Source organism: Callorhinus ursinus, unplaced genomic scaffold (genome assembly GCF_003265705.2).
Source record: "Callorhinus ursinus isolate GAN/ISIS: 27379988/994484 unplaced genomic scaffold, GSC_fseal_2.0 scaffold20, whole genome shotgun sequence".
NCBI classification, from domain to species: Eukaryota; Metazoa; Chordata; class Mammalia; order Carnivora; family Otariidae; genus Callorhinus; species Callorhinus ursinus.
Genome location: NW_027397082.1, coordinates 12,895,170 through 12,967,258, shown reverse-complemented (window position 1 = coordinate 12,967,258; position 72,089 = coordinate 12,895,170). Strand labels below are relative to the sequence as shown.

Here is a 72,089-nt window from a genome sequence, read left to right as displayed (position 1 = left end):
CTGCCATCATATTTAACTGTCTCATAGGAACATGACCTAGCAGAAAATCTACATTATACTTTTAATTCCTTATTATTCCTCCAGCACCACCTCCATTAATCCTTGACATAACACTCAATACATCTATTAATTAACCTTTAAAGAATTAAAGTATCCCAAGGATATTTTTTAATTAAAAAAATATAGATCAAACCAATCTTCTCAGTGGTGATTTGTAGCTCAGTATTGCAATTGTACAGTTCCTTCTCACTTTGATCTAAAGACCCATCACTTTTTACAGCTCAGTTCATAGGTTCTCATCCACTCTCTGGATGGACTCCCCCCTCCTCTGGACTCCTAGAGTCTTTTGTTTATTCTTGTCCTAATGATTTATAATTTGACTTGCTTTTGAGATATTTACTCTAAAAGACTGCAAATTCTATGAAAACATACAGGACTTTATTCATCTTTGAGGCCTCTACCACATCTAGAAAGAACACAATTATCCTAAAATATAATTATGTTGCAATGAAGTAACTCAGTATGATCTTACTAAATGAGAATACGTTCCAAAACCCAGCACTTTGATAGACAGCATTATTTAGGTGATCAAACACCTTCAAAAGAGTCTGAATCATACAAAAATAGATTAATATAACATTTAATATCAGGCAGCCTGAGATTTCAACTCTGCCAGTTATTATCTAAAAGACTGGGCAATAGGGTGCCTGGGTGGCTCAGTCATTAAGTGTCTGCCTTCAGCTCAGGTCATGATCCCAGGGTCCTGGGATCGAGTCCCACATCGGGCTTCCTGCTTGGCGGGAAGTCTGCTTCTCCCTCTCCCACTCCCCCTGTTTGTGTTCCCTCTCTCGCTGTCTCTCTCTCTCTGTCAAATAAATAAATAAAATCTTTAAAAAAATAAAAAATAAATAAAAGACTGGGCAATAGTTAAAGCTCTAGAAGTCTTGAGTTTTTAATCTGTAAAATGGATTATATTAAGGCAACATAGTTCTTAGGATTACTGTGAAGAAATACAGTACCTACCATAGAATAAATTACCAAAGCATGGTCATCATTTATATTCACTTACATAAATCAGGGTATCCTTCCTGCCTCAGTCAAGATAGCCTAAGTAGTTGTTTTCAAAGCATGGACTTTGGATGAACAGCGTTGGCATCATCTGGCAGCCTGCTAGAGATCCTCACATTCCTCACCAACCTACTAAATGAGAAACTCTGGAGGTGGGCCCAGCAATTAGTTTAAAAAGTCCTTCAAGTGATTCTGATGAACACTAACATTTGAGAAGCTACTCTCAACTCCTAGTGGTTTAAAAGGTTTATTTCTCTTGTATAGTACATGCCCATTTGCTGGGAGCTCTGCTCCAAGTCAACCTCAGTGGAAGGCCAAGCCTGAAGAGTTTTCTCCAGCACACGTTACTTTTATTTACATTTCATTGTACGAGATAAGTCTAACGGCCGTACCTGACTTCAAGTACAATCTCAAAATACGCCCAGAAGAAGAGGAAAAAGAATATGTATGGATAGCCCAATGACAACCGTGGTGCTTTCAGCTTTTTGGTTTCTTCCCTTGGTGGAAATGGAGCTCCTGGTTAAGTCAAATGCTAATATTTTGACCTTGCCTCAAAGGAGGGAGGAGGTTATCAACCTCCACTCATGTAGAAAGCTGACCGAAATACTCTGCTGCTTTAAAAGGTGAACTTTACCCAATTGTCATCAAGAAATAAATTATTGGGTTGAATTTTTCTCAAGTTTAAGTCTTTCTTTCATAGTTATTTAATCCTCAAAGCTTGATTCAACTTGCTAATATTGGATCCAATATAAGATGATGCCTGATAGAGACTGAAATATTTATATTTTATTGATATTCCAAGATACTCTGTAGAGACCCTTACAACCTCCAGGCATTCCACCTCTGCCAGGTAAAGGTATCAGAGCATCACTCCTGCCCCCACAAATGGTCAGCACCACCTAATTCTCAGTAGGCAGGACCTAAGAAATAGAAATGGAAAGACTTACTCATTAGTTTTCCGTACTAACTGCCAAACCCTGGAGTCAATGCATATGCTTGTGCAGGTTGTGTATTGAGAATAGTAACACACTAGAGGGTATCAGCACATCGCCAACATCAGATTTTTGTATATTTATTACGAAAAACATTGACACAACCAGCAGTAAAATATCTAATTTTTTAAACTAATTTATCACCATAGTCTAAGAGAAGTAAATTGTATTGAGAAAAAAAGATGATTTTCTTTTTTCTTTTCTTTTCTTTTCTTTCACAAAGGCAGCTGAAGTGTTAGAGTTGACCTGTGTACTATATGATCCAAGATTTTGCTTTAGGCAACGCCATATGCCTACTCTGTTTCACAACCTAGCTATAGTCTTAAAAAGCTACTTATAGAAATTGAGCTTTAGCAAATTAGAACTCTTTTACAAATAGAAGAGGCCCAAAATATGAAGTATAATTGTTTAAAAGCTGAGTCCTTTAGTAATACTAGCAATTACCATCCAGACATACCTTGGATATATTTTCTCAAATCAACCTGTTTGATTAAATATATATATATATATATTTGTACATGGGGTAATTCTGCTGTTTTAGCCCATCTAGGTCTAAGCAAATTTTACAAAATAATAGAGAATAAGAGAATGACCCATAATTACTTAGAATGAAGTCTCTAAATGGGAAGTTCTGGTTCAGTTAGGTAAAAGTTTTGGGAAAAGATTTTGTTTTTGATTTCCTTAACAGCCTTCCCATAGTCCTGACTCTTGTTATATCTCTTTCTACACTACACCATGACCACATTTGGGTAAATAATTTGCACTTAACAGTCAACATGTTAACTCTTAAGCCTACCACCTTTTTAAAAGACTATGTAGGAGCACCAGATTCATGATGAGAATTGCATTGTCTGGTATGAAAGTACGTGTGTGTACTGATATGTATTAATAAAGATGGAGTGCTGGTGGGCTCATTGCAAGGCTGAGAAAGCAATGTTTTTTGCTCCTGCTCAGTGTTGAGAATGCACAGCAGCAGTCCCTGCCTTCTTCCTTACTTCCGGTCACTTCTGCTGGACTTCTTCCTAGGTTACTAAGAGCTCAGCCAAAAACAAAGCTTGGATGTCAAACATTCTGCAAATACACCAGTCACCTCTTGAGTAAATCCCTGTGAATGACCTTCTCTGGGGATAAATTGCACAAGGTGTTTGAAGGAAAATTCTGCTTTAAGCATCCTTAGGCATATACAAATTTGAAAGAATGAAGGGAACCTTAATTTGGGAACTTAGCTGCAGAAATTACACGCACGGCGTCAAAAACTGAAGCCAGAGTCCTTCTAAACTGTTAGTCTTTCTTTACATGTTTATTTAATTTACCACAATTTTACTTTTAGTGTATTCAGGACTTTTCCACTGCACTAACCAGCCATTTAAATCAACCTTCCTACTGCCAGCAAAAGTTGGCACAGGAAGAAAGAACACAGAGCAAAAATAGAGCTTACCTCTTCCTATAGACTGGATACATCGCTTATAAAGCCATAATGCACACGGTTCAGGCCTGGAACACTTCCATGTAACCACTGAAGACACATGATCTGCAAAAGTAATTACAAAATGACTTGGATCTCTTCATACACTTTTTATGGTGGTATGAACATTCAACGTGAGATCTACTCTCAATGGATTTTTAAGTGTAAAATATAGTAATGTTGACTATAGGTACACTGTCATGTAGCAGATCTCTGGTAATTCCTCATTTCCAGAAAATGCACATCACAGCCACAATGAGATACATTCTCGTGCCTGTCAGGTTGGCTGTGATCAAAAAGACCAAAGACAAGTGCTGGTGAGGATGTGGAAAAACCGGAACCCTTGCACCATGCTGGTAAGAACGCAAATTGGTGTGGCCACTAGATAAAACCCTGTGGAGGTTCCTCAAACATTGAAAATGGAACTACCATGTGAAAAAGCAATCTTACTCCTGGGTATTTATCCCGAAGAATTGAAATCAAGGTCTTGAAGAGATATTAGCACCTGGATGTTCATTGCCACATTATTCAGAGTATGCAAGATATAGAAAAAACCTAAACATCCATCAACAGATGAATGTATAATGAAAATGTGATATATACTACATTTTGTGTACATATATGTATAAAATAGAATGTAGTCATATACTTTTAAAACACTTTTACTCTATCCTCCTTAAAACACCTTTAAAAAGCCCCAGCCCTATAAAACTATGTAAAAATCATAACTCTAGGTACCAGTGAGAAATAACACTGGAAAAAGAGACTATCATCATCATCAACATCATCATCATCATCATCATCATCATTATTTTCACTTTACCTCTTTACCCCTTGCACTTTTCACAGATACTTCAGTGGAACATGAAGAAAGAAGCAAGATTAAGAGAGGTACAACATTTTCTTTAAAGCTCATGAGGAAATGGGAGAGAAGAATTTTGGAAATCTGTCATTTCTATCCAGCATATTAAATTAAATAAAATGTAATGCTTGTCTCATATGTTGTTTTTTTTTTTTAATAGCCATGGTTTCAACTTTCCTTTAGCTCTAGCAACAAATTACCTGCAAGCATAACACCACATGTATAGAGATTCTTTTTAACTTCTACTTCCTTTTAAGTACTAGTGTCTAGGACTTAGCAGGCACTACCTAAATTTAGTGCTGACCTACCAAGAAAGTTCTATGAGTTTGAGCTTAGAAAATATAGAAGAAGAGGATGGTATGGGTTTTCTTTTTGTCAAAGTGCTGATGGTTGTTTAAAGAACACTATTGGATCATTTATTTTAATAGCTTTTCCTTTCCTGTTTCAGTTTGTAATACCTATGGGACTCGGGAAATAAGTGCTATTCTAGATAAGTTTCATTTGGTAAACATTGATTCCTTTGCTCTTGTTCTGATCGGAGCTGAAACAAACTGTTCCCCTTCCCTATTTTTATTCCCCAGCACCCCAGCTGGGTGTCCTGAGCTGACCTGTGGCTACTGGTCACAACGTGCTCTCAGCATAATCCCTGCCTCTCACTTTCCTACTTCAGGGTAGGAATTTTTTCAGGGTAAAAATGAGGGCTCATCTTACTTCATTTTGCATGGAAAACAAACAAATCTACTTTAGGAAAGAGGAAAACAAACCTTTTGAGGAAACAGTATTTGTTAAACTGTATTGATCAATTTTCTGATAGATCTTCCTTCATATCATAGACTGGCCATCTCCATGGCCTTTAACAAGTGACGTCATTTCACTAGGACAGTTCCTGCATCTGTAAAATGGAACCTAATAATAGTCCTGTCTTCATAACACTCTTGTGAGGATTCAGTAAACAGTGATTAACGAACAGAAATCTAGACAAAATCGTATTACATCAAAACCTATGCATTCAGCCCAGACCATGGTACTAGAAAAAAAGAAACAGCAAGAAATAGCACTGGAATAACATTGGAAGAAAGACAGAGAGACACAGAGACACAGAGACAGAGTGAGAGAGAGAGAGAGAGAGAGAAAGAGAGAGAGACTAGTGATATATTGTCTTAGAAATGCATAAAGAATAATCTACATAATAATTTTTAAAAAAGGAAAAAAGAATAACCTACATTCCACATTCACTATGTGTGTTGAGGATGAGTTAAAGTACATAGGAGTTCATCATATTATTCTCTTCTTTTCTGGATTAGTTTGAAATATTGCACAATTAAAATATTAAAGAAAACCAAATTCTTGGTATGTAGGCCCCTACAACTGTGGGAGAAGCAGGAAATTTGCATGAGCTTAATTTTTCTTCTCTGCATATATTTTTTTAAATTTTTATCTAGAAATAGCCTATCCTCATTCGTGCCTTTATTTTTTCCAGGACATGCTGCTGGGTATGTGTTTTTTAAGCTGCTCTGAGAATATGCTTGGCAGTAATATTTCCCCTTAGAGAAGGGGGAGGCAGAGGGCAAGAGAAGGCTCCCAAATGCCCCAGGGAAGGAGGGTCTCCCTAGATTTTAACATAAAAACTGCCATAGGCTTACAGGAGATTGCAAACTACCTCTCCTGTTCTTTGGGGATCCTTGACCTAAAGGAAGCCAGGGAAACTGACTCACTGAGAAATAATGTGTGGCTTAGGAGGCCATCTGGAGCTACTGTAGTAGAAAAGGCTGTGTGGAGAAGATTTAATACGACAGCAGCTTCCCCTTCCTTCCTGGAGTTAGCTTCTGACCTTCTGTTCATCTTCTTTAGCCTAAGGTACAGGGCACCATAAGCCTGAGAACCCCCAAGGGCTTGTCTTAACCTGAGGCATTATCAGTATTAGGGCATAGTGTCTGAATAACTGGAAGTTTCCATGTCAATCAACCTCAGATTCAGACTTTTATGACTATGAAAAAGCCAGGAAGTGTCTAGCTGTGTGGTTAATGGTTTGTTTGATGTCTGTCTTTACTAAGAACAATTATGAAAAGAAATTTTATGACCCTCTTTTTCAAGGCTTTGGACAAAGGCTTCAAGGAGAAGGCATATGAAAATGAGGCTGAACATGTCTTGATCCCAGCAAGGAATAATGTATTAATTATCTACTGGTAAATCACAGAATACCCCAAAACTGAGCAACCTCAACAACAGTAACTTTCTCAAAGTTTCTTTGGGACCATAATCAGGGTGTGGCTTATCCGGGACCCTCTGGTTCAAGGTCTCTCATAAGGTTGTGATCCAGCTGTGGACTGGGCTACAATCATCTCAGGATTGACCTGGAGAAGGTCCCCTTCCAAGCTCATCACATGGCAGTTGTCAGGATTGAGTTCCTCACTGGCAGCCCATCACATACATCTATGAAAGAATCCCAGGGATTGATTTTATTAATATTTTCTTGCTTTTTACTTTTGATGGGATACAACCCACAAATTTATTGTAAAATTAAACTAATATCCATCTGTCTGGAGAACTCACGCCTTCAAAGTGCCTCAGTGCCGCCCTGGCATCTGTCACCTCTACTTACCCATCACATCCCAACTTCAATGGGCCTTCTTCTGGGAACCTATTCTTTGCTTCCCCAAACAAAACCATGTGTAACATATAATGATATAATTAAGATTCTGTGATTATTTGTATTATAATGTTTCATGGGCAGTGCGGTTTATGGAAAATAAAGCCAAAAAACATCAAACATCAAACACAAGATAAGGAGATGTGAGTTCAATGCCCTTGCTGCTTAACAGGAAACTGAGGTGAAGTCACCTTCTCTCTGAATCTCAGATGCTTCATCTCCCAAATGTGGGACCAGATTGCCCAGTTCCCTCATGGTTCAGAGGGCATGACTTCCTTTCCCCCGAGATTTAAAGGGTTCCTGCTTCCCTTACCACCATCTCATCATGATGTACACCTTTGAATACTTTTCAATATTCAGAAGTCATATTCTAGCCAGAGCACATGTAGTAGAATCATCTTTATTACAGCACATGCTGATCACTGATTATCCACACATACCACCTAGTCCGCAGGAACATTGCTTTTCAGAGCTGGGGGATGATCCATCTATCTTCTCCCTGGGTCTCCTGTATGAACATCACCACTTCTTGTGCTGAATTTCTCCTTTTCTCCAGAAACAGACTTCACCTGACTATGCTGGAATCCAGTAATAATGGGTTTAGGACAGCTCCTCCATTCACAAAATAAATGCTCAGCAAGTAAGTGTTTGTAGACAAATTTTAAATTAAACAAATAAAAATAAATGGATGAGTGTCAGAGGGACAGACTTCCAATTAACATCTCGCACCCTGGCTCTCTCTGTGAGAGCACATGGCGACATTTCATGATTTGAAAGGGGTCAGTACCCAGGGCTAGAGGATGGTACCATTCACCCAAATGCATTGATTACAGATTTTAGTTTTAGTAAACGAAAGATGGGTAGATGGATGTGTTACACTGGTTGAAACAATAACAACTTGGAGTGCCTGGGTGGCTCAGTCAGTTAAGCGTCCAGCTCTTGATTTCAGCTCAGGTCATGATCTCAGGGTCCTGGGATCAAGCACTGCATCAGGCTCCACACTCAGAGGGAAGTCTGCTTGGGATTCTCTATCTACCCTCCCCCACCGACCCTCCTCCTGGCCCTCTCTCTAAAATAAATAAATAAATCTTTAAAAAAACAATAATAATAACTCTATGTACTTGCTTTGTTTTCCAAATTGGCAAGAATAAATGGCTCAAAACTATAAAGCTAACGAACTTTTTCGTATTCCCCTTTCCTCCCAGCTTTCTCTCTGTTTCTTTCACCTTTTATAAGGGAGGAACCAATTCCTCGATCTGTTTCCTTTTCCCTCATTTCCCCAAATTACCAAAGACTGCTAGGAACCCCAGGAAAGGATATCTGCGTTTTACCATAGAACCCTCCCTTACCTGAATAAGCCTTTTTCCTGTCTTTTTCTGTGGAGACTTGAGATAATCCCATGCCATTACCCCCGGAAGGAAAAATCAAATCCAAGCCTTGGAGTTGCCCCAGCCCTCTCCATCATTTATTTTCCTGATTCACAGAGGAAGATAGAACCTTGAATTGCACATTGCACACCGAAAACCTGCCCTTTACAAGAAAGAAACACAGAAGTCAATACAACTAACATTATGAAATTTACCAAATGAAACAAGATTGAGGTTTTGCACAAGGACCGAAAAGGTCAGTGTGAGGTAAGGCCCTGTTCTTTAAGACCATCTGTCCTACTACAGGAAAGAGTCTGCGTTTTGAGAGTTTTCCTCACAGTCACTCAGTGCGTTCCAGAGCTAGAAGGGCCACTGCTCTCTCATGGTGGAACCTGGAGCAATGGAAAGAGCCCTGGCTAATCAAGCCATCCATTCAGCCTATGAAACGCGTGCAAACAGAGAAAGAATGCACGCCTGTCTTAATGGATTGCTCTGAGGATGAAGTGACACGATGTGAATGCACTTCATAAATTATACATGGGAAGGTAAATGGGAGGAGTGTTTTAACTGTTTTGATTTATATCGTTATTAGCACTGAGAGCTGACGATGTGCCAGGTACTTTTAGCTAGTGTATACACTTCACTTACCTAACCTTCCCCCAAACCTTAGGGGACATGTATTGTAATGCTTATGCCACAAATAGAGAAACTGAGGTCCAGAAGGTCTAGGTGACTTTACTCTACTCTAGGTTGTTACATGGCAATGGGGGAACTCACACTCAACTCTCTGACTGCAAAGTTTAAATTCCACCAATAATTCATCTATCTCTTCCCTTTGCCCTTATTTATCTTACATGTAACACATATGGAATAAGGGAAGACCTTTGGCACAAAATCTTGACTTTCAGCAAAGTTTTAACGAATACCCCTACCAAACCTTGGAGAGTGACTGCTGACAAATTTGTGATTGGGTCTCAGCCAGCAATAAACCCTGTCCTCAGTGCTGAGCTGAGGACTTGGGAATAGGACTCATGAAGGGAGCAGTGTTTGAGCCAAAAGGTAACATTTTATGTAGTTCCTTTGTGGGTTGTAACTGCATTCCCTTTAATGCCCTTTCATTTCTCACTCTCAAGCTGTGGGGGTGAGAGAGGAATTAATTATAGTGAGCCAACACTCCTGCCCACGACAGAAAGATGCTCATAAACTGTCGGCTAGGGATAGATGTTCCTATAAAAAAATGAAATGAGAGTCCATTCCTCCCCTGGAAAAGACTGAGAATAGGCATTGCTCTACTTGTGTTGAGAGATGCTTAGACTATTCAAAGGGTACTTCCTTTTCTTACCATGAGCCATGTCCCTTGAAATGACAAGATCTTCTCTCCCCTGTTCATGTGCATGTACAGACTCACATGCACACATTCCGGATACAAACATCACATGTATGTGGACTCAGACACATGCAGTCACACAAACACACTCAGGCATACATGTGCACATACACACACACACACACACACACACACACACACACACACACACCAAACTGAAGAGAGAAGGAATCAAGCCTCATAGCTGGCTCTGAGTCTGGCAGATTGCTCCTCAGACTCTAGGTCCATCATGCATTATCTGTAAAACTTAAATTCTTTTCCTTCCCTCTCTGAGATTCAGTTTTACACATCTATAAATTAGATATAATACTACCTCTTTAAGGGATGGTAGTACAAACTGCATTAAGGAATACAATGCATGAGAAAATGACTTCGTACGGGAACTTGATGTGCAGTAAACACCAAGGAAATCCTTTACAAAGCACTTATATTCCAAATGTAGAAAACTCTGAAATATGGGAGTTTGATAAATTTGATAAAGCTGGATAATAAGAGGTAAAGAAATATTCATTACATCATTCCCTATTGTTTCTTGTATGCATATAATATTTCATAATAATATTCAAATTAATGTTTAAAAATCTATATAAGTGCATAGAACCTTAACACAGGATGTCTCCCAGAAGCAAAACTGGAAAATGACACCATTATTTAAAAATTTATACTCTTGCATATTGTTTCAATTGTTTCAAAATATGTGTAATATTTTTGCAAAATGTTGAACTCTATACAGTTTTGTTTGCTTGTTTGTTTAGTATAAAGAAACTAGACCTCATATACATATAATTAGCCTGTGAACCACCAGTCAAAATGCTCTTTCCCATTCCTATGTGGCTGTCTCATACTGAAGCAACCTTTAGAGGGTTTCTTACATTTTTGAGCTCCTCTTACTTGATTTTAACAAAACATCTCATAATTGGTTGGGTTAGGAGGAAAGGAGTACAGGAAGTAGGCTCAATATGCACCTCCTTAAACCCAGAGGGACCCTCTCTCACAGCCCAGAAATGAATGAGTCCTGCTTTAGACAACTCTCCATGCTTTGGCACTTGTTCCTCTGAGATCTCTTCTTTACCATTGCTGATACCACAGTAATTACATAACCACAGAAAGAATCCTTTAACCCAAGCCAATGAGAAGATGAAACCAGAGGGGTGGGCCCAGGGACAGATACCTGAAACATATGCCAAGAGTCTTTGTCATGCTGCCTGGAGGCAACAAAGAGACCAAAGAGTAATTAAATATTTTCATATTATATTAAAATAATTACCAGGTCTTGGGGCGTCTGGGTGGCATAGTTGTTAAGTGTCTGCCTTTAGCTCAGGTCATGGTCCCAGGGTCCTGAGATCGAGCCCCAGCGGGCTTCCTGCTCAGCGGGAAGCCTGCTTCTCCCTCTCCCACTCCCCCTGCTTGTGTTCCCTCTTTCACTGTGTCTCTCTCTGTCAAATAAATAAATAAATAAAATCTTTAAAAAAAATAAATTAAATTAAAATAAAATAATTACCAGGTCCCATCAAACAAATAACAAAAACAACACATTCAAATTCCTAAAAGGGAATTGGAGAGGATTGTAGGACACTGGTATACTCAGTGCTTGCAGCAAATGAATTTTTTTCCATTTTTAAAAGGGCAATCTGAACAGGTAACAAGAGCCATAAAAATGGTATGCATTTTGACCCAGTAATCCCAATGTTGGGAATTTATCCTAATGAAAAACAACCTTAAAGCAAGCAAACAAACACACAAAAATATAGCAAAGAATGGGTAACTCAGATTCTAATAGGAGTTTGTAAGTTAAATTTCAGGGTGACAGCTCAGTAGACCTCCCGGTAACCACAACAAATGAACTCTCTGAAGTACATGTTGATGCTTGGAGAAGCTGATGTGAAATTATCAGAGTAGGACAAGCCTTTAGAAATAGCCAAGTTCATCATACTTTTGGATGCTCAGTATCAGTTTTGGAGCTTGCTATTATAGATTCTGAGGCCCAAAATCTCAACTGCCCATTCAGCCATGCCTGAGCTCAGGCTTCATTCCCGTGCTTGGCTCTCCAAGGCCGGCTCTTTGCCACCTCATTATCCAGTTGGGTGTCTGAGATAACAGCAGATGTATTGTTGCTGCCCCCACTGAAGACTAACTATAGGGACTCTTACAGTCTCATGTGGTCCTGACCAGGAAGAATTCAAATGAATAATCCAGACCATGAGTTTACTGCCAGCAGGATCAAGCTCTGCTAAGTCCAGCCTCTTTTCCTTTGACAGCCTTTCTGTTTGCTAAAACGATCACCAGAGAAAGGAGGTGTCAAAGGAAAAAACTGCACCAGAAGCAGTTCAGTAGGCAAGGAAGTCTTTTTTTTTTTTTTTTTAAGATTTTATTTATTTATTTGAGAGAGAAGGAGAGAGAAAGCTTGAGCAGGAGGCGGGACAGAAGGAGAAGCAGACTCCCCACTGAGCGGGGAGCCCGATGTGGGGCTGAATTCCAGGACCCTGGGACCATGACCATAAGCTGAAGGCAGACCCCAGGCACCCCCCCTTTTTTTTTTTTTTTTTATAAAGCAGCTGGTGAGCTAGTGGAAAACTACTAAAGGGCATTCGGAAAGAGTTTGGTTAATGTGATTAGACCATGTCTGTTTGCTAATTGGTGCTTATATCAGTTAGCTTCAAAGACTGGGAGATAAGATGCCTATCCTCCTTCATGATTATATTTCAAAGGGACAGCTTCTGTCCTTGAGAAAGACATTCCTGGGTCATAAAGCTGGCAAGTGTTAGAGAAGATTTACATCTTAAAGGGCAGAGAAAGCATTTATAATTCCGAGTTTTCTAAACCAAATGCTCTAAGAAAATGGAGGTCAGGGGCCTATGGTCAAAAAGAAACTTGCCTGAAGTTGAACCAAGCTGAGGGAATGTTCAGGCAATGATGGTCAGAGAGAACATCCATGAGGGGACAGCTGGCTGCAGTCATGTTTGTTTGGGAATCAGGAAAAGATCCTATCTTCCTGGGCTTGTATCGATAATGATACCATATTGCCATCAGTTTCATTATAGCTGAATAGACCCAATGTATTTTTGCATGGTCAACTCCTTATCGATTACATCTGCCACAGGTCATGTGAAAGCAGGACTGTGGGAAGCCAACTCTACAACAGAAATTTGTGTGCACAAAATTTACTAGGCAGTGTTTTCAGAGTGGAACTCTCCAGGAGTGAAGAAAGCAGGTTCAGACAGAAGGAGAAGTTGAAATGTGATGACTGCTCAGTGAAAGTCTGTCAACATCATGGGGAGTTTTGGAGTGAAGAAGGTTCTGCATAATTGTCCCTTATTAGAATGAGGTACCCAGGTCTTTATTTGCTTACTTGGTGAGTCATTGCATGTGAACTGCCCCCATAGTTCCCTGGAAGGGAACATGGTCTTGGATGAAGCAGCTCTCTTCAGCTGAGGGCAATCACTGGAGTGGGGAAGTCATCTGCAAGGTTACCATCCAAATTAAAATATCCCATTCAGATTCTCCTTATCACAATTATAAAGGATGTTTTTTATTTTTTATATGCATCACCTGAAACTATAATGTTTATTTGTACAAATGTTTGTTGTGTCTCTCCTTCCATCTAGAATGTAAGCTCTGTGAAGATAGGGACCTTTGTGTGTTATTTGTCTGTATTCCAATCACTTAGCATAGTTTATGGGTTACAATAAATAGTGGTATTTGCTAAATAAATCAGTAAATGAATATGTTGAATGCTCTCTGTATATGAACAGTTTGAAAGCTCTATGAGAAATTTTTGACCCTACTTCCTAGGAGGCCCATCTCTGAAAATCTCTGGTTCCAAAGAAGTTCATCTCTTGAAGCAAATTTCCTTTGTATCTTCCTTTGGGGCATTCCTATCATTAGGGCATAGAATTTTTTGCATTTTTTTCACTGTGACATTTACAATGGTTGGCATTTAGTTGATGCTCTGTATTCATTTAATGAATAAATGAATGAATGAAATAATAATCAATCATAACTCTGTCCTTTGGAGCCACATGAAATTGACACTCCTCCATTCAGTCTCTGAAACTCCTCTTCCTACTTAATCTCTCCAAGGCAATAACTCTGACATCTTTTCATCATTTCTCAGATGACCAGTTTCCAAACTCCTTCAACATCCTGACCTGTCTTCTACAGATGAAAATCAAGATAGTTAAGAGGCTTACTCAAGTTTTACTGACTTAGAGTTCCCTCCACAACTAAGACAGAAGATCCTGGAGGGCAGAGGGTATGCCCTGTTCTTCTAATTCCCACTCTACTTAGTGTAACACTTCACAACACTGCATGAAAAAGGTGCTTCATAAACATTTGCAAATGAAGTTGTTAGCTACTTTCAAGATTGCAAATTGATAAAGTTTAACTAAGCTGATTAAGTTGCCATAACTAAACCTCTTTGCCTTCCCTTCATTCTCTAGAATTTATTTCCCTTTCTATCTCTTTTTTTTCTGTGTAACTTACCCCAAGGAAATATTCCCCCCTTCCAGAATCTAATTAAAGTTTTCCAATAATCATAATAATTGACAGAAGACACGCCATGCCTTAGATTCTAATAGCAAGCACTTTCTGAAAGCCAAGGTGACTCTTTGCATACAAATCTTTCAATTTATATAGTAAGTAATAAAATCTGTAAGAAAAAAATAAAGAATTAAAGGACAAAGTTAGAAAAAAAAAAACCCTAAAACCCACAAATAACAAAGGTAGAGAAAATGGGGGCAAGAATATGAATTCGTTGCAAATAAGGTGTAAATAAAACAGAAGAAGATAGACTGGAGAAAATTAGAATCTCCAGCCTTACTAATACTCTCCATATTTAATGCAAATGCCTCATTCCAACAATTCTGAAAATAATTTGCACAATTCATTAGTTCATAGAAATCTACCATTTATCAGCTGTGCATGTCCCATAATTCCAACTAAAAAAACTTTATTTCCCTAGTCCCTCTTGTTTGTCTAGGCATTAGTTAACACTGACTTTGTATTAGAAATTATGTTTAGTACCAGGCGTCCAATGGTAGAGAAGACAGTCAAAGCTCTGAATGCTTCGAAGTGCATTCAAGCATGGAAGACAAACATTCAACACAAAATTATTATGCAATTGATTAAGTAGAGTGGTGATGCATTTTTTTCTGGTTAATCTCAGGCATATATTGTCTTGGAGTAGTATCAATCTTTCATTTATTAGGTGCTAACTGTATGCCTAGCGCTTTGGATGATGGCTCACTATAAAACATTCTCAGCAAGTAATCATTAGTTTTCCCATTTCATAGTTTTCTAAAATGGATTGACTTTTTTTTATATAGAAGACCCTTATTTACACTATTTCAGTCACTCTCATAACCATCCTATTGAGATGAAGAAGCTCAGAGAAGTTAAGAGACTCTTCCAAGTTCACAGAGCCAGAATATAGCAATGGCAGAATTTAAACTACTACCAAATCCCATGTTCTAAACCTGGAGCTGAGCTGAAGATTTTTGGGCAAAATGAAGCCTTAGAGAGGTGAAGTGATGGACCCAGGATCACACGTCTGATAAGTAAAAGACGTAACCCAGCATGTCTGACTGCAAAGTGCATGTTCTTATCATTAAACATAAAGGATTGATTTCCTCAGTGTTTCCACTGAGGATGGAGAATATCTTTTTTTTTAATAATTTTTTATTGTTATGTTAATCACCATACATTACATCATTAGTTTTTGATGTAGTGTTCCATGATTCATTGTTTGTTCATAACACCCAGTGCTCCACGCAGAACATGACCTCTTTAATACCCATCACCAGGCTAACCCATCCCCCCACCGCCTCCCCTCTGAAACCTTAGTTTGTTTTTCAGAGTCCATCCTCTCTCATGGTTTGTCTCCCCCACCGACTAACTCCCCTCATTCTTCCCCTCCTGCTATCTACTTCTTCTTTTTTTTTTCTTAACATATATTGCATTATTTGTTTCAGAAGTACAGATCCGTGATTCATCAGGCTTCTACAATTCACAGTGCTCACCATAGCACATACCCACCCCAATGTCTATCACCCAGCCACCCAATCCCTCCCACCACCCACCACTCCAGCAACACTGTTTCTATCCTGAGATTAAGAATTCCTCATATCAGTGAGGTCATATGATACATGTCTTTCTCTGATTGACTTATTTCACTCAGCATAACACCCTCCAGTTCCATCCACGTTGTTGCAAATGGCAAGATCTCATTCCTTTGGATGGCTGAATAATATTCCATTGTGTATATACACCACACATTCTTTATCCATTCATCTATCGATGGACATCTTGACTCTTTCCACAGTTTGGCTATTGTGGACATTGTTGCAATAAACATCGGGGTGCACGTACCCCTTCGGAGCCCTACATTTGTATCTTTGGGGTAAATATCCAGTAGTGCAATTGCTGGATCGTATGGTAGCTCTATTTTCAACTGTTTGAGGAACCTCCATACTGTTTTCCAGAGTGACTGCACCAGCTTGCATTCCCACCAAAGTGTAGGAGGGTTCCCCTTTCTCCACATCCGGGCCAACATCTGTCGTTTCCTGACTTGTTAATTTTAGCCATTCTGACGGGTGTGAGGTGGTATCTCATTGAGGTTTTTATTTGGATTTCCCTGATGCTGAGCGATGTTGAGCACTTTGTCATGTGTCTGTTGGCCATTTGGATGTCTTCTTTGGAAAAATGTCTGTTCATGTCTTCCGCCCATTTCTTGATTGGATTATTTGTTCTTTGGGTGTTGAGTTTGATAAGTTCTTTATACATTTTGGATCCTAGCCCATTATCTGATATGTCATTTGCAAATATTTTCTCCCATTCTGTCAGTTGTCTTTTGGTTTTGTGGACTGTTTCTTTTGCTGTGCAAAAGCTTTTTATCTTGATGAAATCCCAATAGTTCATTTTTGCCCTGGCGTCCCTTGCCTTTGCCGATGTTTCTAGGAAGAAGTTGCTATGGCTGAGGTGGAAGAGGTTGCTGCCTGTGTTCTCCTTTAGGATTTTGATGGACTCCTGTCTCACGTTTAGGTCTTTCAGCCATTTGGAGTCTATTTTTGTGTGTGGTGTAAGGAAATGGTCCAGTTTCATTCTTCTGCATGTGGCTGTCCAATTTTCCCAACACCATTTGTTGAAGAGACTGTCTTTTTTCCACTGGACATTCGTTCCTGCTTTGTCAAAGATGAGTTGACCATAGAGTTGAGGGTCCATTTCTGGGCTCCCTATTCTGTTCCATTGATCTATGTGTCTGTTTTTGTGCCAGTACCATACTGTCTTGATGATGACATCTTTGAAATAGAGCTGGAAGTCCGGAATTGTGATGCCGCCAGCTTTGCTTTTCTTTTTCAAGATTCCTCTTGCTATTCAGAGTCTCTTCTTTGTTCCATTTCTTTGAAAAAAGTGGATAGTATTTTGATGGGGATTGCACTGAATGCGTAGATTGCTCTAGGTAGCACAGACATCTTCACAATGTTTGTTCTTCCAATCCATGAGCATGGAATGTTGTTCCATTTCTTTGCGTCTTCTTCAATTTCTTTCATGAGTATTTTATAGTTTTCTGAGTACAGATCCTTTGCCTCTTTGGTTAAATTTATTCCTAGGTATCTTATGGTTTTGAGTGCAATTGTAAATGGGATCGACTCCTTGATTTGTCTCTCTTCTGTCTTGTTGTTGGTGTATAGGAATGCCACTGATTTCTGTGCACTGATTTTATATCCTGCTACTTTACTGAATTCCTGTAGGAGTTCTAGCAGTTTTGGGGTGGAGTCTTTTGGGTTTTCCACATACAGTATCATATCATGTGCAAAGAGTGAGAGTTTGACTTCCTCTTTGCCGATTTGGAAGCCTTTGATTTATTTGGTTGTCTGATTGCTGTGGCTAGGACTTCTAATACTATGTTGAATAGCAGTGGTGATAGTGGACATCCCTGCCGTGTTCCTGACCTTAGGGGAAAAGCTCTCAGCTTTTCCCCATTGAGAATGATATTCGCTGTAGGTTTTTCATAGATGGCTTTTATGATATTGAGGTATGTACCCTCTATCCCTATACTCTGAAGAGTTTTGATCAAGAAAGGATGCTGTACTTTGTCAAATACTTTTTCTGCATCTATTGACAGGATCATATGATCCTTGTTCTTTCTTTTGTTAATGTATTATATCACGTTGATTGATTTGAGGATGTTGAACCAGCCTTGCAGCCCAGGGATAAATCCCACTTGGTTGTGGTGAAAAATCCTTTTAATGTACTGATGGATCCTATTGGCTAGTATTTTGGTGAGAATTTTTGCATCCATGTTCATCAAGGATATTGGTCTGTAATTCTCTTTTTTGATGGGGTCTTTGTCTGGTTTTGGGATCAAGGTAATGCTGGCCTCATAAAATGAGTTTGGAAGTTTCCCTTCCATTTCTATTTTTTGGAACAGTTTCAGAAGAATAGGTATTAATTCTTCTTTAAATGGCTGATAGAATTCCCCTGGGAAGCCATCTGGCCCTGGGAAGCCATCTGGCCCTGGGCTTCTGTTTGTTGGGAGATTTCTGATGACTTCTTCAATTTCCTTAGTGGTTATAGGTCTGTTCAGGTTTTCTATATCTTCCTGGTTCAGTTTTGGTAGTTGATACATCTCTAGGAATGCACCCATTTCTTCCAGGTTACCTAATTTGTTGGCATAGATTTGCTCATAATATGTTCTTACAATTGTGTGTATTTCATTGGTGTTGGTTGTGATCTCTCCTCTTTCATTCATGATTTTGTTGATTTGGGTCATTTCTCTTTTCTTTTTGATCAGTCTGGCCAGGGGTTTATCAATCTTGTTAATTCTTTCAAAGACCCAGCTCCTAGTTTTGTTGATCTGTTCTGCTGTTCTTTTGGTTTCTCTTTCATTGATTTCTGCTCTGATCTTTATGATTTCTCTTCTCCTGCTGGGTTTAGGCTTTATTTGTTCTTTCTCTAGCTCCTTGAGGTGTAGGGTTAGGTTGTGTATTTGAGACCTTTCTTGTTTCTTGAGAAAGGCTTGTATTGCTATATACTTTCCTCTCAGGACTGCCTTTGCTGTATCCCAAAGATTTTGAACAGTTGTGTTTTCATTTTCATTGGTTTCCATGAATGTTTTTAATTCTTCTTTAGTTTCCTGGTTGACCCATTCATTCTTTAGTAGGATGCTCTTTAGCCTCCATGTATCTGAGTTCTTTCCAACTTTCCTCTTGTGATTGAGTTCTAGTTTCAAAGCATTGTGGTCTGAAAATATGCAGGGAATAATCCCAATCTTTTGGTACCGGTTGAGACCTGATTTGTGAGCTAGGATGTGATCAGTTTTGGAGAATGTTCCATGGGCACTAGAGAAGAATCTGTATTCTGTTGCTTTGGAATGGAATGTTCTGAATATGTCTGTAAAGTCCATTTGGTCCAGTGTTTCCTTTAAAGTCTTTATTTCCTTGTTGATCTTTTGCTTAGATGATCTGTCCATTTCAGTTACGGGGGTGTTAAAGTCCCCCACTATTATTGTATTTTGTCATTGTGTTTCTCTGCTTTTGTTATTAATTGCCTTATATAATTGGCTGCTCCCACGCTAGGGGCATAGATATTTACAATTGTTAGATCTTCTTGTTGGATAGACCCCTTAAGTAGGATATAGTGTCCTTCTTCATCTCTTATTACAGTCTTTGTTTAAAATCTAATTTGTCTGATATAAGGATTGCCACCCCAGCTTTATTTTGGTGTCCATTAGCATGGTAAATGGTTTTCCACCCCCTCACTTTCAATATGGGGGTGTCTTTGGGTCTAAAATGAGTCTCTTGCAGACAGCATATCGATGGATCTTGTTTTTTAATCCAATCTGATAGCCTGTGTCTTTTGATTGGGGCATTGAGCCCATTTACATTCAGGGTAACTATTGAAAGGTATGAATTTAGTGCCATTGTATTGCCTGTAAGGTGACTGTTACTGTACATTGTCTCTGTTCCTTTCTGATCTATGCTGCTTTTAGGCTCTGTTTTTGCTTAGAGGACTCTTTCAATATTTCTTGGAGGGCTTAGCCACTGCAGTTTGCAAATTCCTTTAGTTTTTGTTTGTCCTGAAAGCTTTTTATCTCTCCTTCTACTTTCAATGATAGTCTAGCTGGATATAGTATTCCTGGCTGCATATTTTTCTCATTTAGTGCTCTGAATATATCATGCCAGTCCTTTCTGGCCTGCCAGGTCTCTGTGGATAGGTCTGTTGCCAATCTAATGTTTCTACCATTGTAGGTTACATACGTCTTCTCCCGAGCTGCTTTCAGGATTTTCTCTTTGTCTCTGAGACTCATAAGTTTTACTATTAGATGTCGGGTTGTTGACCTATTTTGATTGATTTTGGGAGGGGTTCTCTGTGCCTCCTGGATTTTGATGCCTGTTTCCTTCCCCACATTAGGGAAGTTCTCTGCTATAATTTGCTCCAATATACCTCCTGCCCCTCTCTCTCTTTCTTCTTCTTCTGGGATCCCAATTATTCTAATGTTGTTTCTTCTTATCGTATCACTTATCTCTCGAATTCTGCCCTCGTGATCCTGTAGTTGTTTCTCTCTCTTTTTCTCAGCCTCTTTATTTTCCATCATTTGGTCTTCTATATCGCTGATTCTCTCTTCTGCCTCATTTATCCTAGCAGTTAGTGCTCCCATGTTTGATTGCACCTCATTAATAACCTTTTTTATTTCGACTTGGTTAGATTTTAGTTCTTTTATTTCTCTAGAAAGGTTTCTCTAATAACTTCCACGCTTTTTTCAAGCCCAGCTAGTATCTTTAAAGTCATGATTCTGAACTCTAGGTCCAACATCGTACTAATGTCAGTATTGAGTAGGTCCCTGTCAGACGGTACTACCTCTTGTTCTTTTTGCTGAGGTGATTTTTTTCATCTTGTCATTTTGTCCAGAGGAGAATAGATGAATGAGAGAACAGAATGCTAACAGGTTAACAATGTCTCCAGCAAATATACTCTATACAAATCAGAAAAGACCTGAAAGCAGGGGACAAGAAAGAGAAAGGAAGAAGAGAAAAAAAAAAAAAAAAAGAAAAGAAAAAGATAAAAACAAACAAAAACAGAACAAAACAAAACAAAAAAAAAACAGAATATGATCAAATATGATCGGGCTAATGCATAGATCCGTGCCACACACTAGATTTTGGGTGTATTTCTGTCTGTTAGAAGAAAGTGCCTGCTAAAATTTTAAAGGAAGAAAGACATATATGTACAAAATAAGGGTTGATACAATGAAGGGATGGAAGATGACTGTAAAGATGAAAATTATAAAAGATTTTATAAAAGGAATTGATAAGATAAGAAATTGTTTTTAAAAAGAAAGAAGAAGATTTAAGAAGAAAAAGAAAAAAGAAAAAAAACAAAAAAAAAAAAGGGAGAGAATGTGATCAGGCAGGAGACTAGAACAAAGCCATACACTAGTGATTTAGGGTATATTTTGATCTTTTAGAAGAAATTGTATCTCAAAATTTTAAAGAGAGAACAACTCATATATATATGCCAGAAATAAGGGTAACTACTATGAAGGGATAAAAATATGACTCTAAAAATGAAAAATAAAAAATGTTTTTTTTAAAACAGGGATTGATAAGATGTTTGAAAAAGGGAAAAAGAAAAATTCAAAAAAAAAACAGTTAAAAAATTAACTTTGAAAAACTAATGAATTATGGTAAAAAAGCCATGAATTCTATGTGCAGTATTCCCCTAGCGCTGGAGTTCTCCCGTTCTCCTTGATCGGTAAACTTGGTCTTGGCTTGCTGGCTGTTCATGCTGATCTTCTGAGGGAGGGGCCTGTTGCCGTGGTTCCCAAATGTCTTTGCCAGAGGCTGAATTGCCCCGCGCTTGTGTGTCTGGGCTAAGCAAGCTGCTTGGGTTTGCTCTCCAGAGCTTTTGTTCCCTGCAAGCTCTCGGTACAGCTTTGGAGGACCAGGCCAAAAATGGTGGCCCTCCAATCTCCGCCCGGAGGAGCTGAGAACTCGGGGCCCCACTCCTCAGTGCGCCCCCAGAAAAAAGCAGTCCCTCCCGTCTCCCCAGTCTCTGGCCGCACTCCGTGCTCACCCGGCCTGTGACCGAGCATTTCTATCTCTGGCACCCGACCCCGTGTGGAGTCTCCAAACCCAGCAGATCTCTGTGGTGTGCTTCTGTGCCGCTCCTCCCAGGGGAGGAAGGGGAGTTTCCCCAGATTTGCTGTTTGTTGGGTCCCTGCTGGAGGAGCAGTGGCCCGACTGGGCCACGGATCACAGTTTATGGCAACCCCGAGCTGAGAGCCTGCGCCTCGGCTCCGTCTCTGCAGCTGGCTTCCCCACTCCGATACCTGGGAGCTCTGGCGCACTCAGGCACCCCCGGTCTTTCTGTGACCCCGAGGGTCCTGAGGCCACACTGTCCCGCGAGGGTTCCACCCCCCGCTTAGCCACTGCAGCGACGTCCCTCAGTGGAGCCGACTTCTAAAAGTTCTGATTTTGTGCTCCGCGGCTCTATCACTTGCCAGAAGTGGCCTTGGAGGCCCCCTCCCCCACCATCTATCCTCCCGAATATCATCTCGGATTCACTTCTCCGCACGTCCTACCTTCCAGTAAGTGGTCGCTTTTCTGTTCAGAGAGTTGTTACTCTTCTTATCTTCGATCTCCTGTTGAGTTCGTAGGTGTTCAGAATGGTTTGGTCCCTATTCAGCTGAATTCCTGAGACCAGAGGAAATCCAGGCCTGCTACTCCTCCGCCATCTTGCTCCCCCCCCCCCCGGATGGAGAATATCTTGATTTGGGCTTAAACTTCTCCAGGATAGAGCCAGCCTTGCCCCTCAGGCATTTGAGGAAATAGGCATTGCTGCTTCTCGCCCATCTGCTCATACACACCAGGATAACCTTCCCTCCCTTTGCCAGCCATACTATCGTTTCCCTTTTCTATTCCTTCTGCCAAACCCCCCTTTTCTGCCAAACCTTCACCCATTATACCACAAAGCTGATGGGCTCTCCCTACTCTGCATGTCAGCACTTACCAACTCCCTAGGCACTTCATTAATCTGCACCTGTTTATGTGCTGTTCTGAAAAGGTCCCTAAGTCATTTTTGTGTGTATCTGTATTCTTTCTCCACCATTCAGCTTTATGTAGCTGCAAGGTAGAAATAGAGCCCCTTATGGTTTTTGTAGTGGCCTTCACAGAGCCTGGCTCAATTCTTGCACACAATGAAGTTAATGAAATCAAGCCACTCTCCTTTCCCTGGACAGATTGATGTAAACTGCATGATAGAGGAAGAGGACAGAGAGACAAGGAGAGTAAGCATTTGCAGGTGCTGTTCTTGTGGGGGAACAACTGTCTTCAGATAGAACACATTGCAGAAAATGTTACACCTATTGGGGAGAGAGTTAGACACTATCTCAGAGGGTTGCATGGGTTAGAGAGAAACCTTCCATTTTAGGGGCAGAGGATATATCAGGGAAGTCAAAGGGAAGATGACATCTGAATTGAACTCTAAAAGATGGTAGTAATGGGCATTCAGAGAGGGGAGAGTATTGAAAATGATGGGACAATGGAAACAATGTCTCCAATGGGGTAACTGCAGTCAGACTTGAGGAAGTGGAGATGGGTCCATTTAGTTGGGCCACTGGATGCAGCAATGTGTGCAAAGGAGAAATAATGTCTGAAAGGTGAGTAAGGTCTAGATACAAGAGAGCTTGCACAGCAGAACCTAGAGCTTGAAATCTAATCATTAGACAAGGAGGAACCACAGGAGTTCTCAGTGTCAAAGACTGGCATGATCAGAAATGTGGTTCCGGAACACTCAACTACTTTACCACGGACCCACAGTTTGAATGGGGACAAACTGTAGGCAGGGAAACAAGTTATGAAGTTATTCTAGTACATCAGAAAGAAGGAACAATGGTCTCAACTAGAGTTAAGAGTGGCATGTAGGCAAAGGGAAGGATTTGTGAGGCTCCACAGAGGACAAATGCACAGGACAAAGCACAGATGCCTACATGGGGGCAGAGGAGAGAGAAGAATGAATGCAAGGCCAAAATACCTAACTGGTAACTGAACATAACAATGGCTAACATTTTGTGGTCACATCCTGTTCCACATATCACACTAAGCACCTGTTACATGCCTTAGCTCATTTCATCTTTATAATAACTGCTTTGAAGTAGGTAGCAGCTCTGAAGTTAGATACTGCTGTAAACCTTATTTTATAATTATAGCAATCAATGCAACAAAAGGAAAAAATAACGTGTCCAAATACACTCAGCCATTAAGTGACAGAGCACAAATTATGAATCCATGAAGTCAGGCTGCTCAGCCCACAGGCTTAACCATAAGACACAAATGGAGTGTCAAATGTAAAAATAGTAAACAAGGAAACCACAGTGGGTAAAGAGTGATTGGACAGAAGGATCCCAGGAAACATCACCTAAGACAAAAAACAAAAAACAAAGAAAACAACACACCACCACTGTGGGGAACATGGGATAGATTCAACCAAGAAGATGCAGTCCCATGTATTGAATGCTAATGTCCCAGGCCTGCACAACATACTTCAGATATTTTTCCTGTTGAATGAATGTAACTACATTATGAAGTAGCCATTATTACTGCTATTCCTTCTTTTATAAATGAAGAAACCAAGGGTCAGAATAACTGACTTGTGTAAGATCACAAAAGAATGCCAGGAATTGAACCCAGGGTACTGTGCCAAAGCCTTTGCACATAATCTTAACACACATGTGGCCAATGTTGACAAGTGTCCGTGAGAATGAGGACTCAGTAATGGCCATTTATATGGTGACTAAAATGTAGTGTTGACCACAATTGATTCTCCAATCTGTAAGATTTTTGTGAATTTAAAAACAGAGGTTCATTAATATGAGCTCCCGGACCACAGGTATATACTGTAGCAATCCCAGGAAAATTAGGGTGTAGGGACACCCTACCAAGAGAACATGGACATCCTTTAAAAGAACAGTGTCTGCAGACCTGTGAGAGTGGAAGCCAGAGGGTCATGGACTGAGGAGAAAGTTGGAGATGAGGAACAGGAAGAACTGATGATTACATATCTTCTTCAAAAAATGTGAAAATGTAAAGAAGGAACCAAAGAGGAAGACTGGGCCTGAGTGTGGGCTGGGGTGGCATGTGGACACAGGATGGGCACCCACTACTTATCTGATCACTATCAGAGACAAAGAAAGGGGCTACTTTCGCTAATTTTGCTTTGCTTTTGTGTACTCCTCCAAGAGGAATATTGAGCATATCTGTAGGCAGAGAGGGAAGACCTAGTAGGAAGAAAGAGATAAAAGGTGTAAATGAGAGAGGAAAACATAAAATAAGAATGGTTGCAGAGCTTCAGGTGTTCAAGGAGAGGAGTCATTTTGAAAAGAGAAGAAATTGATTTTCTTTAAGAGATAATACCATGGCCAAAAGATGGACAAGTGTGAAAGAGCCTGCTATCTAGCAAGAAGTGCCCAGCTCCCTGGTTGAGGACAGGTGACAGCCACATTCATTCCAGGCTGCACTCAGTAAGTATAGATGGGGTGTCTACCAAGTGCCTGGCACCTGAATGAACACACTAATAGAAGTTGGGCCCTTCCTCATAGAGACTTCTCAAGTTACAACAGTTATCTCAGGATGAAGAACCGGGGTGCATGGCAAGGGAGCTGGATTAAGCCAAGAAAGCTCTGTTCCCAGTGGGATGATTGGTGTGTTTCACAACTTTGAACAAGATGGTTTTCCTTCAGGTCCTCAGTTTCCTCATCTGCCAAAAAGGGAAACAAAACCATATCAGTGATTTCCAAATGCCTGTAGGTCTACACAGGAAGATGATGACAAATCCTTTACTTTTTTATTCATTTTAATTGAAACATAACATATGACAAAGTTCATGTAAAAGACTTGAATCAAGAAACAAAATGTTACTAGCACCCTAGAAACGTGCCCACCCTCACTCCCTTCCAGACTCTCCCCAGACCCTCCCCATCTCCCTCTTGATGATAACCCACTGCCTAGACTCCTATCAACAGAGATTAGCTTCACCTGTTTATATCATTTCTGTAAATGGAACTATACAGTATGAACCATTTCGTGTCTGGCTTCTTTCATTCACCATTAAGTTTGTGAGATTTATCTTTATTGTAGAGTGTAATGTTGAAGGGTTTAGTGATGCATGTTTTAAATATAAGAAAAAAAATAAGAAAATAAAGTATGTTTTTCATAAAGCTAAATTTATTCAAAATAAATGTCGTTTCATTTAAGATTATGTGCTTCTATCCTTTTGGTAACAAAAATCATCTTTCTTCTTGGAAATCTTTTGTTAACTGCTGGAAGTTTAGTTTGGTGCTTTATTCATTTATTTACTTATTTATTTATCTTTTTTAATGTGGTACCTTATCAAATTCAGCTCCAAATTATTTCATACTAAAATTTTTGATCGGGGCTTGAAATCCCCAATCTTGAGTTCCATGGGGCTAGGAGCCCTTAAATTCTTTGGCTCTGTGATTTACAGGCCAGCTAGAGGCTCTGGGCTTTGGTTATAGCCGCCTTTGACGGCCAACTCCTGTGGGCAGATTCTTAGCGGTGCCCACAAAAACCACAGTTACCAATTACTGATGTATCTTGACAGGGAAAAAAAGAGGAGAAGGTTTTTTGTTTTGTTTTGTTTTCTTTTGTTTTCATACTCGTCATCCACAATTACAAATAACAAACAATAGTGTCAATTTCCCTAAGTATCAGGTCAGATTGAGTTTTATCAGAAGCCCTTAAGAATTGCCAGAATGTCCGGACTAGGGGGATAGTGATCCACATGTAAGAAAAGAGAAGAGGACAAAGATAATAAGCATGAGGTTTCTGTGCCCCAGTGAAGTTTTGGAAAAGGAAAATGCGCCCTGGGCTGGTGTGGTCCTTAAGGAAGGCATCATCACCAGAAGCAGACTCTAAAGAAAATCTAGGACCTCCTAGCATGAGCTCAATTAACAAGAATGAGTTATTTAATTGCTTGGAAAAGAGGATAAAATCAATCGCATAAGTCAGAGCTGAAATAGCATGCATGATTGCAAACAAGAATCACATCCATGCTCACACAGATGAAGAAAAAGAAAAGAGAAAGGGATCCCAGTACATTTGGTTCTTGAAGTATAATTGTCTGGTTGAAGTAATGGGATCTGTGATGGAATTGTCCATCAAGATCTATTTAAAAAAGAAGCTTCCTGAAGGCAGGATTCAGAATTCCCTTCCTTAAGGGAACTCAATTATGTAATCAGTTTTTGTCCCTTAAAGCAAGCCATTATGGGATAATTCTACTTTTAAACAATTTGAGGCTTGTTTTGCATTTGCATTACTAGCTGTGAAAAGATACAGCACCCAAATTATTCCAGCTAGATTGTTACCCTTTACAACTGAAATAAGAGACATTTTAAATACAATTTTTAGAAACCTGTATGTTATATAAGGCAAGATAGACACACACACACACACACCACTAAATATATATACAGTTTTGACAATGAACTTTTAGAAACCTTGATGTCAACGCTTATAGTGATTCCAGTGACCCAATGGCCCTCATCCCAGTAGCATCACCTTTTTTTGTTGTTATTGTTATATGAAGGTGACACAGATGACCCAACTTCTATATCAAATTTTCTTTGAATCAGGTTCCCAGGGATAGTGATTGGCTGCACTGATTGATTCTTGCTCTCCTTTGCCTGATTGCTATTGTGTCCAGGGCTACAAAGGGGTAGCCAGACTCTCCTGGGAAGGGAAAGAGATCATAGCATGCCCACTTGGATGCTCAGCAACACAAACACTCAGAAACAGACAAATTGTGTTGAAGAATAAGATGAATGCTGGTAATTTAGGTTGGTGGTCACTTCAGAGAAATCTATCAAAAAGGAGGGTGCCCTGCCAAATGGAAGGAACATGGACCTGTGCCATTTGAGAGTGAGCAAGTCTGGACCTTCAGGCGGATGGTTGGCATCAAGATGTAGCACCTGTAGCCAGGCTGAGAGAGAGAGAGAGAGACCCAGGATTGAAAAAAAAAAAAAAGGTGGGAGAATGGGAATGAACATTTTTATGCACAGATGCTTACTGTATCTTATTGTTTCTAGTTTTCACCATACCCTACAAGGAAGTATTATTAATCACCACCAACCCTTTTAAGAAAGGAGGAAACTGAAGTTCAGAACCAAAGAACTTAGGTAAGTTCTCACAGCTACTATATTGTGGAACCAGAATTAGACCCCTCTTCACCCCACCTTGACAGTACCTTTGCCCTCCTAGGGAACCACAAGGGCTCTGGGTAGGAAATCAAAGCTGTATCTTAGACAAGGAGGATATTCAGTAGCTTAATTCCCAACCTGATAATTAATAATGCCAAGGACACTTTCTAGACAGAGACACAAGGAAGTAATGGGAATCCTTTGGCAGAAAGAATATCTAGAATCAGCTTAGCACTCAGCTTGACTCCTCTTGACTGTTAACTTCTCCTTTCCAGGATTTTGACATGGACAGTCAGGATCCCTGTAGTGTCCCCCCCTTTTTTTTAAGATTTTATTTATTTATTTGACACAGAGAGAGAGACAGCGAGAGAGGGAACACAAGCAGGGGGAGTGGGAAAGGGAGAAGCAGGCTTCCTGCTGAGCAGAAAGCCCGATGTGAGACTTGATCCCAGGACCCCGGGATCATGACCTGAGCCAAAAGCAGATACTTAACGACTAAGCCACCCAGGCGCCCCATGTAGTGTCATTTTTTCAACAGTCTAGGGATGCCTATTTTTGCAGTGACCCTCCGAGTCTATAGAAGGTGCTGTGAGAAGTTTTTTTGTTTTAAGAGAATGATTTTTTCCCCCCAACAGAAGAAGATTATTTGAAGCCAGGTGTGGGACTCAACCTGGGGAATGCTTTTGGTCCAATATTATGTAAACAATGAAATGACAGTATTGATTTTCTTGTGATGTTTGTAAACATCCATTAAATGTCCAATGTTAACCCTATTCACTCCATTAAAGATTATGAAAGACTGAGGTAATGGAATAAAATATTAATTTGTCTCTGGGTAGCTTACAAACCGTTAAGAAACATAAAAGGCAAAACATACAATGAGTGCCTTTAATTATAGTATTTAAACTCTCCCTGGCTTTCCCAATACTATTTATGGGCAGCTTAATTAAGCACTATCCTAAGTCAGCATAAGGAGACCCTAAGGAATATATTTTATACCTTCAAACTATAAGTGTAAAAGAAAGCTTTGTTTTTTGAAGATTTTGTTCTTAAGATGTTTAGGCAACTTAGAGAACATTCATGAGTCACCCAAAATGCTCTTCCTTTGGTTACCTAGGACATGAAAGAAGATAGCACTGACCTGCTTTAATGGAAGGGACCATTCACCACACTCTCCAGTTCCCTCTGCTCTTTACTAACCTGAAGTTCTGACTCTGTATTGTATCATGCTGACAAACCTCTATTTCCACAGATACTCTGAATCTGTGGAGCTGGGCTTCAGCTATACTCACAAATCACCACTATCCTGTGGAGTCTTGATGAAATTTTCAATAATAAGCAGGATTTTTGCATTTTAACATCTTCAAAGTTCTGGATGCATCTTAGAATCAATGGAATATAATAGTCAGCATCATCTAGGTGACACTGATAGTGCCACTGACCAAAACCCTTCTATAGAGAGCTTCTGGAAATATCAAGAAGGCACCATTATCAAATTACCTTAGAATCAATGAAATATGAGTGTATATAGCTAATATTTATTGACTACTTTCCACAGACCGGTATACCAGTTATCTAGCATCACATGAATGCTGTCTAACCAACAACCATAAACCTCTGTGTTGTACAACAGTCGGCATTTATTATTTCTTATGTATCTATGGGGTGATTGAGCAATTCCTTTTAAACCAGCCTGTTGAAATTTCTCACTCTGAATCAATCTGATGAAAATGATTGATAATTGTTGGAAACCAGTAATGTTAGTGTTAGACTTATACTGATTACTGGCCTTACAGATAAAACTTTAAGTAATGGATAAAGTAGTGAGTCAAAGAAATAGGGTTTGCTCATCTGGATTTATTTTGTAATTTTAGCCTAATGACCATTCTCTTCAAATATTTTTTAAAAACATTTAGATAAAAGTGAGGAAGAACAGTTCTTTCATGCTATGTGTTTATCCTCAAATCATCCTTTTGAGACATGTGTATTACGATTTTATTGTGGTCTTCAACCTTCATGTGGCCATCTCACAAAGTTTATCTCTAACTTAGATGCTAACGGATGGCAAAGTCCCGGAAAAAAAGCTTCAGACAAGCAGGGCACCTAAATATTTTTCTTCCTTGTGCTTGAACAATTAAATAAAACTTTGCTCTGTAGGCTGCCTTGGGAAATGACAGGCTTAATAGCCTGGTGAATGAAGAGTGGAGTTGCCATTACACTTGAGGTAAGGTCCATTTAAACTTCAAATCAGGTACAATTTAGGGCTCACATTTCCTGAGCAGGTAGGATGGAAGAGGTTTCAGGATATTGTAGAGACAACTGACTAAATCCTAAAGAGGAGGTTTCCAAATTTTTAAAGGGGATGGCAAACAAATAATAAATTGAAACTCTCCCTAAATGTTTAGAAGAGAAGCCCCCTTCAAAGTCTTATCTTATGGAGTACATCAGAGATGTGAGAACATACAAATCAAAGGTATCCCCAAATTATCTCTAATGGATCAAAATTTAGACTAGTGTTATGAAACATCACTTTAAGCTTCCCTGGTTTGGTTACACATATAACCTGAGCACTAGAAAAGTGTTAAGGTTCCTCTATACTATTTGAATCAGTGGTTCTTGGAAACACACAAGAATGAAAACCCATCTGTCTATCTATCAGACTAAGTTGTTTTCAGGTACTTACTTTTGAGTAGATTCACCCTATTGTAAAATCTAGTTTGGTGCTCTTTATGCTGGTGTATTGGACAACTGTAACTCTGGGTGATTAAATATAGATTGGTGTCCTTAATTTTCTGGGCCTCCAGCTTGACCAAGTAATGTATCACCATCTCTGCTTTGGTGGATGGCCAAAGCTATGCTTTTCATTTGTTCACTTTTTAAAGCTACCCAAATTAAATATGCACCGAAAAATTAATGAGAGTTCTTAAATACATTCATTTAATAGACTTTTTTTGCAGCCATTAAATAGGGTGAGATAACATTAGCATCAGAAAGGAAGTACTTAGGTATAAATCCAACAAAATATTCAAAAGATCTACATGAAGAAAATTACAAAACTCTGTTGAAAGAAATCAAAGAAAAACTCAATTGAGAGATATTTCATATTCATGAGTAGGGAGTTAATAGTTAAGATGTGGTTTCTTTTCAACTTGATATATAGATTCAATATACTCCTAGGCAGAAATTCCAACAAGTTATTTTGTAGATATCAACAAATTGATTCGAAAGTCTACATGGAAAGGCAAGAGACCCAGAATAGCTGACACAATATTGAAGGAGAAGAACAAAGTTGCAGCATTGACACTACCTGACTTTAAGACTTAGTACAAAGCTACTATAATCAAGGCAGTGTGGTATTGACAAAAGAATAAACAAATAGATCAATGGAAAAGAATAAAGAGCCTAGAAATAGACCCACAAAAATATACCTTTCACAAACATTAACTCAAAATAGATCATATACCCAAATTTAAAATACAAAACTATAAAATTCCTAGAAGATAACACAAGAAAATATAAATGACTGAGTTTCCCAATGACATTTTAAATACAACAGCAAAGGAATGATTCATGAAAGGCACAATCCACTTTGAAAGACAGTATGGCAGGTTGTTTTTCACAAAACTAAACACATTCTTATCACACAATTCAGCCATAACATTCCTTGGTATCAACCCAAATGAGTTGAGAACTTAAGTTCACAGAAAAACCTGCACGCAAATGTTTACAGCCACCTATTCATAACTGTCAAAAGCTGGAAGCAACTGAGATATCCTTCAACAAGGGGAAAAACTGTGGTACAGTCATACAATAGAGTATTATTCAGCTCTAAAAGAAAATGAGTTACCAGGCCACATCAAGGCATGGAGAATCCTTAAATGCATATTGTAAAGTGAAAGAGGTCAATCTGAAAAGGATACATACTGTATGATTCCAACTATATGACATTCTGGAAAGGACAAAACTCTGCAGATGATCAAATGATCAGTGGTTGCCAGGAGTTCAGGGGGAGAAGGAATATATAGGCAGAATACAGAGAATCTTTGGGACAGAGAAACTACTCCTGATTCTGTAATAGTGAGTATGTCACTATACATTTATCAAAATCCCTAAAGTGTACACTATTACGAGTGATTCCTAATGTAAACTATGACCGATAACCATGTGCTAATGTTGGTTCACAGAGTGTAACAAATGCACCACTATATCGTGGGATGTCCAAAGTGAGGGAGCTGTGTGTGTGACCAGGAGACGGTATGTGGGTACCTCTGCTCGATTTTTCTTTGACTCTAGAACTGCTCTAAAAAATTAAAATCTATTACTTAAAAAAAAGAAAGAGGTAGATTTGGGTAGATCAAAAGGGGGAAAAATGAAATCTATTGGCAGGGAAGAAAAGGCAAGTTACATAATATGCATTATAGGAACTGATGTCTCTGTGTGGGTGTCTGTGTAGTGAAACATTATTTTATAAATATATACACAATCATTTTATATGTTCCTGAAAGCATCGAAAGAAAACTGGAAGAACAGGAACACCTGGGTGGCTCAGTCGGTGGAGCAGGTGCCTCTTGCTCAGGTCACGATCCCATGGTCTTGGGATGGAGTCCCATGTGGGGCAACCTGCTCAGTGGGGAGCCTGCTTCTCCCTCTGCCTGTCACTGCCCCTGCTTGTGCTCTCTCTCTCTGACAAACAAATAAATGAAAATCTTTAAAAAAAAAAAAAGAAAATTGGAAGAATATATATTAGTTAATGGTGGTTATCTATAAGTAGTAACTTAATAATGGGTGATTGTCATATTAGATTTTATAATTTAGATTGCTAGATACTTATGTCAAGTATTTGTTGCTTTTATTGTCAGAAAAATGTGGACTGATAGGAAAAGCAAACAACGTTTACAATCAAATAAATCAGCCAATTTGAGGAGCTGACTGAGTTCTCTCCTCAAGTTGGGGCAGGTGGAATGCCCCTGGAATTTGTGCCCTCTGGCTCCTGTCCTCCTGTTTGGGCCCATTTTGTTGGCTGTACGTCAGCTGTACCTGCACTGGTTATGATCCATGGCTTTGCTCTTACTAAAACACCTATGAGTTCCCTCAGGCCTTGCTCCAGGGCACCAAGCCTATCTCTTCAGCACTTACATCCTTTACTGAAAGGGATTTCAAGATCTACAACCTTCTGGGCTTAACTGATGCCCAGACTCTGAGAGTGACCAGTTGCTTTTGAGAAGGGTCTCAGACCCAGCATGACTAGAGCCATCTCCACCACTCTCCTCCTCCTTGGGAGAACTGGGCACACGTTCCTGAAACCTGCCTCTTATTTCCTGAATGTTCCAGGAAACCCAGGCAATGAGCAACTAGGGCTGAGGCTCATCTGCATTTCTCATAGGGAACAACTCTTCAAGGGAGGGGTGCCCCACCCTACTATGGTTCCTGCTCTGCTGACAGCCATAGCTCCTGTCCACAAAATCTAACAACCCCACAATACTGACGGAACAAAAAACATGCATGCCTCTTGAAGGTGGCCCAGCAAAGAAAAGAGAAGCTATTCTTATTTTCAAGCAGCTCACACTTTGGAATGTTTTTAAATGTGGAGAGTAGAGAAAGCTGGTCATACCTCTCTCCCACCCCTCCTTCCCATACTTTCTCCCTTTCTTGCTTTTTCATAAGATAATTCTTATCTATTATTTTTGTCAGTGTTAGAACCAAAGTGAGAGGTTTAAAGATCTTGTTTCCCTGTTTGTTGAAATTATACCATGGGAAAGGGAAGAACCTAGAGCTTTTACTCCTCTTTACTGCAGCCTACCACTATGAGGACCGATCCCCCAGATACGGACACCCTCACTACTAGGACCAGGTCATCTTGCGAGGTGATTTTTCATCTTCCTGATAGGCACATGAGATACAAAATCAGTAGTTTCTCATCTGCACATACAATAGAGGATTATTTCTCATCTGCACAGAAACCTGTGCCCTCAGGAATGTCTGGATGGTGTGTTGGAAGCATCCCAGCACACCAAGCCCAAGAAGGTTGTTCCTCTGGGCTGGAGATAAAGCACCGATGGAGTAAGGCTGTGTCTGGGCTTAGTTGTTTGTATTGGCTCTTGAGAATTCTACTGAGGCTAAGCATCCACAAATTTGTTTGGTTTTATTTTGATTTAACAGTCAACCATATGCTACTGCCTCAAATCAGCCAGCCCCCATAGGTGATAACACAGTTTGTATCCATTCCACAAGGGTGGTATTGGCCCATGATGGAGGGAGCAGCTGGTTCTCTATTCGTGGCAATGCCTTTGGGGGGAAGTAGGATGCTTCTTTCAAAAATGATCACTTCTATCCTGGAGAAAACCTCTTCCATCAGCCTTGATGTAGGTTTATGGAGCCGCTCCTTTCCAGTCATGTGATTTTGATAGTCTCTAAAGATGAAACAATCCATTAAGTAAAGCCTGGTATCAAAGACATTAATACTCCTTGGAAATACAGGTGTGGGGCAATTGTTTTTTGGGCTAAGTTGATAGCCTAGAAAAGGGTCATGATCCATTTCTTAAATTTACCCGACAAAATTTGCTTGGGGATTTTGTAAAAGACACAGATTTCTAGTTGGCTCTTTTGGTGACTGGTCTATGTCTGCAGAGACATGGGGTATTGCCCCCTTAACAATTACCCCTGTTGAGTGATCTGATTATATGGAAGTGGGCCCTTCATGCTGCCAGGGCTATGCCCTAGCAAGAAAGGGAGCCCCAGGTTATGGTAGTGGAAAACATTTGGGATTCTTGGATTTCCAGCTGGGAGTTCAAGTGCATTCTTCCTGACATTAAAGAACAACAATTTCCTGATACTTGAATTTCCTTGATTTCCTTGATCAAGGTAAAGCCTTCCTATGGAGGAAAGAAAGAGGCCACTCAAGCCCGTGGTGGACCCAATTTGTATAAGTAAATGAAACAAATCCAAACCTCTTGTTAAACAGATAAATCCCCAGTAGAGCATTTTACATTTGAATTTGTGAGTTGCACACATACACCCACACCTACACACAAATCAACCCATTTTTTTCACCTTTCCAGCTCTAATAGGATCTGGTCTGTATGTCCTCTTAACTCTACCCACTTGGGAAAAGAAGAATGGGGTGAAGGGATTACTGAGGGTAATCCTTCTGCAGGAATCTAGAGGTGTTGCCTTTTCCCAAATTTCCCATTTCTCAAAGAGAACAGCCCTGAAGCTCCTAAGAACTAGGAGAATGCAAATTAAGGATTACAATAGGGTGTAATTCATTAAGTAAATTATAGAGTATTCATTCAATAGAATATTATGATACAACCATTATAATGATAACACTTATAAATAATTGGTAATGGCACTGGAAAAGAACATAACATTCAGTAAGACAGCAAAATGTAGAACCACAGAACCATGTGTTGCATAATTTCAACAATTACACATAAACGCATATATGCATGACCAAGGTATGAGGTATAAAAATATAATTTTATTTTTTTACAAATAGATGGGTTACAAATGACTTCCATTTTATTCCTTAGATTTGTTCTCTAGGTCTCTCTCTCTCTTTTTTTAAGATATTTTTATTTATTTGACAGAGAGAGACACAGCAAGAGAGGGAACACAAGCAGGGGCAGAGGGAGAGGGAGAAACAGGCTTCCCACTGAGCAGGGAGCCCGATGCGGGGCTCGATCCCAGGACCTTGGGATCATGACCTGAGCCGAAGGCAGACGCTTAATGACTGAGCCACCCAGGCGCCCCTCTCTCTCTTTTTTTTTTTTTTACTAAAATTTGATATATCTCTAATATTGTTCAGAATAAAAAATAATTCAAGGTGATAGAAGGGGAAAACTTTCAAGTTAAATAAAAAAATTTAAAGCATGTTAAGAAGCATGTTTCCAATTACGGCTCTAGGATTTGTGCATCCCCGCTATGGGTGGGGACACCTGCCCATTAGTAATAATTAATAACACCTGCCCCCCAGGGAACTCCAGGGAAAGTTTTATAACTGATGTCACAAGGATCCCTTAGAATCAGACCACCCTGCACCATGTCCTGTTCTATGCAGTCAATCTAGACCAGAACTCCAAAGGCAGAGCAGGCAAAGGAGCTGAAAAGATGATTTGATAACTAGTTAAAAAATCTGTGGTGGGACTTTTTACGGTCGTCTTCAATATATAGAATACTTCGGGGTAAAATGTATTGTTGAGTCCAGAGGTGAAACAGAAACTAGCAGGTGAAAGTTATTGGAGGGTTCAGATTTCAGCCCAGCCCATGGAAGACCTTTCTAACAACTGGAGCTTCGGAGGAGGGCAGCTCCCCAGCCAGAGCTCAGTCTGAAGCTGGAGGATCATTTGTCCAGGGTGCCAGTAAGGGGTGGCTGTTTGAAGCAGACGAAGGCTGTGTGAGGTAGCACGTAAGCTTCCTACCCAGCTCTGGGACCCTAAGTTTTCAGATTCACAAAGCTGGGATTTTATTTGATCAAGCAAGCAGGACAGGCATGACTACCCCCACTATACAGAAGAGGAATTTGAAGCTCAGAGACATTAACTGAAGGCCCCAAATCATACAGCTAGAGTGGCAGAACTACCAGGGCAGCTGTACAAAGCCAGGATACCGTAACTCAAAGATTCAGGGAGACAGACCCTTGACGGGTAAACAACAAGGAAAAATGGCAACTTCCCCTCAAACTTTGGCCTTTGTGACTGGATTATACTTCTCAGAGGGCATCTTCTTGTGTCATCCAACACACGTTTTGTTGTCCTAGAGGCACTCTGAACTCTCTCATGGGGCTCCAGGAGACTCCTCCAGGTAGTAGCCCTACCAGTCTTGACTTGGTCTGAGGCTAGGGGTGGGAACCGCTGAAACAGGAAGGGGAAGAAATGCTTGATTCCCTGAGTGAGAATATGAGCCTGACATAAGGGAAGCAGGAACCTTCTGCCTGTTTCCAGGAAGAACTCTACTCACAGCTACATTGCTCCTGAGGAAATACATAAAGCATAAGAAAGCCTGGGGGCACAGAAGAAGACTAAGGAGGAGGGGTGGTCTTTTTCATCCTTGGTTTCTGGCTGTTTGGCCTCAGACTGGAGTTGTCGTTGTTTTTATTGCTGCTCTACCACAAAGAGAAATCAGGGTTTAGGGGGAGAGACAAAAATTCAGATGAAATAAAACTGGGAGCATTAGACACATTTTCTTTTTCTTCAGAGAACTGCCGTGGCATTAACACTGCATTACCAGTGTACTCAGCATTCTGATTTCCATGATGGGTGATTTCATTCAAGCGAGGACTAGGAAGAAATAAAAATCATTCAATTAACATTTATTGAGCACGTATCATGTGACAGTACTCTCTAGAACATTTTTCATGTATTGGTTCACATGAGCTTCTTGGAGACCGTATGAGGCGGCTATTATCATTATGCTTATTTAACAGATAAGGAAAGAGGCACAGAGAAGCTTCTGCAACCTGTCCATGGTTTTGGACTATATTTGCTATTTATTAAATAGCAGAGCTGAGATCAAGGCTCGAGCAGTCTCACTCAGAGCCCAAGTTACACTGGACTGCAATGTTGTGCTAGTAGTCCAGATGAGAGAATGAAATGGTCAAGGAAAGTTACGAAACTTGTTCAAAAGCCACACACAAATGAAGGACAAATCAGCACTAAAACACTCTAATATTCCAGGATGAGGTCAGACGATGGTCCCCCTAGCCCAAGAATATCCTGGACCAGTGCTCACAAATCACAACCACCGGCATTTCATGAAACTTCCTGAACAAATGTCTTAGAAAAGATTGATGTAGATGTTGAGCCAAACATTCACTGGACACCTACAGTGAGACTTGCCCTCACCACATCTGCCATTCTCCTAACTTATGGATCCCTCACAACCAACTTTGTAAACAGTATTTTTATCTCCTTACTTATGGAAACTAAGTACCATATTTGAGGTCACAGAGCCAAGTAACAGCAGAGAAAGAAGGAGCAGACCTTCTGACTCAGCCCAGGCCTCTCCACTTCACATTTCAGTTTGCCTCCTCAAATGTAAGAAAGAGTTCTTGAAATAACACAATTTATAAAACATATAAATGTGAATCTTACTACTTTGACCTTAACAGAAGGCTGATAAAATTTTTTGAAATGTCCTAGCCTTTAATAATTAATTAAATGGAGCTCATAAAGGGGATAAGCCTGACTCTACAGTAATGAGATGTTTTACTCTCCCTCATATAATTTTACTGATGTTTGCAATCACTTTTCATGACAATAATGTCCTTCTCAAGGAAACAAGTTGGTTTCCCTAAGGTTCGGTTTCCATGTTACCTTCTCATAGACTCAGAGGAACCCAAAACCCACGGACTAAGTGAAATTGGTGGAGGAAAGTCCTTTCAAAAGGAATAGAACAGATCCATCTTTTAATTAAAATGAGCCTCTGGAGGGTGCCTGGGTGGCTCAGTTGGTTGAGTGACTGCCTTCAGCTCAGGTCATGATCCCGGAGTCCCAGGATCGAGTCCTGCATCGGGCTTCCTGCTTGGCAGGGAGTCTGCTTCTCCCTTTGACCCTCCCCCCTCTCATGTCTCTCTCATTCTCTCTCTCAAATAAATAAAATCTTTAAAAAAAATAAAATGAGCCTCTGGAGATAGATAGATACACAGATACTGAGAGAGAGAGAATGAATATGTACCACACAAAAACAGTTGATGTGATAGGAATGAACTCAGCCAGCCCTTGGCACTTAATGAATTACCAATTTCATGGGGATGGTTTCAGCAAAACTCTGAAGTCAGCAGTACAAGGAATTCTATAATGCCAAGACGGTGTAAAATAGCAGTTCTGTTTTCAGAAGAATTGGACTTGAACTGGAAGCCAACTACTCATGCTAGAATGGCAAGAGATTCACTGGCAGACACTCTGGGGATATAGAGGTGCCAACTCTTGGGATGACCTCACCACACATTCTGAAATAGAAAATAATACTTTTTGGGATTCTGTTAAAGTTCATCAGTGAGAGAAAGTCCCTGCCATTACTTAAAAAGCTCTAATACTTTCAGTTGACTATTAGTACTGATAGAAACTCACCAATTCAATCAAAAGTCATGCTTTCTACAGAGTTGGTTTAGCATGTTTCTTAATTAGGTTTTTCCATTAGCCACATTCATAACATCCAGTGGCAATGGAGCATTACAGGTCATTGCTGTGAGGCACTGGACAAATCACTGACAATCAGTCACACATTCTCTATGCTCTTTATATACCACTTTGCACCCTCTCAGTCTCCTACATCAAGACCCAATCCTAATCTTCGGTTCTTTCCTGAGATGCTTAAATAAAGGATAACTTTGAGGAAGCAAGATGTGAGAGAAAAAAAAAATCAACAATGAAGGGGCAGCCTTCATGTCTCATTCACTTATTAATTCATTACGGATCGAATAAATGAACCTCTCACTTCACAAGATCCCTAGAACACTTGTTAGTATAGAAGAATGAAAGTTTATTGGGGTGGGGAAGAAGATTTTGAATGATTCCCAAAATTTAACTTTTTAACATAAAAAGCTCTCTTTGCCATGAAATTAACATGTACATCTTATAGTCTTTAATGAGAACTGAGTCACACTAGGATACTTCAAGAAAGGGTGGAAAAGCACAAAAATGATTCCATTAGTAGTAGACTCAGGACATACCTGGCTGAGCAATCGTGGCTGGAGCTCAGGTTATTCACCAATTCAATTCTCTTGACATAACTCATTTAAGGATTACAGCAGCCTAGATTCACATACTTTCCTTGACCATTTGAACGGATAATGTATACCTCATTCAGGAAACTTCAAAAAGATGGTCCGATGATACAAGGATTCAAGAGCGGCAGCTCATCTCTGTGTTACCATGAAAAGTTGATGAATTTATAATGAAACCAGTCCCTCAAAAGTTCTGAGCAGCAATAATCATGCAGGAATAAATTATAGTCAAGAACCTCTGTACATTACAAGACACACCACTAGGACAGTGAAGAGTCAAATCATATTTAGGAAAATATACGTATATATGACAAATGACTCAGCCAGATTAGATATATAACAACAAAAACGAAAAACTTCCAAAAATCAATGCAAAAAAGATAGGAAACAGAATAAAATTCAAAACATTTGAACAAATAATTTGCCAAAAGAGATACTGATATCCAAATGAACAACTAACCTTAGCAGTAATCAGGGAAATACTTAATAAAATCAATGTGACACTATTCCATAATTAAAGGGTAGATAAAATAAAAAAGATGAAAACTCTTTTTTCCATGTGTATGTGTAGTCACCAAAACTCTTATTCCCTGCTGATGGAAGTATCATTTGGTACAATTACTTGGTAAAAATATTTGGCAGTATCTACTAAAGCTGAACATAATTGTCCTCAGAATTGGAGATAGGTCTAAATGTTCACCAAAAGACACAGAAGAGAATATTTATAGAAGAATGACTCATATTAATTTCAAATTATATAGTTTAGATAATTCACAAGTAAATACAACATGGAAGAAATTCAAAAACATAATATTGAACAAAAAACACAGGTATAAAAAAAGAGCATAGAATTAGATACCATTTATACAAACTTTACACGAAGTATAAAACCAAGTAAAACCAACCCATGTTATTTGAAGTCAAAACAGGTTATCCCAGGGTAAGAACTAACTATAAAGGGGTACGAGTCAGGCCTCTGGGGAGCTGCTCATGTTCTCTTTCTGACCACAGTACTGGCTACACAGGTGTGTTCATTTATGAAAATCCTACAAACAGTGCAGTAATGATGTGGACACTTTTTAATGTATACTTACTTAAAAAAAATTCCATGGTGGAAAGAAGAGATGGATAGGAGTCACTGGAGAAAAAACAATTTTACAGAGTCTGATAAGAGTTAACTTTGTTCTTTGGAGCAGTTCTGAGAAAGCTGGTAAGGTTAAAACCAAGAGGGAAGAATACCTACTTGAGGTACACAGCCCCTCCTCACATTTATACGTGTGTAACAGGTGGACTGTAGATAATAATGATGTCAATCCCTCCTTCGCCTATTATCACACTTCCCAGGGTAACAATACTGCACTAATAGAAAATGACAATGGACTTGTCATAATGCACCCCAACAGCTACTCTGGTTCAGGCCCCATGCCCAAGAAAATGACAGTCACTCATTCCCATCTTGTATAAGAGGAACAACAGGACAAATATCAAGGGGAAAGCAAGCTCATCACAACTGTGCTAGTGAAACTACTGTGAAGAGAGGAGAGAGCACACGTGTTTGGGAGCTCAGAGTCTTTGGTCCAGTCAGAGATGTGATGCTCAAAGGGAAAAAGGAAACTAAAGATGGTATTTCAGGACTGGTAGACTGAGCCCCAAATGGCATGGACACAGATGAGACTAAAAAGGAAGAAGGACGGGTCATATCCTGTTAAATGTATGAAGAACCACAAGGTGGACCTAGTTCTCATAAAAGGGAGGAAAAACTGGCTACACAGATCCTTTCCCCTCCCAACAGTCCCTGGGTTGGCAAATCCTTAATCTTGTTTAAAGGCCAGCTCAAGGGGCACCTGGGTGGCTCAGTCGTTAGGCGTCTGCCTTCGGCTCAGGTCATGATCCCAGGGTCCTGGGATCGAGCTCCACATGGGGCTCCCTGCTCAGTGGGAAGCCTGCTTCTCCCTCCCCCACTCCCCTTGCTTGTGTTCCCTCTCTCGCTGTCTCTCTCTCTAATAAATAAATAAAATCTTAAAAAAAATAAAGGCTAACTCAAATATCAACTCCTTATAAAGTCACTCCTTCCCCCTCCCAAAATCCTCACAGGACTTTGCACAAATCTTGATTATATTTACTATGCACTTATGACTCTAAATTGCATTTTTTATATCTGTATAGCTGGCCACTCCTTCCACTATGTGTATATCACCTCAGGGACAAAGCGTCTTAGCATGTAGCACAGTCATCTGAGATGTTTTTGTAGTTTTTTTTTTTTAATAGCTTTATTACAAAGGGAATACATACACATGGCAAAAAAAAAAATCAAAACAGCATAGACGAGGGATGGATAAAAGTTTCCTCCCCATGATCTAGCCCAGCGGTTAGCAAGCTTTTCTTATAAAGGGCCAGATAGGAAACATTTTTGGTGCAGCAAGACTATGGTCCCTGTTAGAGCTACTCAACTCTGCCGGGTGCATCACAAAAATAGCTACAGATGATATATAGAAACAGATAATGAGGCTGTGTTCCCATAAAACTTTACTTTGAAGAACAGGTAGCAAACCAAATTCATCCCAGGGGCCATAGTTTGCCCACCCCTGTATAATGAGTGGTCTCATGTCCCAAATTAATGACTGTTAAAAGTGTCTTACAAAATGTACTGTCAGTTGAGTATATCCTTTATGCAGCCCCACTAACCAAAATGTAGCTTTTAAAGACAGCAAAAATACACAGTGATGGACCTGGACTAGTTTCTTCAAATAGAAAAAAAAAAAAATTCCTAAATCACTTTTTTTTTTCCCTCATAAAGAACCAGGTATATGTGGTTGGGTAGCTACCAACTACCTTTGTGGAATGTCTACAGAGTCAAAAAAGAAAGCAAATGAATCCAAGTTTTTGGTGTCCCCATATCTCCTCAAATGTACAGTTTACTAATTCTAGTTTTATGCTCAGATGAGTCTGTAAAATTATCTAACCCATTCGACATCTAAATTACAACATAAGCTCTAATACAAGGACCCAAGGCTTTCGGGGGCTGCCTAGAAATCTAACCACAAGGGTGAATACTGTTTCAAAAGGAAAACCCATTCCCAGCCAAGAGGAAAAAAAAAAAATTGAAGTACCCTCTCTTTGTAACATCAGAAGCCACATGCACATACCTTCAAAAGGGGACTGAGGTGGCTGTTGGTTTCCCCTGTGCCCTGCAATCGGGTGTGTACGTTTTAGGTCCTTTAGTAGTAAGAGATGGTATCTATGAAAAAAAATTTAGAATTTATACTAAAACTTAAAAAAACCCCAACTTATCAGTAGGAAACGTTCTAGTGAGTGTTAAGATCAAGTTCCACTCTAGAAATTTTAAAAACATTGATGAATTACAAGTTTTCCACTGTCATTGGCTTCCCTCAGTTTCTCACTCTGCCTGTGATTCTCTCTTTGGATCTCTGGGTCTTCATGTTTCTGACATAGGCTCTTTCCCTCTACCTCTCTCTCTCCCTCCTGCTTCTCTCTCTCTCTCATTGTGGTTCCATCATAGTCTTTGGGGTCTTTTCCCTTCTCTGGCTCTCTCTACCTCAACCTTTGTTGGTTCTGTCTCCCCTTTCTCTTTCCCTTTGTGCATGGCTGCCTTTCATTTAAGCAATGCAATCACCAAAGTTCTTTTCCACAGCCATGCAAGACTTTCTAATGACTCATCTTCATGGGTGAGGAGTTCCAGGCAGAATATGAGTGCTTGATTCACTATGTATTCATATGGCTCAGGGTGTGCATTTTGTGCGTGTGTGTGCACATATATGAATATGTACACGTAGATGAACATCCAGATCAAGCTAATGCCTGAGATTTAAATTGAGATGTATGTTTTCTTTGTTGGACTTACAGGTCACCTGAATGTCTAGTATATAGTATACAGTCTTGTTGGTGCAAGTACCTCCATATCTGTCTCTTTTTTTCTTTTTTAAGATTTTATTTATTTATTTGATGCTCCCCACTGAGCAGGGAGCTGATAAGGGGCTCAATCCCAAGACCCTGGGATCATGACCTGAGCCGAAGGCAGATGCTTAATGACCAAGCCACCCAGGTGCCCCAATATCTATCTCTTTTCTAATTAAAAAAAAAAAAAAAACTGATGAGGAAAGGCTTGGTTGCATCCACTATCACACAATCAGAAGAAAAAACACGAAGTGATCTCCTTACCACCTTTGTCATCAAAACTATCTACCAACACTAGTTGGTAGAGATTTGGGGGTTGTTTTTGGTGAAATCTAGATGCCTAGAATTAAGCATAATGAAACTTATAAGGTTCATGATCTTTTTTGATTCAGTTTAAAATATTTTTTAAGTTATAAAAGTAGCATATATTCATAGAAGAAATATTAAAAAACCCACAATTTAAATGATAGTTAAAACAGTCATAATCAATGATATTTTAATCTTACCTTTCTAATTTTTTTTACATTTTCTTTCTTTTCTTTTACAAAAATAGAAACATATTCAACAAAGTATACTGAGCCCCTATTATGCACCAGATGCCCTGTTAGATAAATAGAGAATACAACAGACAAAAATTTCTACCCTCATGGAACTTAAAATCTTACTATTTAAAAAATTTATGTTTTTACCTTTTACTTTGCTGCATACATTTTCTAAGTCATTAAATACAGATAAATAATACATTTAATAGGTATATGATATTTTATCACATTGATGCACAAGAACATGGGTATTATTTGCTTTTATGGACCGAGAAAAGGCCAAAAAAAACAAACTCAAACCCAAAATCACACAGCAAGAATTTAGTAAGTGTTTACTCTGAGTGAATAGTTATAAATGCTGTAAGGGATATATAAAAAAAAGAACAAAAATAATTTTTTCAATTTTTTTCAAAGATTTATTTATTTGACAGAGAGAGACACAGCGAGAGAGGGAACACAAGCAGGGGGAGTGGGAGAGGGAGAAGCAGGCTTCCCGCCGAGCAGGGATCCTGATGCGGGGCTCGATCCCAGGACCCTGGGATCACGACCTGAGCCGAAGGCAGACGCTTAACGACTGAGCCACGCAGGCACCCCAAAACAATTTTTTTAAAGATGAGAGATGGCCCCAGGCCTCTAAGACATGACAATGGACAAGGGAGAGAGCATAATTACATAATTACAGAAGAGAGACAATACACATTACACACCTGCTAAGGGGGCATTAGTCGTGCTTACTATGGTGTGTTATTATTAATTCAATGACAACAACAACAACTACTACTACTACTGCTACTACTAATAATAATACAGCTAACGTTTACTACTATGTGCCAGGTACTACGTTAAGGGCTATCAACCCATTTAAGATTGTAACAAACTTTAAGAAGAATATTTTTATGTATGAGGAAACAGAGGCATAGAGTCACAGTTATTTTCATGAAGTCACAGAGCTAGTAAATGATGAAGCAGTATTTCAAACCCAAGAAGTCTGTTTCCAGAGTCTTTGCTACTGATTATTATATTAGAGTTAAAAAAACGCACCAAATTTTATCCTCAGAACACAAATCTTATTTATGCGGATAACCAAGAAAGATGGTACCAAGAACTCATTCCCATTATACAAACTACAAAGTGTTTATTTCACAGTAGAAAGACTGCTTTCCAAGTCTTTCCTTTTTCTGACATCTTATATGTGCATCATTATCTCTCCCCTAGCCTGCTTCAGCAGGTCTTACCCCATTGTATTCAGATTCTTTTGAGAAGTTATCAAAAGCTGTGGACTTCAACTTTTTCCAAAAAAAAAAAAAAAAAAAATGCTCATGTACACAGAAGTGTAGGCAATCTCAGAAAGTTCATGGACCTGAAGCTACAGAATCCTCTAGGGAAATTTTTTTCAAACTTTAATGTTACTAAGAATCACCTACGGGATTATTAAAACATAAATACTCCTGCTCACTCTCCTGCCCCCATCAGCATAATAAATACTAATTCTAGATTAGTAAAATACGTTTACTTCAAACATCCCAGGTTATTTAAATGTGGGGGCGTGAGGAACACCCCTGAACGTAGTTTTGGTTGCCAGTGGGAGAACCTAAGGCTGCTCAGTTCAAAATCCCTCCACCTACCCAGGGCTGGTCAGGTGGAGATTAGAGACAGTGTTTCCAAACCTGGGTGACAAAAGCCTTTTCCTTGATTCTAATCAGGAGAAAGAACTGAGGAACTAAACAGAAGACCTTTGATTTTACGAACAGACAAGCCCTGGATCAAATGACCCATGAGTTTGGGTTCCCATATCCTCTCTCATTCTAATTAGGGAAGATGACCAGAACCATCAAGTCTTTGGCTCTTGCGCACAGTATGATCAGCTAATTACCTGATAACATGTCTCAGTAGCCTCATGTCCAAGTGAGTGTCCATGTTGTCCATCTGTCTCTATAGGATCAGTAGCCAGCAGGGAGAAATCAAATGCCAGCTTCCACACATTCACTCTTCCTGGAGAGCAAGCTGGAGATGACATGTTAGTCATGCTACAGGAGTCACTCATAGGAATGGGTGGATGTCATGAAAGGAATCAAACAGGTCAGCACCCTGAGGACAGAGTAACAGGGAAAGGGGCACACTTAGATTTTTCTGTTCATGCCTAGGGTTCCCCCACCATCACTTGAACTGGTTTAGGAATTCCTCTTCTAAGAGACTTCAGAATGAACTCAATACACAAGGGCAGTGTGACAGTAGAAAGAGCTTTGCAGTCAAAGTCAGAGCAAAACTCAAATTCCTGATGCACCACCTTTTAACTAGGTAATCTGTGGCAGCTTTCTTAACCCCTCTTGAGACAGAGCAGGGACTGGGCTTGGGTCCCCTCAACTCTGACCTTGAAATCCAGCATTTCTTGATAGCCGAAACCCTGTGTCTTGAGTAGTATATTTTGCAGGAACATGGAAGAAGCATGTTTATCAAAAGAGGGACTCAACCAGGAAGATTGGTGAAGACCAAACCAAACCAGTCTGCGCCAAGGTGGACCACAGGGCTGATGTGACCTTTCACCAACTTTCTCCCTCATTACAACACCAAAAATCACACTCAAGGGTGGAGATTTAACATGCTAATGAGACATGCAGTGCATGATGAAGCATGTTTTGCCCACTGCGCCTACGTGCCCCGCTTCCTGTATCCTCCATCCCTACATGCTTAGACATCATTCTTTTGTCACCTCAGCTTCTGATGGACGCTTTCCTTTGTTCTGTCTCCCTTGTGTTTGAGCATAAGCCCCAAGAGCCTTGCCTGGAACTCCCATTTTCCTCTAGTAAATTTCTGTCCAAGAACACCAGTCAGTAATAATCTGAGCCTCAGTTTCCACAATGTTAGAATGGGGATAATACCTACTTCACAGGGTTGTTGTAAGGATTAAATTAAATAACATAGTGATGATAGTCTGCAATGTGCTTATAGAGGATTGCTCAAAAGCTATGGTGACTTTTATCATTGTTGTTAAAAGTCAGCTTCTGTTATATCCTGTAGACAGCACACCTGGGTGGAACAGAGTTGTTCAGCAAACTCCCCTCTGCCTTGTCTCCAACCCCTAGTCTCAGTCAGACACAAGAAGAGCAAAAGGAGCCATTGAGGACTGATTCCCAATTGTCAGCAAATAAATAAATAAATAAATAATACTTTTTTTTTGTTTTTTAAAGATTTTTTAATTTTATTGTTGTTAGTCACCATACATTACATCATTAGTTGTTTTTTTATAATTGATGATTGTGATATTTATTTAATCTTCATTCCCTCCCTCCCTTTTATTTTTATTTTGTTTTTATCTTTAAATTTTTTATTGCTATGTTAATCACCATTAGTTTTTGATGTAGTGTTCCATGATTCATTGTTTGCGTATAACACCCCGTGCTCCATGCAGAACGTACCCTCCTTAATACCCATCACCGGGCTAACACATCCCCCCACCTCCAAAACCCTCAGTTTGTTTCTCAGAGTCCACAGTCTCTCATGGTCCGTCTCCCCCTCCAATGTCCCCCCCTTCATAAAATAACACTTCTATCATTAGGCAATGACACCTGACTTGAAGTAAATCTTATTAGCACCCTGTATGGTCACTTTATAAGTCTAATGATGACCCATCAATCACCCTGAATGAAACAACTCGTTCTAAAGCCCAACATGTGTCATTTGTATTGGTTCTCCTGGACCCCCAGAGCCCTGTGCCCTATCCCAATGGTGGTCCCTTATGGGCAGGAAGGCAGGCTTTAGCCAAAACATAACTCTGTCCCCAGCCCACGGCAAAAAGGCCTGAGCAAGTGCAGGTATCAGTGGAATTCTGTGGAATTCCTAGGTTTTAGTCTCTCCTTCTTCTAACACCTGACATGTAAATCACACTGCTAACCCAGCCATCCCTCAGCTTCATCTAGCACAAACTGTAGGTAATAATACCTGTCCTTCTTATGTCTCAGGACTATGATAATAAAACTGAAGAAATATGACAAAATTCTTCAAAAGTGAAGCATCTTGAACAGTAAAAAGATACATTACTGATCTAAGGTAGTAGAAAAATGTTCAGTGGATCTCAGCAGAAGCAGAGACATGATGGCTTTGATGGACACGTAAAAGCACATGCAGGGTTTCCTATAAGAACATCTGGGTCCTTTTATCCCCATCAGAATTTTAGAATAATATCTGTTTCTTTAGGATGAACCCTGCATAGTAAAACTTCACCTTTGTTTCTTGCCAAGCTTTGAACCATTGCATCTGTAGGCGCCAACAGCAGGCTACCCCAAATATGCTACTTTGGCATTCTGATTATTTTAAATAAAAATTATTTACAAGACAGCCAGTACAAAAAGAACACTCTGATGGCCCCCACCCCTCAACCTGCTTTTGTTTCCAGAAAGCAAAAAATAAATCTCCTTCTCTGTACGGCAGGTAAAGAGAATCTATCCTTTATAGGAAATTTGAGCCAATGAGGCTTTAGAAAAAACCCTTGTTACTTTTTTACCCTTTTACTTTCTCAGCCCAAATCCTGTTTAGAATCCCTTACCAACTGTAGCTCCCAAAGTTACATTTTTTTGTCCTGTCAATTCCTTAGAGATTTATCAGCTCCTTGTCCAAAAAGTGTAAAAACTGCCTGCCCTGGTCATTTCTTGAAGTCTCAATTTCATTATTGTACCTCCATGTGCACTCTGGTTTGGTTTGGCTTTGTTTTCATCCTGTTAATCTGGCTCATGTCAATTCCTAAACCAACTGGAAACACCTTGGAGGAAAGAAGGAAACTTCTTCCTCGCCTACACATACATCTGATGTGAGTGGAGTCGCACTCGGCAGTGGCCATCACACCCCGAGGAGTCTGGTTCCTCCTCACACTGGCCACAGGTCTTCCAGGCCATCACCTCTGGCCATGGCAGGGATGAGGTCTGGCCAGTTCGCCTTTGGAGACACAGGTGTGTTCTTCATACTTTCGAGAGGTTTGGGACAACAATCAAGATACGCATAAAGAAAGGCCATAGAATTTGCATATAAATTTAAAGACATAAGGCAAAGTGGCATTTTGGGGAGGCTGGCTCAGGATGTCTATGATGGACTTTACTAGATAAAAGACCATCTTTGTTTGAAAACTGTATTTGAGAGGATAAAAAGAAGCTATAACATTCAAGATGAGATTTAAAAATGTGCAGATAAGGGCAGTCATATCTTTAAGGGATGGTGTGGGGGTTTTTTTGTTTGTTTTTGCTTTGGGGGGCACAGATTTTCAATTTCTCATTGGGCATGTAATACACCCATAATCATTCAAAACTGATGTCATATATTAAGGAATTTCTTTTCTATGTTTGCTCTTGCAGTTCTTTTGCCTACCAAGAACTATGGTCATGTCAAAATTCCCCTTTTAAAGTCCTCACTACTATTCATCATCCAATTTAAGCATCAACCTTGCATAAGCCTTCTTAACCATCCCCGCCAAAAGGTTCTTGGCTCACCTTTACCTCTCTAGCAGTTCTGCCATCAGATGACCTGCATCTTCTATGGCCTCGTATGAATGTTCATCCCTTCCTCTACCATGTCACACACACCTCTTCAACAGTGCCTGGAACATCTTCAGTGCTCAGCGATATCTGTAGAATGAAAAGTTAATAAGACTATTTGCATAATGCTGTTAGTGTTGTCCCTGGCACATGGTATTCCTTAAATGTTAGCAATTACTCATATAAATAAGAAAACACTCCATATATTTTTGTGCCCAACTCTATGGTATTGTGTCCAATTCTATTCTATTCATGCTTTTTTTTTAAAGATGTGAATCATCTCATGGGCGCCTGGGTGGCTCAGTTGGTTAAGCCACTGCCTTCGGCTCAGGTCATGATCCTGGAGTCCCGGGATCGAGTCCCGCATCGGGCTCCCTGCTCGGCAGGGAGTCTGCTTCTCCCTCTGACCCTCTCCCCTCTCATGTGTTCTCTCTCTCTCTCTCATTCTTTCTCTCAAATAAATAAATAAATAAAATCTTTAAAAAAAAAAAAAAAAGATGTGAATCATCTCCAGAGCCTTTTTTTTAAAAGTTTTTATTTAAATTCCAGTTAACATAGAATACAATGTTAGTTTCAGGTACACAATATAGTGATTCATCACTTCCACACAACACCTGGTACACATCACAAGTACTTTCCTTAATCCCCATTACTTATTCAACCCATTCCCCCACTCACTTCCCCTCCCCCAGAGTCAATATTTAATGACTTTTATAGAAGGTACCAGAAATTCCAAAAAGAATTGTAATTTCTATTCTGAGATCATGCATTTTGCCACTGAAGATTCCATGTTTGCCAACTACAAAGGTGATATAAAACAAACTACTATGTCTTTATATTTTAACTCGAATACCAGTACCTGATTTAAACAGTGGGTTTCAAATTTCAGGGACTTATGTAAACACATATGTATGTGAACAATAGGGAAATACCTAATCATGTGAAATAGAAGGCTTGCTCACTCCCAAGTCAAGGACATAGATCGATGTGTCATCTTTGTCTCCCCAAAACTTTACTTACAAGTACAAGGAGCTCAACACTCTCAAACTGAAGACACGAAAATGTTGTGTCTGAGCTGGCTGGCGCTTCAGAGAAACAACTATGTGTCCTCAGAAAGCAGAAAGCAGCTAGTCTCCCTACTTGGAAGACTGCTAATAAGGAGATTCAAACTAGTCCATCTGCCTCCACATCCTATGCCTTCTTCCTCTACAGCATCTTGCTTTCCACGTCATTTGCCTTCATAATTAGGACCAGAGCCCTGATCAGAAAACAAAAACTGTAAGTTTGTTAAAGAAAGCCAATTCTATGAAAATTTAAAAAGTCAGGTGAAAAAACCTTATATAAATGATCACCAAACCTGGTTTTCCCAACAGATGTCAAACTAAAATCAGGTTTTTTTGTTGACTCAGAAATGTATGAAGTAAGACTAGATCTCAAAATTTTCCCACGAATTTGTGCTCAGTGAATCACTCAAGTGTCGATCTTAAGGCTCTCTAAAGATGAAGAGCAGGGTGCGAGAACAACGCAATCACTACTGGAGCTCAGGAATGAAATTTGACAGGTAGGTATTAAAAGCATCCCTTTTTCCCAAGGAGATGGAGCATCCATAACCAGGACGTGCCTCCTCCCAACCTCCTCTGAAATCCATTCATGATGAATAATTTTACAATTTTACAAACAGATCTTGACTGGCTCTGATTTCTATCTACAAGGCAAGCATAGATTTGGGAGTCAGATCAAAAAAGTTTATAAATTGTGCTCTGTCCCTGACACTCGCATAAGAACCCGAACAAGTGACTTATTCTTTCAGAACCTTGGTTTCCTGTTTAATGTCATGGGGGTGTGGGGGTGATCAAGATTATTGTGACATTTTTTAAAATGATGAATATACGACATTTTACAACAGCAACAAAAAAATACCGGCCCCGTTGAGGGGCGCCTGGGTGGCTCAGTCGGTTAAGCAACTGCCTTCAGCTCAGGTCATGATCTTGGGGTCCTGGGATCAAGCCCCATGTCGGGCTCCCTGCTCGGTAGGGTGTCTGCTTCTGCTTCTCCCCCTGCCTGTGCTCCCATTCTCTCTCTCTCAAATAAATAAATAAAATCTTTAAAAAAAAAATACTGGCCCAGTTTAATTGCTAAGGTAGTGTTGCTATATCTCAGGTCTAAAAATAGCTGGAGAAGACATGCGTGTCAGATAACCAGATTGTCGTGGCAATTTGATAAATGCAACATTAATACCATCATAATGACGTGAGTTATGTATGCAGATGACTGTCTATGAGCAATGTTGCCAGTGAGAAAGAGCCAGGAGGTGAGAAACTGAAACATTTAAATCACATTCAGCATAAAAATGTGAGGAAAAGATATTAATGCTTACCACCTACCTAACAAGAATGTCATAGGCATTAATGAGCTATTGCTGGTTAGCATTTTCAAACTCAGTGGAGGAAAGAATAATACACACAACATACCCCACAAGGCAGTGAATATAATCATATAAAGTTAGATCATGTATAAAATGAGTTGTGTAGAAGCAATACACTCGCTCCTGACAAGGACATTTGGTCCAAATCTTGCAAAGGTTTCCATCAAGAAAGTCTGCCGTGTATGACAAGGCTGCAAATGTCAGTACCTGAATTTAAGTAATGGCTCAAAATCTTGGAAATTCCTTTGAACTCGCTCTCTCTCTCCCTCTTTCTCTTCTCTCTCTTAACACACACACACACACACACACACACACACACACAGAATAAAGAAAGGTCTAGTCATGTGCAAGGCCAAATTCATATCCTCAAACAGCTGTCCCAAGAGCATCAGCAACAGGCACAGGAAGGAGGCAAAAAAACTATTCAGAATTCTTGAAAAGTTATATGGGCAGTCTATAATCACCATCCCTTTAGTTCATGCTTTTAGCTAAAAATCAGACAGGTTCAAAGGATGTGTGATGCCTATGCCCCACTTCTTTCTGGGAGAGAACCGAAGTGGCAAATCATGAATTTCTGATGTTGTCTTCGTATTTGGGGCTGATGAACTATTCCCTTTACTGATCTGAGAGAAAGAAAGCTGTTGGAAATGACAGTGACACACACATGTACGGAATTTTACAACAGTGTCCTTTCATGTCCATCAAGATCTGTCGTTCTGTTGATTAATTCTGATTAGCACTGACCTCACTTTACAGATAAAGAAATCTAAACTCAGATTATTATGTCAGCTTGCCAAAGGTACATGATAAAGAGGGCTAGCACTCAATTCTCCACTCTACTTTTCATTTCATTAAGTTGCCTCCACTTGAGAAGTTTCCTCTGATTCTACACACTCCAATTTGCAAAAATAATGTTACCTCCTCCATGATGCCGAAACAGATATATTTGGCTAGATGAAATTGAGTAGCTCTGCCTTTGAGTACAGAGAGAGAGAGAGAGAGAGAGAGAGAGGTTATGGGGTGTGTATGTGTGGGGGGTTAAGATTAAAAAATGAAGGACTTCAGTCAAGAGAGAAAGCGTAGATGTACTGCAGGTCACGCATCCAAAATTTGACTAACACTGTCCCTATATGACTTATAAGCATAAGCTTATGACCATGCTCACAACACACCCCCCACCCCACCCCCACACACAACCTGGCAATACATTTTAGTAATTTCTTAAATGAACAAGTATGTGGCTTGCCAAAGATGCATTTTCTCCTCTCTCATTCTGTTCAAAATCTTTCAAGGTGAGGTAAGGGATAATTTGCAGCTTGGATATCAGTATGTATTTCTAGTCCAAAGTCCTCTGCTTCATGGTACCTACATATTTGATGTGTTTAACACTTCCCTTCACAGTCAGAAATTCTGAGCAAACTGCCTGAAGAAGTGAAAAAGTTTTAAAAATTTCAAATTTAAATGGAATGAATAATTTTAGTGGCAACGATATTAAAGATGTGATCATTAAAGTAAGGAGTAAGAGTAAAGGTCTCCAGGAGCTCCATGGAAATAATCTCTGCTTCATTTGTTTAAGTAAATGTGTATATGAACAACATATGGACCAGAACCTATATCCTCAAGGCTAGATATCAGAGTAGTCTGGATGCTCTCAGGACAGGGCTAGGAATACTAATTGCTGTTATTGTGATTTATATCAATACATTCTAAACCTATGTTCATTCCCACTGAACAGATTTTATCTTAAAATACTCAAAATTTCTATTTCAGAAGCTCACAATAAGCATAACTAAAGTGGGAAGGTTTCTAGCAATCTTACTACAAATGAAGTCATGGTTAGAAGGTGCTAAACTGAATAATCTGTGCATATTTCAAAGAAGAAACGCTCAATTTCCTGATTGAATCTACCACTTATTTACGTTTATTTTTTGCCTGCCCTTGTTCATAATGTTCTCAATGTCTGCTCTATGGTAGCCTAGAGAACTTTCACACGTTTTTTAAATGATCTTTAATCATAACCAGTGGCAAAGCTGCTGTTTCACCATTTCTGCCAAGGAGAGTTTCCAGGTTCACTTTAAATTGACAGCTCCAACACTGAAGGGCTGCATATTCCCCAAATTCTAAAACCTCCTCCAGCATGGCCAAAAATCATGACATTCATTCCTACGAGCTTCTCTGTGTGCAGCAGAAGCCCACCACACCTACTGTCCTCAGTGTCACTGTCTTGTAATCTAGCAAGCCCCTCATAAGGACAGGGCAAGCCTTTATTTATGCTCTTCACTGGAGGAGGGCAAATAGTGGGGCACAACAAGGGGTTGCTGTCACTGGGGTCTTAATGTTCTAGGACTGGATCACACCGGAAAACAATCAATAATTCCCAAGCTGCAAAGCCCCAGCTCTAACCACACACACACACACGCCCTTAGAAGGTGATACAGGCTCTCTCTGTAACTTGCATCTCCAGAGTGCCCAGAGAGACAGACTGCACCAAAGGACAATGACTGTCCACTGCAGTTCTCATCCACTTTAAATTACCTTGCTAATCTGACATCTTGGACTTCCTGGAGCCATCAGTAAGTCTGCAGCAAGTAAAGGGGAAATCATTCCAGAGAATGTCAGACTGCCCTAAAAGTTAACCCTCTCACCCTCACATTCCAGATACTTAACTAACAAACCCACTCTTCGCCTGGTCTTCAACCCCAAAGACCATTGTGACAGGGTGTAGGGTTTACCTGCTAATTTGGAAGTTTCTTTCATGGTTGGGGCTTGGAGAAGATGGAGGTCCCGTAGGGATGGAAGCATTTTTTAGGTGATACAGTTCCTGGGGAAATTGGGCAGTGGCTTCTTTTTGCACAGTTCCCAAGTCAGAAGCCTCATATGCCCCCGTCCACCTGACTCTTCAACACACTTTAGCGCTTGCTCCCCTCACCCCTTACCCCTCGCCTCTTTGATGGCGCCCCGCCGCCACTTCACTCACGACGCTCTGGTGGTCAGCCAAGTGGAGCGGCTTTTGTGTGCGGAATTCCTTGTCACCTCCAACATGCTGATCGCTCAAGCTCCTCCAGCCCCGAAGCCTGTGGCTTTGTTACTCTTGCTGTGGAGTTCCAGGGTCCCGCTGCTCAAAGTACCCCCGGGCTTCCACTTTTGCTCGGCTCCAGTTCCCGGCTCTGCGCCGGAGGCGCTCCGGGAGGGGAGGGAGTGGCAGCAGCCGGGCCTCGCGGCTTTAGGTGCGGGAGTACCCGGGGCGGGGCCCTGGGACCGCGGGACACCGCAGGAGCCGCCACCGCAGGCGTCCGGGGCGCCCAGGACCCAGAGCCCCGCGCCCGCGAGGAGTGCGCTCAGCCCCGGGGGGAGTCCCGCCCCGCGCCCACTTTTCCCATCGCGGGAGCGGAGAGCAGCGGAGAGGGGGCCGGAGCAGCGGCGGCGGCGCGGGGCTTTGCGCTGGCCGGCTGTAGGGGGCAGGCGCGCAGGACCCCAACTCAGTCCAAGTTGGGCTGCGGAGGGGGCGGGCGGAGGCAGCGGGCGGAGGCGGTGCCGGGCGGGAGGCGGGGCGCGCGGAGCCAAGCGCCGCCAAGTGGACTGAAGCCCCGGTCTCCCGATTCCCGGGTAGTCGCCTGCGGAACCCAAGCGGGGGCCAGGAGTGGTGGAGGCTCCCGCTCCGTGCCCCGCTCTCCCCTTGGCTGGATTGCGGGTTGAGAGCGGGCTGTGAGCGCCAGGGACCCTTCCCCTCCTGCTCTCCTCCTCTCGCTTTGTTCCCCTTCTGTCCTCTCCACCAGGAGTCCAGATTTCCTCTGTAGCCAGGACTCTTGGCAGCGTCTTTGGGAGGAGAGGGATCTAGGGATTCCTCTTCTTTCCCCTTAGTGTCTGTGAATTGGCACCTTGATCTAACCCAGAGCACAGGCAATGTATCTGGGCCCGGAAGAGACCCCAGTAGGGCAGTAGAGGGAATGGTGTGGGATTGTGTGTAAGATAATAGATAGATGATTGATAGATACAGATAGGTAGATGATAGATAATAGATCTTAGAGTTAAATAGAAATATATTCTATCTATCGCTATCATCTAACTCTCCAATGATGATGATGGTATGTGTATTTAGAGGTCTCTCCCATTAGTGGCCATGCTTTACTCTTTCCCTGATCTTCTATAATATTCATCCTAAAGCCAGTCTTTTTGTATAACGTATTTGGAAGAGCACTTTGCTACTAACCATGTTCTAAATATTTTGTGGACATACACTTCCACATCCTCCAGAACAAGACAAAGTGCTGGGTGAAACAAAAAAAGGAATTCAAACTGTGGGCTTGGGAACATTTTGGTTTTTGCGCAGTGTTATAAATCCAATGGCTTAGCACAAAATCCAAGATTTCATAGGTAATCAATCAGTAATATACTAGAGGTGTATTGATTGCATCTATTATACCTTTGTATAAATTCACCCTTTCCTTGTATCAGTCCTTACCCTTCTAACATGATACATGCCTTCTGAAATCTTGGGATGAACTTCCATACAATTTGTAGCCTTCTATGTGTGTTTAAGTCTGTTACTAATTTGCTGTGAGAACTCAGGGAATCATCATGCTTCGTTGCCTAAACTTGAAAATGAAAGGGTTGCAATTGAAGAACAGTCTAAAAAATAAAGAACTAGTACAAAAAAAAAAAGTCAGCTTCATGAAGGACAAAGAAACTGAAGATCTGTCCCCAGTTCAAGGAAATTTAGGAGACACGAAAACAAAGGGTATGATCCTGGACTGGTTCCTAGACCAGGAAAAGGTCATCAGTGAATCAACTGGCAAAATTTGAATAAGGTCTATAAATCAGTTGACAGTATTATAACACATTTAATTTCCCAGTTTTGAAATTGCACTGTGGTTGTATAAGATGTTTATTTTTATGGAAGCTGAATAAAAGGTATGTAAGAATTTCATTTTTGCAACATTTTGTAGTCTGGTACTATTTTCAAAGGAAAATGAAAAAAACTGGCATGAAAAAATATAATGAAAGGATTGAATTAAATGACCTTTAAAACTTTTTTGAGCCTCGAATTCTTCCATTGTATAATATAAGATCTTCCAAGGCAGTTCTCCTGTTGCTGTTATTATAAAGTTCAAATGGACATTTTAGGGAGGAAAAATGACTTTAGAAATTGCAAAGTATTTCTTAAATTCCACAACTTTTCACATAGACAGTTTATTTTCAGAAGGGTGAAATACCTTCAGATGTCTTCACAGCCTTGACAAAACTAATAACACACCTGTTAATAACACATGTAGCACCCAATATTCAATAGATGAAAGCCAGAAAGATAATAGCTATAATAATAAAATGGTAAAAATTCTTCTAAATATATATTTTGTTTCCTTTGTTTTAACTTTATTGAAAAATATAATTTCTGGACCAACGATGGGCCTACTTTAAAAAGAAAACAGAGTAACTATTACTCAGTCATAATTAAAACCTTTTTTGACTTGACTTCTGTAGGATTTGTTTTTGGAAGTAGCTTCTGAGTTATTCTTTAGACCAATCTAAGATGAGCAAATGCAAGCAAAGCAGCCAGGACAGCCATTAAATTTCAGTGTTTCCATGAACAAGAGAGTGTCCTAAATTGTAGACTAATTCAGTTATTAAAGGAGCCTGGAATATTCTTCCAAAAAATACCTTTACTATTCATGAATCAGGGCTTATCCTTGGAAAACAGACCGGTACCCTGCGAGTAAAACAAAGTACCTAGCAGTTATGGTTTATACACAGGAGAAAAGAACCTGTGGTTCTCCTTCCTCCCCCAAGCCACAATTGCTATTTGTTAAAACCCAGAAAACCCGTTTCTCTCTTCTCTTACAATGATTTCAGAAGTTTGCAGATGCATTTGTTTAGAGTCCGTTCTAAAAGCCTTTCTACCTCCTTTCTAGCCATGATAAATGTGTGAAAATAATTTCACAGCTGGGAAACAGGATTAAGAAGTCAAAGTAGAAGTAGGTCCCTATACAAATATGGAACTAGGTAAACCAAAGGAAAAGAGGAAAAAAAAGAATAAATAAATTGGAAGGGTAAGGACTAATGTTGATTTTGAAATAATGTTTTTAATATTCTTGTCCTAGATTATTATCTGCCTAGAGTAAAAACAAGAATGGATATCCACATTGAAATAGCTCCCAGAGAAAATTGGTAAAGATACAAATGCTTTGGTTTGTTTTTGTTTTTGTTTTCCTCCATATAAATATTACTTTCCCCAACCTCCCAAATACACGTTCCTACACCCTTCACTTAAAAAGGTGGTCCAAAAGATTTGTTTATGGGAATCTACTGAGGATAGGCATTTTTTTAAGTGTATTTAAAAAACAAAACTATATTTTGCAGAATAGTTGTGGATTTACAGAAAAATTGTGAGGATTCTCAAAGAGTGGGATATGAAGGTGGGCGTTCCTCAGTGAGAGTGGCAAGCTGGGGAGATCTGGGACTGTTGCCACCTTGTATCAACTGAACATTCAGCAACTCACAGTGGTTTCACTCACAAAGAACCTGGCCATTGTCCCCACCTCCAACACCAGACCCCTGGGTCAGATATTTTGCCCATGGGGAGAGGCCAGAGAACAGAGCTCTAATCTCATCTCCAACCCCCAAGGAACTGATTTCAATCATAATGAAGTACAAAGAAGTTCAAGCCTAAAGGTACTCTTTAATAAGCAGTCAAAATTATGGTGAAAAGCAACTGAGAGGAGATCTGTAGATTTGTTGGTGACAAAGGCTACCTGGGTGGTTGTCCTCATTTCAGTGGAGAGAAATGAGGACAGTGCCAGCTGGAAAGAACTCCCTTAAGTCAGACAAATATCAGTCAAGGACCTCAGGAACTATCCCCTGAAAGGAGTCTAAATTTGATTGGATTCGTATGTAAAGGAATTTATGTCTCAAGGCATTGTTGAAAACAACAGAGCAATTAGTAAGCAATTAATGGAGTTAACAGCTGTGTGTGATCAGGAAAAGAGCTCTACTATAATCACTGTCATCCTAGGGTAACTGTGGACATACTCAAATCTATGTCCCCTGAAGAGAAAACTCAGAGGCTTCACACCGGGTGTGTGATGGGGGGCTGGCGTTGGGGGAGGATAGACTTCACTAAAATAATCCAGACTAAATCAGTAAACAAACAAGCAAGAAAATAATAATAAGCCCTGGGATGAGAAAGAAAGTGCCCAGAATTGCTACAATATATCATTCAAAATGTCACACTTACACACAAACACTGGCAACAAGGTGGTCATACTGGAAAAGTATGACCCATACACCAGAAACAAAAAAATAGATTATGGAAAGTGCCTGTGAGGACATTCAAATGTCAGATTTTTTTTTAATTGAAGTATAATTAACATACAATGTGGTATTAGTTTCAGGTATATAACATCCTGATTCAAAAATTCTATACATTACTAGTGCTCACCACAATAAATTAGTCACCACCTGTCGCCAAACAATGCTATCACAGCATTATTGACTATGTTCCCTGTGCTGTACTCTTCATCTCCATGACTTATTTATTTTATAACTGGAAATTGTACCTCTTAATCCCCCTTATCTTTATCACTCATCTCCCACCTTTCTCCCCTCTGGCAACCATCAATTTGTTTTCTGTATTTAAGATTCTGTCTCTGTTTGTTTATTTGTTTTTTTTTTTTTAGATTCCACATTAAATTAAATCCTTTGTCTTACTCTGACTTATCAAATGTCAAATTGAACAGATTTAAAGGAGTCATAAATATGCTTAAAAATTAAAAGAAACAACGCTTAAAGTAAAAGTATGATGACAATATAATATCAAATAACTAATATAAAAAAAGAGATAGAAATCATAGAAAAAAGAACCAAATGTAAATTCTGGAGTTGAAAAACACATATAATCAAAATAGAAATTCACTGGAGGGTTCAATGGTATTTGATCCAGCAGAAGACAGCATTCGATGACTTTAGATAGATCTATAGAGATTATACAATCCAAAGAACAGAGAAAAAGAGGAGTGAAGAAAAATGAACAAAGCCTCAGAAAAATATGGGGCACTATTAAGCTCCCCAGCATCTAGTAATGAGAGTACTAGAAGGAGAGGAGTCAGAGAAAGGAGAAGATAAAATATTCAAAGAAATAATGACCGAAAGCTTTCCAAATTTATTGGAAAACTTTGACCTACATATCCAAGAAGCTCAACCTTATTAGACTTTCCAAAATATTTATTTTATAGAAAAGCTATACATTATTAGATCAAAATTCGTCTCGAAATCACCTATTTTATTTTAGTCTTGTCATTTCATACATTAGTCTGTTTGTTTCAAATTTTTATTTAAATTCTAGTTAGTTAACATATAGTATAATATTGGTTTCAGGAGTAGAATTTATATATAACACCCAGTGCTCATCATATCACTTACATATAACACCCAGTCCTAATCATAACAAGTGCACTCCTTAATACCATCACCCATTTAGCCTACTCCCCACCCATCTCCTTCCATCAACCCTCAGTTTGTTCTCTATAGTTAAGGGTCTCTTATGGTTTGCTTCCCTCTCTGTCTCTTTTTCTTTTCCTTCCCATATGTTCATTTTTTTTTTTTGTTTCTTAAGTTCCACATATGAGTGAAATCATATGGTATTTCTCTGACTGACTTATTTTGCTTAGCATAATACATTCTAGCTCCATCCATGTTGTTGCAAATGGCAAGATACAATTTTGACGGCTGAGTAATATTCCATTGTATATATATACACCACATCTTCTTTATCCATTCATCAGTTGATGGACAAAATTTGGGGCTCTTTCCATAGTTTGGTGATTGTTGATAATGCTGCTATAAACATTGGGGTGCATGTGCCCCTTTAAATCTGTATTTTTGTATCCTTTGGGTACATTAGACTTGAAATGAACCATCCTCAACCAACCCCTACCGTTATCTAACATAATAGTCCAAATTAGAAAGAACATGCTGTATCAAATTCACAAAGCCAACTCTGTAAGGCATAAATAGAAAGAACTAACTGAAGAGCTAATTATAATTGTTTGTTATTTCTTTGGGATCATCACCTAGAATAAGGGCAGCAAGAGAAGTGGACATCTTTCCAAATCTTTCCCTAAAGAATAGTGGCAGGCCATGTCAGGAGAAGTTTCAAAGAGCTTATCTAGTTTCAAAGAGCTTATCCCAAGATGAATGAGGTTCATTGAAGTCAATTCAATAGATTTGGGGGTCTAGTGTTCCAACAGAATATATTTGTATAAATTGAATAGTGGCTACTGCAGTGGCAGAAAAATAGAGAAGTCTGTTTCTCACCATAGGTTTTGAGTTGATATAGTCTCCAACTAGGGAACAGGAGAGACTTCAATGCTAAATTAAGTTCAAATTTTTCTATTAGACTTGTATTAGGTATTCTAATTTCTGATTGGAGATTGCTTTGTGACTTAAAGTGAGATTTTTCTCTTACCAAAAAGGGAACATAAAAGTCATGAACCCGGAGGATTTTTACTTAGGGCCAGAAAAAGATCTGCTCCTAAATACTGTAAAGCAACAATGAGAGATAAAATAAAGTTGTGTTTTGATTATTTCGTAAGTCATGCTTAATCAATATACTAGTTTCATACATGTTTCATCTTAAACAATTTGCTTCAAATTCAGGATGTTTAATGAGCCAAAGTTGAGCTAATAGCAAGTCTGTTCATGGACAAATGCCAGATTTTCAAGGTGGCATCAGCTGTGAGTTTAATTTTTAAAACCTTTTGTAATGATACGGAGTAATTTTGCAATGGCAATTCAGCATAATGAAGATTTTCTGCCTTTCTATCTAGTCCTTCTTCAAAGTCCTAAGTCTGCCCTACATTAGTTGTGTTATATGGAACATATTACACATTTCATAGTACCGTGTAATGAACGACTGGTATGGGTGATTTTTAATATCGATGGGATGCAGTTCTACAGAATTATCTAAGGGTATTACGGTCTGAATGAAATATAAATTCCTGTTTCTATCCATTTACTTGTAAGGTGACCTTTGGCAAGTTGTTACTTTCTCTGAACCTCACTGTCTTGTACTTAAAGTGACTGCCTGTATCCTACAGAATGTGTGTAGACTCACAAATCTTAAAATTTGAATATCACTGAGGAGTTTTAAATACTCTGAAAATGCAGGATACAATGGTATTTCTTTTAAAGATTTATTTATTTATTTGAGAGAAAGTGAGAGAGAGAAAGCATGTGGGGTGGGGGAGGGACAGAAGGAGAGGGAGAGATTCCTCAAGCAGACTCCCCATTGAGCGTGGAGTCTGACACAGGGATGGGTCCCAGGACCCTGAAATCATGACCTGAGTTGAAACCAAGAGTCGGATGCTTAACCTACTGAGCCATCCAGGCACCCGACAATGGTAATTTTAAAAGATATTCTAAAACAATGTAGTATTAACCCTGACTGAAAACATTCTGTGATGCTGTCAATGGTGGGAGGGAATTCTAAAGGTTACCAGTCATGTCTTCTCCCTCCTCCTCACCCCATTTTTATCCTTAACCAGATGCTATTCATTCCCTAAATATCACAGGCACAGATATTCATTAAAAAACCAGAGATGCCAAGCCCAGATTATCAAAAATCTATTTCATTTTTTTAAAAGATTTTAGTTATTTATTTGATAGTGAGAGAGAGCATGAGCAGGGGAAGGTCAGGGGGAGAGGAACAAGCAGACTCCCTGCTGAGCTGGGAGGCCAACACAGGGCTTGATCCCAGAACCTTGAGATCATGACCTGAGCTGAAGTCAGACGCTTAACTTAATGAGTCACCCAGGTGCCCAAAAAATCTATTTTATTTTTAAAAAGAGGAGTTAAAAAGCAAACAAAAATATTTTTATTTATTTTATTTATTATTGTATATACTACTTATTTATTCAACTTATTATATATTATATGTTATTTATAAAAATGGCAGGAGAGTGGGGGAAATGGGGAGATGTTGGTCAAAGGATACAAACCTCCAGTTATAAGATGAATAAGATCTGGGTATCTAATATTCTGCATGGTGATTATAGTTAATGACATGGTATTGTATACTTGAAATTTGATAAGTGAGTATATCTCAAGTGTTCTTACCACACGCAAAAGAAATGGTGGATGCATTAACAAGCTTGCTTGTGCTACAAATTCCAGAGTGTATTTTTACATTATATCATCATATTGTATATCTTAAAAAGAAATCACATAATATGACCTAAATGTATATAATTTTTGTCAATCATACCCCAATAAAGCTGGAAAACATGCACAAATAATATTTTTTAAAAAGAGAATAATGGGAAAGAGTAAGCCATGTGACAAGGAAGAGTGTTTTAGGAACTAGAACTGCAAAGACCCAGAGAAGGAACCAGCCCTCATGTCCTACAGAAGGAGAAAGGAGAACAGTGTGAAGAGAACAGAGTGAAAAATGAGAAGAGTATTAAACAATAGTAGGGCAATATTCAGGAGACAAATCACACGGGTCTTTGTAGGTTAAGGCAAGGACAAGAATCCTACCTGTAAAGAACTTAAAACTTGGTGGTGTATTAAATATAGACCCCCCCCAAAAAAAAAATCACATTAGAGAAACTAGCTAGGGATTGAATCATGGTAATTTATTATATTAAAATTATTTCATTTTTACAGTTCAATCTAACAGTTATTTGTGGCCTGATTTGAACTAGGTCATATAAAAGGCACAAACCTATAAATGACAGTTTGGAACAAAGTTTCCTACTTTGAATAACTCAACATAGTTGGGATATTACATTGTAAATATCATGGTGGAGACGAGCACAGGGATGTACAATTGACAGACAAAATCAGGTATGACAGGGAAGGTTTCCTGGAGGAGGCAGCCTTAGCTGACTCTTGAAGATGAAAACGAAGCAAAGGGCATTATAGATCATGTGAATGCTTGATTAAGGACATGGAATTATAAGACAGCATGAGACAACATGCAAACTGCAGTACCTGCTGAGAAAAATGTGAAAAGCATTAATTACACACTTCTGTTTTGATTGATCTTCCACCCATCTCCCAAACCCTGGTTCTACATATGCATGTGTCTCCACCTGTTCTTACAGGCTGAAGCTCAATTCAAATATGACCCCTCCCTTCCTGAAGTATTTTCAAATGTCCATGGAAAGAAATGTTAGCATGTCATGATCTCATAATGAATTTCCACCAACTGTTAAATTTTTTGTAGGTAGGATTCACATCTAATTATCTCTCTTCCTACTATGATACCCAGTAGGGGTTTGTCAACAGTAGATGGTCGGAAAAATTTATTGAATAAGTGAATTAAACTAATCTATCTACAGAATCATCTCCAAGTTGATTATCAATACCAGCTTCTATCTCAAAATTATTTTCACTAGGTTTGACTCAGTCTTACAAATAGTTCCTCAAATTGACTAGGCTATTATAACCTCTATTCAGAAGATATCATTTTCATTACCCTCTTCAAATTCCAAGAATACTGCCCCAACTCAGTGTTTATAGGATGTAACTACTATCTAGTACCTAGAATTTTAGACATAGACCATATATTAAAAATCATCTATTTCAGTGATGTCAAGTCGGTTGCACATTTAGATCATTTGCATACTATTAAAATATCTACATCTGGGCTCCCCTCTCTAGAAATTCTGATTTAATTGATCTGAGGTGGGGCCTGGACACAGAAACAATGGTTTAAAACCAATGAACTTCATTATATTGCATGTTGTGGAACTTATCTATTACAAATAAAGAAAGTCTAATTCAGAAAGGTCAAGTGACTTGCCCAAGAGTCACAGATAAATCTAATTGTGATAAATCTCTACTTGGAGGCCAATCTTTCCTTCTTTCCTTCCCTCCTTTTCTTTCTTTCTTTTTCTTTCTTTCTTTCTTTCTTTCTTTCTTTCTTTCTTTCTTTCTTTCTTTCTTTCTTTCTTTCTTTCTTTCTTCCTTCCTTCCTTCCTTCTTTCCTTCCTTCCTTCCTTCCTTTCTTTCTTTCTTTCTTTCTTTCTTTCTTTCTTTCTTTCTTTCCTCTCAAATTATCAAGTACAAACATCCTCACTCATGCTTTCTGAATGCCCCCGCCAACATACACACCAGACTTGCCCTGAAAATAAATACATGTTGCTCTGAAGGTGATGTTTGACTTTCATTAAACCCACCCTAATGGCCTATGTTTGAGGGACATTTGTTTTCATGACAGAACAAACTCCATTTCAGAGTCCAGAGACATACTCACCCAGAATTGATAGCGAGCTAGAAGTAATTCCAGGGGTAAGCTCAACAGAAAATTTTTATAACAAGAACTTTGTACTGGATATTTTTTTTGAGGTTGTTGTAAGTATTAAATGGCATGAGGCACATTAGGCATTTAACAAATCTCTTGGGTCATATTTTATCTTGATCAGTCATGACAATCACTATCATCAGCATCTTGGTTTAGTGCTGATTTGGCAACACTGTAGATGTACAATAAATGAATCAGGAAGGAAGTCATATCTTATTATCTTAGTGACCCTAATATCATTATGTATGCATAGTTTTATTTCATTCTATATACTAGGTATTATTATCCTTAGTGCATAAATGAGAAAATTGAAGCTCAAACAGACTAAGTAACTTGCTCAACATCATACAGCTGGTAAGTAGTGGATCTTGGTGTAGAGTCCTTGTCTAACTGCCTCCCAAAGTACATGTGATTTTTGACCATAGAAGATATCCTCATTTTTGTCACAACGTTTTGCAAAAGGGGTTAGATTAAATGCATAGATAACTGACCATTGATTACAAGTGAGGATTCATTGTTGCAAACCTAACAGTTTGAAGTTAAATAAAAGAGGCAAGCATTATGATCTCCCACAAAATGAGCATTTCTGATATTCCTGCCTGAGTGTGTCACAAATATATGATATAAACTATCTATGGAAACCAGGTTGGTTCATGGTCTCCATACACAACATGTCCATTGCGGGTCTCTTCACCTTTGGTCATACTATTCACACTATCTGTAATGCCATTTATCCTTTTGGCTTCTCAATTATCCCTCATTCTTTCAGGACCAACTTAAGATCCACCTTGACCTTTCCAATCTACTTCTCCTTTCTCTGAATTCCTATTACAAGTGTGGTTGGAACATAAAAATTAGTGCCTTTCTTTGTGAGATATTCTTTAGTGAAAAGTAATAGATGCTGGTCAAACTAGATTAAACAAGTAAGAGAAAAGACAACAACAAAAGGTTTCTTCTATAACCCAAGAGCGTATCATGTATGTGAGCCTTATGAGGGACTGGAACCAAGAACAGAAAACCTTTAAGAACCAAAGCTTTACCCAGTTTAACCCTTCCCCCCACCCTCCTCCCCTCTAGAATCCTCTGTTTTTCGGAGTCCATCGTCTCTCGTGGTTCGTCTCCCACTCCGATTTCCCCCCCTTCATTCTTCCTCTCCTGCTATCTTTTTTTTTTTTTAACATATAATATATTATTTGTTTCAGAGGTACCGGTCTGTGAGTGTTATATGCAAACAATGAATCATGGAATGCTACATCAAAAACTAATGATGTAATGTATGGTGATTAACATAACATAATAAAAAAAAAGAAGAAGAATCAATGCTTTAAAGCTACATATTCCTTTCTCTCTCTTTCTCTTTCTCTCCTTCTGTTCCTTATGATTATTCTTTCCCTACATGTGGTTCTTCTGTGCAACATCATAAATATGATGTGGTCTGGACTCCCTACATCATACATATGTCCTTCTAGTTCAACTGTCCAATATAGACTCACATAATTCACATTTTATGGGAAAGAGATTCTTCCCAACCCAGCTGTATCCAGGTGTCCATTCCTTGTCTCTTCAGACTGTGATCCAATCACAGTCTGTTGTGGTTGAGTTGTGAGTGGTTTAATCTGCTTTATCATTTGATAAGCACTGCCTTTTGTACTTTTTAAGGTAGAATAATTAGTACTGATTTTGCATAAATGTAAAACTCTGAATGGGAAAAATAACAGCTTTGACTTATTTTGTGCCCTTCACAAGACAGGTACTCAGCATTCTATGGTTGATTAGTTTATTAATTCATTGGGGGAAGCTGAAGGACACTGGTATCCTGAGTCTTAATAAGTTGGAGGGTATGAAAGTAGATGTTATAACACCCCCTCACTTCACCAGAATGAAGATACTGTCAAGCTTATATCCCAGGAGCAAAATCATTGCACTGGAACAACCAGATCTGAGCAGAACAAAGTAGGACATGGTGGGGGGCGGGGGTGGGCAGGACCTGAGTTAATCTGATCTCACTACATGAGGAAACAGTCATTCAAAGAAACCATGGGAATGTTAGACAATATTGCCACTATGGAGAAACTTAAAGGGATGATCTTGAAGGTTTCCAAATGATTCTTAGGTCAGAGTGAAGAGACTGGAAGAAGATCAAGGCCTAGCCTTAGCACCTCCCGAAAGTCACATCTTTGGAGGTCTGGGCTATGTGGTATGATGCTGTGGCAGAAGATGTTCTTTCCAGTTCATGTTGTATTTTTCTAGTGGCCCTTACTTTCTGTAATGGAACAATAATTCCTTTTATGATCAAAATCTATGCTGAAAAAGGCTCTGAGAATGGCAATTACATTTTACTACTGGTGAAGGGCTGTGTATCTCTCCCTAGGAAGTGAGGTATTTTACACCTGTCTCTGTAGAAAGGGCTATTTTTATCTAAGTGTGTATTTTCCATGATGGCTGGGACATGCCTGAGCATATGGTGACCTTTCTACAAAGTGCAGTTATTATATTCGATTTCCAAATGAACCTTGTTGGCACATCTTGATTCTGGTGACGATTCATTGTCTAGTGAATAGTGACAAGGGTTTGTGGTCACACAGGAAAATTATATAGATGGCAAAGCAAATTGTGTGTGTGTGTATGTGTGCACGTGTATCATGTGAACAATTTCTTTCTCTATCAAGGGATCACCAAAATTCATCAGATAATAAGAGAAGAACCATTTGAGTAAAGGGGCCTTCTTTCTGATCAAGAATGGGACTATCTCAGGGGCGCCTGGGTGGCTCAGTCAGTTAAGTGTCTGCCTTTGGCTCAGGTCATGAGCCCAGAGTCCAGGGATCGAGTCCCGCATCAGGCTCCCGACTCAGCAGAGAGTCTGCTTCTCCTTCTGACCCTCTCCTCTCTCATGTTCTCTCTCATTCTCTCTCTCTCTCAAATAAGTAAATAAAATTAAAAAAAAAAAAAAAGAATGGGACTATCTGAGAAGCCAAACCACCTGGGCAAATTTGGGTAAGTTTGGCCTGCATCTACCTATGCCTTAAGGTGAAGTGATAATTTTTACCTGTCATACTAATGACAAAGAGAGATTTTTTAAAAAAACATAGGAAATAGACTAACCTTGATGACTAACTCCACAACACCTTAAATAAGACACATGAAATTCATGTATGAATTTCCTCATCATAAGAGAGTATGGGTACCTCCTACATACCGTAGGCAGAATTCTTAGGTGGCCCCACATTTCTGAACCTTTTGTATAGTCCTCTTCCCTTCTGAGGCACAGCCTGTAAGTATGATGGGATAGTTACTCCCTTGATGAGGTTATGTTATACATGGCAAATGGTGACCACTTCACTGAAGACTAAAGAGGAATTAAAAAGTAAGAGAGATGTAATGCTACCACCTGGAAGAAAGCAGATAGCCTTGTTGTGAACTGCCTTTGGAGCCACGAGGAAGGGATTGAGATCATCTTCTCAAAGCTGAGGACTATCCCTGGCTAAGCTAGCAAGATAATAGGATCTCAGGCAAACAGCCACAAAACAATGAATTTTGTCAATAACCCATGAGCTTAGAAAAGGATCCTGTGTCTCAGATGAGAATTCAATCCCTGACCAACATCTTGATTTCAGCTTGGTGATAGCTTGAGCAGAGTAACCAGGTAACCTGTATTTGAACTCCTAATCCAAAGAAATCATAAGATGCTAAATGGCTGTTATTTAAATCACCGTTTGTGGTAATTTGTTACACAGCAATAGCTATTGATACTAACAAACCATTAAATAAATAGTTAATACATTCATTTAATGATTTAATAAACATTTATGGGGAATGTTCAGATGGCATGCTAAGCATCATGGTAGGTAATGGGGAGTCAGAGTCAAACATGACCACCACCACCATCCTCATGCAAATAAGAAGAGATTCTAATTAGGAACCAATTTTCCTATTAAAAAAGAAATAAGTCCCCAAACTTCTCAGAACAGCATCATCTGTTTATTAGGGACAAATTGGTAGATTCAGCTTGCAAAAGAGCAGAACTAGAATTTACACTCAGACTTCAGAGAAGGAAAGGTTATCACAGGATTAGAAATGGTTTCTTCGTGTGTCACAATTCTTTTTCTTCCACTCCATTGTTTTCTCTTTTCCTGTCCAAGCCAGAAACAAAGGCACAAGTTCCGTGTTATGAAGAAGGTGTCTGTTGGGTAAAGAGTGTTCTAGTTTTCTGAGATGTCCACATATGCAAAAGAATCCCTTCTCCTCCCAAAGTCCTACACTCAACTAGAATCTGTGGCTGCAGACATCACCTGTGGAGTTCTGGTTTCAGCCCCACCAATGTTAGGCAAGAGTGAATAAACAACAAGCAAGTCTACAATAAGGGGTTGAAGCAACTCTGTAACTTCCCCCACTGCAGCTCAGGTGGAGAACAGCCCCTCCCATCTTTACCTCAACTCCCCCCCACACACAGTCTCTTTCCATATTTTCACACCTCTGCCATTCTAGATGGCAAAACTTCAAGTATTTTCCTTATACTAGAAGTTTTAAAATCCATTTGACTGATATAACCTGAAATACAATTCATCCTTTGGAAAGCTTTTGTTTGTTTTTGTTTTGTTTTTCCTCTTTCGGTTTCTTTATTTGGAGTGATTAGGGAAAACTTTATCTTTCTGTGAAGAGACTAATGGTTCAATCTGAGAGACCCAGAGAGAGAGTAAGAGAGGGAGAGGGAGAAGATAGAAATATATAGAAAGAGAGGGAAAGGGGGGGGGAGGGAAACAAGGAGAAGGAGAGGAAGAAAGAGAAGGAGAGAGAGGGAGACAAGAAGACAGAGAGGTGAGGGAAGGGGAGAGAGAGAGAGGGAGAAAGAGAGACAAAGAGAGAAAGGGAGAGAGAGACAAGAAAAGAAAGAGAGAGAGAGACTGAGAAACTGAAAGAACGCTTCTTGCATCATTGAATAGTTGTCCTATACGTGGGAGGCTCAGTGTGGAGCATTTACAGACGCACAAAAGATATCTAAGTTTCAGGTTGCTGATGTGGCATCCTGGGCAGGAGCATCTCCATCCTGGGCCTGGAAATTCATTTCAACAATACCAATATCATAATGGTATAAACACATGTTTCCTCTTGTATAAGAAATTATTTAATTTCTCCTCACACACTATGATAGTTTAACTGCCATGCAAATATTAGAGTTAACAGAGGTAAACCCCATAGCTCAGTCTCTCATATAAAAACTCTAAGTTGTAGCCATAATTATCATCATCAGAGTGTTCAGTATATATGGGTTGAAGGGCAGTTGTATATACTTTAAAGTAGATGTCCTAAAATAAAACGAAGAAGAAATATTTTTGTTATTTTATAAGTGATTCTGTCTGCCATCCCCACCCCCAAATTATTTCATTCACAACATGGCATTCTTCTAATTACCCTCAACATTATTTAAATATAAGCTTAAAATATCTGATTTTCTTCACATTGTCATTTCCACCCATCATGTGGATTCCAGTGTCCTGTCTGCAGGACCGGTCCTGCTCTCTGTGTTGAGAAAATGTGGCCTATAAAATTAATTCTGAGATTGCAATCCTTGCCTTGAAAAGAAAACTTAGACGTGACATGTATCTTCTGTCAATTTCAATAATGTCAGGTCTCTTGCACCCGAAGTGTTTAATAGATTGTAAATTGAGATGCTTCTAAATGGAGGAGATATGAGCCCTTTATATGTACCTGTCACTTGAAGCAATCATTCTTAAGATGGTATGAGTGGTGATATACAGAAGACACGAGGGCCACTTTGATAAATTCTGATAAACAGGATCATTTTAGGGTTTTAGGCAGTAGTAAATAAATCAACCCATTTCAGGCTGCTGTAAAGGACTGGGACCAGAGTAAGAGGCAAAATATAATCTGAAATGCTTACCTGGAAGAGTCCCTCCCAGTTTCTCCATGTAAAATCTTATAAGGGTATGTTTTAATATTATAATTCTCTGCCATAGGCTATTATATTCAACCAAGGCAACCACCCACCCTGCCCCATGCCAGTCAATGGAGCCAACATCCTTTTGCTTATAGTATTTAGAGAAATTAAACTGTCAGTCTTCATTTTCTCTTATGGCTGTACCAGCATGTTCCATTTTTGTCTAAGAAGCTTATTTGAATTTAAAATTATCCTGGGTGACTTCAGAGTCCCAGTTTCAGACTTCTATCTTCTGCTGAGATCCAGGATACTGATGTCCAAGCCATCAATACAAATGAAGTCTGACCACATCAGAAGGGGGGGAAAAAAAACCGCTCTTCTTTTCTGCCTTGAAATTCTCCAATTAGGAAGCTCAGGAGATTTTCAGGTCCAGAGATGACTTCACTGTTGCTGAGACAGGAGAGGAGAGGCCTGAAAACTATGTCCCAGGATTACAGCAAACAACCGGGAGGGGAGGACCAATCTTCCCATCCATGCAGTTGTCCAGCTACATGATCACCCCCAAACCTGCACCACTGAGAACTTCTCTGGAAGCAGCATTTTGTTACCCATCTTATCATATCAGAAGTCTGAGTCCCATCAAATGGGGACTAATCCTTTGATTTTTTTTCTCCCATCCCTCCTTCATCTACACTTTCACTCCTGCTCTGCTCCCTGAGATCATCAACTTTTTTTTTTAAGATTTTATTTATTTATTTTAGA

At 39.6% G+C, this 72,089-nt stretch overlaps 1 long non-coding RNA gene across 5 annotated transcripts; it reads right to left on the bottom strand.

The window, feature by feature from the left end:
- Nucleotides 1-34,150: 34,150 nt before the first annotated feature.
- LOC141374633 (uncharacterized) lies at nucleotides 34,151-55,629 on the bottom strand. 5 transcript variants are annotated; one of them, XR_012381665.1, is made up of 6 exons: nucleotides 54,864-55,629; nucleotides 49,662-49,796; nucleotides 48,982-49,141; nucleotides 46,058-46,272; nucleotides 42,874-42,965; nucleotides 34,151-34,412 (listed from the first exon to the last, which is right to left on the bottom strand). It is a non-coding gene; the product is annotated as an uncharacterized lncRNA (long non-coding RNA). The 5 variants fall into 5 exon arrangements; XR_012381666.1 differs by lacking the exon at nucleotides 34,151-34,412 and adding an exon at nucleotides 36,593-37,280; XR_012381667.1 differs by lacking the exons at nucleotides 34,151-34,412; nucleotides 42,874-42,965 and adding exons at nucleotides 44,621-44,817; nucleotides 50,727-50,964.
- Between the last annotated feature and the right edge of the window lie 16,460 nt (nucleotides 55,630-72,089).